This window comes from Macaca nemestrina, chromosome X (genome assembly GCF_043159975.1).
Source record: "Macaca nemestrina isolate mMacNem1 chromosome X, mMacNem.hap1, whole genome shotgun sequence".
NCBI classification, from domain to species: domain Eukaryota; kingdom Metazoa; phylum Chordata; class Mammalia; order Primates; family Cercopithecidae; genus Macaca; species Macaca nemestrina.
Genome location: NC_092145.1, coordinates 72308236 through 72380324, shown reverse-complemented (window position 1 = coordinate 72380324; position 72089 = coordinate 72308236).

The window sequence follows — 72089 nt, the reverse complement described above, 5'->3', positions numbered from 1 at the left end:
AAGGAAAAAATCTTAAGGGCAGCCAGAGAGAAAGGGCGGGTTACCACAAAGGGAAGCCCATCAGACTAACAGCAGATCTCTCGGCAGAAACTCTCCAAGCCAGAAGAGAGTGGGGGCCAATATTCAACATTCTTAAAGAAAAGAATTTTAAACCCAGAATTTCATATCCAGCCAAACTAAGTTTCATAAGTGAAGGAGAAATAAAATCCTTTACAGATAAGCAAATGCTTAGAGATTTTGTCACCACTAGGCCTGCCTTACAAGAGACCCTGAAGGAAGCACTCAACATGGAAAGGAACAACCGGTACCAGCCATTGCAAAAACATGCCAAAATGTAAAGACCATCGAGGCTAGGAAGAAACTGCATCAACTAGTGAGCAAAATAACCAGTTAATATAATGGCAGGATCAAGTTCACACATAACAATCTTAACTTTAAATGTAAATGGACTAAATGCTCCAATTAAAAGACACAGACTGGAAAACTGGATAAAGAGTCAAGACCCATCAGTCTGCTGTATTCAGGAGACCCATCTCACACGCAGAGACATACATAGGCTCAAAATAAAGGGATGGAGGAAGATTTACCAAGCAAATGGAGAACAAAAAAAAGCGGGGGTTGCAATACTAGTCTCTGATAAAACAGACTTTAAACCATCAAAGATCAAAAGAGACAAAGAAGGCCATTACATAATGGTAAAGGGATCAATTCAACAGGAAGAGCTAACTATCCTAAATATATATGCACCCAATACAGGAGCACCCAGATTCATAAAGCAAGTCCTTAGAGACTTACAAGGAGACTTAGACTCCCATACAATAATAATGGGAGACTTCAACACTCCACTGTCAACATTAGACAGATCAACGAGACAGAAAGTTAACAAGGATATCCAGGAATTGAACTCATCTCTGCAGCAAGCAGACCTAATAGACATCTATAGAACTCTCCACCCCAAATCAACAGAATATACATTCTTCTCAGCACCACATCGTACTTACTCCAAAATCGACCACGTAATTGGACGTAAAGCACTCCTCAGCAAATGTACAAGAACAGAAATTATAACAAACTGTCTCTCAGACCACAGTGCAATCAAACTAGAACTCAGGACTAAGAAACTCAATCAAAACCACTCAACTACATGGAAACTGAACAACCTGCTCCTGAATGACTACTGGGTACATAACGAAATGAAGGCAGAAATAAAGATGTTCTTTGAAACCAATGAGAACAAAGATACAACATACCAGAATCTCTGGGACACATTTAAAGCAGTGTGTAGAGGGAAATTTATAGCACTAAATGCCCACAAGAGAAAGCTGGAAAGATCTAAAATTGACACTCTAACATCGCAATTAAAAGAACTAGAGAAGCAAGAGCAAACACATTCGAAAGCTAGCAGAAGGCAAGAAATAACTAAGATCAGAGCAGAACTGAAGGAGATAGAGACACAAAAAACCCTCCAAAAAATCAATGAATCCAGGAGTTGGTTTTTTGAAAAGATCAACAAAATTGACAGACCACTAGCAAGACTAATAAAGAAGAAAAGAGAGAAGAATCAAATCGACGCAATAAAAAATGATAAAGGGGATATCACCACCGACCCCACAGAAATACAAACTACCATCAGAGAATACTATAAACACCTCTACGCAAATAAACTGGAAAATCTAGAAGAAATGGATAATTTCCTGGACACTTACACTCTTCCAAGACTAAACCAGGAAGAAGTTGAATCCCTGAATAGACCAATGGCAGGCTCTGAAATTGAGGCAATAATTAATACCCTACCAACCAAAAAAAGTCCAGGACCAGTTGGATTCACAGCTGAATTCTACCAGAGGTACAAGGAGGAGTTGGTACCATTCCTTCTGAAACTATTCCAATCAATAGAAAAAGAGGGAATCCTCCCTAACTCATTTTATGAGGCCAACATCATCCTGATACCAAAGCCTGGCAGAGACACAACAAAAAAAGAGAATTTTAGACCAACATCCCTGATGAACATCGATGCAATAATCCTCAATAAAATACTGGCAAACCGGATTCAGCAACACATCAAAAAGCTTATCCACCATGATCAAGTGGGCTTTATCCCTGGGATGCAAGGCTGGTTCAACATTCGCAAATCAATAAACATAATCCAGCATATAAAAAGAACCAAAGACAAGAACCACATGATTATCTGAATAGATGCAGAAAAGGCTTTTGACAAAATTCAACAGCCCTTCATGCTAAAAACGCTCAATAAATTCGGTATTGATGGAACGTACCTCAAAATAATAAGAGCTATTTATGACAAACCCACAGCCAATATCATACTGAATGGGCAAAAACTGGAAAAATTCCCTTTGAAAACTGGCACAAGACAGGGATGCCCTCTCTCACCACTCCTATTCAACATAGTGTCGGAAGTTCTGGCTAGGGCAATCAGGCAAGAGAAAGAAATCAAGGGTATTCAGTTAGGAAAAGAAGAAGTCAAATTGTCCCTGTTTGCAGATGACATGATTGTATATTTAGAAAACCCCATTGTCTCAGCCCAAAATCTCCTTAAGCTGATAAGCAACTTCAGCAAAGTCTCAGGATACAAAATTAATGTGCAAAAATCACAAGCATTCTTATACACCAGTAACAGACAAACAGAGAGCCAAATCAGGAATGAACTTCCATTCACAATTGCTTCAAAGAGAATAAAATACCTAGGAATCCAACTTACAAGTGATGTAAAGGACCTCTTCAAGGAGAACTACAAACCACTGCTCAGTGAAATAAAAGAGGACACAAACAAATGGAAGAACATACCATGCTCATGGATAGGAAGAATCAATATCGTGAAAATGGCCATACTGCCCAAGGTAATTTATAGATTCAATGCCATCCCCATCAAGCTACCAATGAGTTTCTTCACAGAATTGGAAAAAACTGCTTTAAAGTTCATACGGAACCAAAAAAGAGCCCGCATCTCCAAGACAATCCGAAGTCAAAAGAACAAAGCTGGAGGCATCACGCTACCTGACTTCAAACTATACTACAAGGCTACAGTAACCAAAACAGCATGGTACTGGTACCAAAACAGAGATATAGACCAATGGAACAGAACAGAGTCCTCAGAAATAATACCACACATCTACAGCCATCTGATCTTTGACAAACCTGAGAGAAACAAGAAATGGGGAAAGGATTCCCTATTTAATAAATGGTGCTGGGAAAATTGGCTAGCCATAAGTAGAAAGCTGAAACTGGATCCTTTCCTTACTCCTTATACGAAAATTAATTCAAGATGGATTAGAGACTTAAATGTTAGACCTAATACCATAAAAATCCTAGAGGAAAACCTAGGTAGTACCTTTCGGGACATAGGCATGGGCAAAGATTTCATGTCTAAAACACCAAAAGCAACAGCAGCAAAAGCCAAAATTGACAAATGGGATCTCATTAAACTAAAGAGCTTCTGCACAGCAAAAGAAACTACCATCAGAGTGAACAGGCAACCTACAGAATGGGAGAACATTTTTGCAATCTACTCATCTGACAAAGGGCTAATATCCAGAACCTACAAAGAACTCAAACAAATTTACAAGAAAAAAACAAAGAACCCCATCCAAAAGTGGGCAAAGGATATGAACAGACATTTCTCAAAAGAAGACATTCATACAGCCAACAGACACATGAAAAAATGCTCATCATCACTGGCCATCAGAGAAATGCAAATCAAAACCACAATGAGATACCATCTCACACCAGTTAGAATGGCGATCATTAAAAAGTCAGGAAACAACAGGTGCTGGAGAGGATGTGGAGAAATAGGAACACTTTTACACTGTTGGTGGGATTGTAAACTAGTTCAACCATTATGGAAAACAGTATGGCGATTTCTCAAGGATCTAGAACTAGATGTACCATATGACCCAGCCATTCCATTACTGGGTATATACCCAAAGGATTATAAATTATGCTGCTATAAAGACACATGCACACGTATGTTTATTGCGGCACTATTCACAATAGCAAAGACTTGGAATCAACCCAAATGTCCATCAGTGACAGATTGGATTAAGAAAATGTGGCACATATACACCATGGAATACTATGCAGCCATAAAAAAGGATGAGTTTGTGTCCTTTGTAGGGACATGGATGCAGCTGGAAACCATCATTCTTAGCAAACTATCACAAGAACAGAAAACCAAACACCGCATGTTCTCACTCATAGGTGGGAACTGAAAAATGAGATCACTTGGACTCGGGAAGGGGAACATCACACACCGGGGCCTATCATGGGGATGGGGGAGGGGGGAGGGGGGAGGGATTGCATTGGGAGTTATACCTGATGTAAATGACGAGTTGATGGGTGCAGCACACCAACATGGCACAAGTATACATATGTAACAAACCTGCACGTTATGCACATGTACCCTACAACTTAAAGTATAATAATAATAAATAAATTAAAAAAAAAAAAAGAAAAAACAATCCCATTTACAACAGCACAATAAAGAGTAAAATGCCTAGGGATAAGCATAACTAACAGGTGAAAAAGTTGCATATGATAAATTACAAAACATTGATAGGAGAAATTAAACAAGACACAAACAAATGGGAATATATCCCATGTTCATTGGCTGAAAAGCTTAATATGTATTTAAAATGTCTATGCTACTGAAAGTGATCTAAAGAGTCAATGCAATTGATATTGAAATCTCAATAGCGTTTTTTTACAGAAACATAAAAACAATTCTAAGATTCATATGGAACAACAAAAGACTACAAATAGTCAAATAAATCTTGAGAAAGAACAAAGCTGAGAGAATTATACTTCCTGATTCAAAATATATTAACAAGATACAGTGATGAAAACAGTATTGTACTGGCCTAAAGAAAGACATATAGGCCAATGAATTAGAAATAAAGAGCCCAGAAATTAATTCAAGCATATATGATCAGCCAATTTTCGTTAAGAATGTGAAGAATACACAGTGGAGGTGTAGATAGTCTCCTCAACAATTATATTGGAAAATCTAGATATCCACATATAAAAGAATTAAAACTGGACTTATCTTACATGTTACCCAAATAACAACTCAAAATAGAATAAATACTTAAATATAAGACTGTAAACTGAAAAAAAATCCTAGAAGAAATAGTAAAAAATTATGACATTGGTTTGAGGATTTGTTAGATATGACATCAAAAGTAAGCAATAAAAACAACAACAAACAAGTTGGACTACATTAAATTTAAAAGCTTCTGCACAAAAACGAGAATGATCAGCAGAGCTAAAAGGCAGTCTATGGAATGGAAAAACATATTTGCAAACCATATATCTGATAAGAGGTTAAAGTCTAAGATATGTAAAGAACTCATATAATTTAGTAGTAAAATAAACCCAATAATATAACTAAAAATGAGCAAAAGATTTGAAAAAACATTTCTTCAAACAAAATATAGAAGTGTTCACCTGATATATATAGAAAGATATTCATTGTCACTAATCATCAGAGAAATGCAAATCAAAACCTTGATGAGATATTATCTCACATTAGTCAGAATGGTTGTTATCAAAAAACAAAACATACAAAATGTTGGTTAACCATATTAGAATGCTCAATACTACTAATTATTAGAGAAATTCAAATCAAAACCACAATGAGATACCATTTCACATAAGTCAGACTTTTTATTACTAAAAAGTCAAGAAATAACAGATGTTGGTCAGTTTGCAGAGAAAATGAAACACTTATACACTGTTGGGGCAATATAAATTAGTTCAGCCACTATGGAAATTAGTTTGGAGATTTCTCAAATAACTTAAAGCATAACTACAATTCTACTCAGAAATCCCATTACTGGGTTTATACTCAAAGTAATACAAATTGTTCTCTCATAAAGACACATGCACGCATATGTTCATTACAGCACTATTTGCAACAACAAAGAAATGGAATCGACTTAGATGCTCATCAGTGGTGGACTGGATAAAGAAAATGTGGTACATATACACCATGGAACACTGTGCAGCCATAAAAAACTTGATATCATGTTCTTTGCAGCAACATGGATGGAGCTGGAGGCCATTATCCTAAGCAGATTAATGCAGGAACAGAAAACCAGATACATGTTCTTACTTGTAACTGTAAGTAAAACATTGAGTACTCATGGACACAAAGTAGGGAACAGTAGCTGCCAGGGCCTACTTGAGAATGGAGAGTGGAAGGGTGGTGAGGATCAAAAAAAAATACCTATTAAACACTATGGTCATGACCTATGTGACCAAATAATTTTCACCAAACTCCCACGACATGTGATTTACCTAGGTAACAAACCTGCATATGTACTGTCTTAACTAAAATAAAAGTTGCAAAGCAATAAAATGTTTATGAGAACTGGGGAAATTGCAATCCTTGTATACTGTTGGTGGAAATATAAAACACAGCCACTAAGGAAAACTGTCCAGAGGTTCCTCAAAAATAAATAAATAAATAAATAAATAAATAAATAAATAAAAGAAAGAAAAGAAAGAAAAAGAAAAAAGAAAATGTTAAAAGACCTACCAAGTAATCAGTTATCTCAGTTGGCATCTATCCAAAAGAATTGAAGTCAGGATCTTGAAGTGGTGTTACTACTCCTGTGTTTATTATAGCACTATTTACAATAGCCAAGATGTGGAAACAACCTAACTGTCCAACATAGATGAATTTTTAAAATGTGCAAATGAACAATAATATGAGTACTCACACTTGGGCACACACACACACAATGGAATACTATTCAGCCTTAAAAAAAAGAAGTTTTGCAATATGTGACAACAATGGATGAACATTAAGATCATTATGCTAAATGAAATCAGCCAGTCACAGAAAGACAAGCACTGTATGATTCCAATTTTATGTGCTATCCAAAATAATTAAATTAATAGAATCAAAGAGTCAAATGGTAGTTTTCAATAGTTGAGGAAAAGAGAAAATGGGAAGTTGCCAATCGGTAAGCAAGGGCATAAGTTTCACTCAAGCAAAATGAATAAGCTCTAGAGATCTGCTGTAAAACAGTGTACCTAGGGTCAACCACACTGTTTTGTACATTTAATAGTTTGTTAAGAGTGTAGATCTCAAGTTAAGTGTTCTGACCACTGTAAAGTAAAATATAAAATAAATAAGGAGAAAGAGCTGTAGCCTGAAGAGAATCCATACTCAGACATGGTTGATTACTTTAGTATGATTTTCCTGCTTGGTTGTTTTAGACATATCTGATCTGCTTTGTAGGCTAAGAAAATGTGCAAATGGAAAACAAAATGCAGATATCTATAACACTATGGCACTAATTACTTAAGGGGATGGGAAATGAAAAAGTGAGAGACTGAGCCTGGCACAAACATTGGACACTTCATTTTCTGAGACAGGAAAGTTGAAGAGATATAGTGAATATAGAGGTATTTTGAGATCTAGGTGAGAGTGGTCACATACTTTTACACAAGAAGAACTTAATCTTACTATTACAGTGAAGAACATCTTTATTGAGAGTGAAGGTATATATGAAGTTGAAAGACTGAAAACTGTGGTCAATTATGGGCTTTTATATTTTAAAATATTGGCATTGGAGCAGCTGTGAGTATATGGAGTTCAATGATGAGGCTGGATGTACAATGTTATGAAATAAATTGAATGTATGCATATGGAGGTGCTGAGGGATTTTGAAGCAAGAGTGCTATGCATTTATTCTGCAAAAGGAAGCAATGAGAGGGAATGAGATAGGGCAAAAATGCTCTGGCTGAGGATATTAAATAAAAAGCAATTAGATAAAAGGGTTTCCCTCTTGGTTGAGGGCACCTTGGTGTACATATTAAGAAACTTTAATGTGATATGAAAGCAAATCAGAATTCACTCCATTTCCTTGGGCAGAGGAGTGTCATGGTCACAGTAATATAGAGTAGTTGGAGAAAAAAAAAAGGGGCTAGGCAAGAAGATAAGTTAGGAGGCTGTTTTAGTCATCCTCCTGTGAAACAGAAATAGTAATAGAAATACATAGAAAGAGGCAGTTGGCAGTGACATTGTGAAGGAAAAAAATCAGTCTTTTAAAATTTGCTATATTAAATAACAATTGACAATTGCCACACTATAATTACATTTTAAGTAATTTCACGTAACCATGCATGAAATGAAAGAACATTATAGTGATAAATTGTGTAATCTATTTTCTCAATGTTAATATTTAATAATATGAGATTGACGTTGAAATTTATTAGAGGAAATGCTATGGTTTACTTTTTTATTTAACTTGTGAGAAGAAATTGCCACTACATACATAAATACAACTTATATACCTTCATGAATTTAGCCTTATCAAAATTAGTTAGAGGAAACATTTAAAAGTTATAATGCAATAAAAATAAATTTAAAATATAAAAAAATAGAAACATGTCATACTTTATCTCAACCCTTGCCTCTTCTAGTTTCTGCTTTCAACCTTGTCATAAATTCAGCAGCATTTATAATCAGTGTGATTACTCATTCTATATTTCCTTAGTCAGGGATGCATATATTATTATTCATGTTTTAAGTAAATTAGTTTAAAACTACAACTTTGTCCATATCTGCACTTCAGAATGAATTATTCCCACTATTCTTTCAAAGTGAACATTTATATTTCATATTGCATTATATAACTCAGTTTGAAAATCTTAGGCAATTGTAAAATTATGATGCTAGGAGGGTTGTCAAGTAAGTTTTCAGTCTACCCTTTTTCTCAGCACATGATTGGTACCAAGTCATGTCAACTATTTCATTCTCCTGGAAAAAAAAAAATGTTTTCCTTCTTTATAAGCTGAAACTCTCCTGCTCCATGATAAGCTCACAAATTTTTTTTCTTTGGTGGCATGAGTAATGGTTATTCACGTGTCTTCATAAAATAGCCTTTCACTTATTTGATATCTACTTTTAGTGATATTTGACACAGTGCCAGTGGATCAAATATATTGGTCAAAAATATTTTTAACCAAACATAGCAGCTTTAATCAGCTTTCAGAACAAACTGACAGTTTGGAGAATGTACCTTGCAAGTTGTTTAAAATATTTGACTAAGCAGTCACAGAAAATTTATCCTTAATAACAATGATAATAACAATAATTCTTCCTCTTCGTTGTTATTGTTAGCAAAAAGCAAATCACTTTGCATGCTGAAATAAGCAACAAACTGTGAAAATGCACACTTGCATATATTTTACTATATAACCAAGTCAAATGCCTAGGAGAGTTAACTTGATACACATTAAATGTATAAAATTCTTTTTTTTTTCTTTCCATATTTTGTTGTAGGTTCAAGAGGTATATGGGCAGGTTTGGTACATGGATAAATTGCCAGTCACAGGGATTTGGTGTACAGAAAATTTTGTCATCCAGGTAATCAATATAATATTCATTATATTTTTAATCCTTACCCTCGTACCTCCCTCCATCCTCAAGTAGGCCCCAATGTATAGTCTTCTTTTTTTTGTCTCCATGTGTACTCAATGTTTCCCTCACACTTATAAGTGAAAACATGCGGCATTTGGATTTTTGGTCCTGTGTTAATTCACTAAGGATGGTCTTCGGTTGCATCCATGTTGCTGCAAAGGACATGATTTTATTCTTTTCTTTGGCTGGATAGTATTCCACGGTGTATATATGTGCCACATTTTTTTATTCAGTCCACCATCTATGGGCATTTAGGTTCATTCCATGTCTTTGCTATTGTGAATAATGCCGTGATAGGTTCAATCTTCTGCATATGGCTTGCCAGTTATCCCAGCAAAATTTATTGAATAGGAACTCTTTCCCCATTGCTTACTATTGTCAGTTTTCTTAAAGGTCAGATGGTTTTAGGTGTATGTCTTTACTTCTGAGTTCTCCAACCTGTTCCATTGGTCTGTGTGTCTGTTTTTGTATCAGTACCATGCTGCTTTAGATACTGTATGTATCTTTATAATCTTTAGTTACATGCATGTATCTTTATAATGGAATGATGTGTATTTCTTTGGGTATATACTCAGTAATGGGATTGCTGGGTCAAATGGTATTTCTTCCTCTAGGTCTTTGAGGAATCACCAAACTGTCTTCCACAGTGGTTGAATTAATTTACACTCCCACCAACAGTGTAAAAGCATTCCTTTTCCTCCACAATACCTCAATCATCTGTTTTTATCTTTTGTTGTTGTTTGTTTTACATTTTTGTAATATCCATTCATTCTAGCCATTCTGACTGGTGTGAGATGGTATCTCATTGTAGTTTTCATTTGCATTTATCTAAGGATTAGTAGCAATGAGCATTTTTTCATATGATTGTGGGCCATGTGTATGCCTTCTTTTAAAAAGTGTCTGTTCATGACTCTTGCCCATCTTTTGGTAAGGTTGTTTGGTTTGGATTTTTTGATTTATGTTTCTTATACAGTTTGGATGTTGGACCTTTGTCAAATGCACAGTTTACAAATATTTTCTTCCATTTCTGTAAATTGTCTGTTAACTCTGTTAATAGTGTTTTTTTTTTCCTATGCAAAATCTCTTTAGTTTAGTTAAGTTTCACTTGTCAATTTTTCTTTTAGTTGCAATTGCTTTTGGCATCTTCATCATGAAGTCTTTGTCAGGATCGATGTCCAGAATGCTGTTTCGTAGGTTTTCTTCCAGATTTTTTTAACAGTTTTAGGCCTTACATTTATATCTTTAATCCATCTTTCGTTGATTTTTGAATATGATAAATGGAAGGGATCCAGGTTCAATCTTCTGCATATGGCTTGCCAGTTATCCCAGCATAATTTATTGAATAGGAACTCTTTCCCCATTGCTTATTATTGTCAGCTTTCTTTTTTTTTTTTTTAATTTATTTATTATTATTATACTTTAAGTTGTAGGGTACATGTGCATAACGTGCAGGATTGTTACATATGTATACTTGTGCCATGTTGGTGTGCTGCACCCATCAACTCGTCATTTACATCAGGTATAACTCCCAGTGCAATCCCTCCCCCCTCCCCCCTCCCCATGATAGGCCCCGGTGTGTGGTGTTCCCCTTCCTGAGTCCAAGTGATCTCATTGTTCAGTTCCCACCTATGAGTGAGAACATGCGGTGTTTGGTTTTCTGTTCTTGTGATAGTTTGCTAAGAATGATGGTTTCCAGCTGCATCCATGTCCCTACAAAGGACACAAACTCATCCTTTTTGATGGCTGCATAGTATTCCATGGTGTATATGTGCCACATTTTCTTAATCCAATCTGTCACTGATGGACATTTGGGTTGATTCCAAGTCTTTGCTATTGTGAATAGTGCTGCAATAAACATACATGTGCATGTGTCTTTATAGCAGCATAATTTATAATCCTTTGGGTATATACCCAGTAATGGGATGGCTGGGTCATATGGTACATCTAGTTCTAGATCGTTGAGGAATCGCCATACTGTTTTCCATAATGGTTGAACTAATTTACAATCCCACCAACAGTGTAAAAGTGTTCCTATTTCTCTACATCCTCTCCAGCACCTGTTGTTTCCTGACTTTTTAATGTGAGATGGTATCTCATTGTGGTTTTGATTTGCATTTCTTTGATGGCCAGTGATGATGAGCATTTTTTCATGTGTCTGTTGGCTGTATGAATGTCTTCTTTTGAGAAATGTCGGTTCATATCCTTTGCCCACTTTTTGATGGGGTTGTTTGTTTTTTTCTTGTAAATTTGTTTGAGTTCTTTGTAGGTTCTGGATATTAGCCCTTTGTCAGATGAGTAGATTGCAAAAATTTTCTCCCATTCTGTAGGTTGCCTGTTCGCTCTGATGGTAGTTTCTTTTGCTGTGCAGAAGCTCTTTAGTTTAATGAGATCCCATTTGTCAATTTTGGCTTTTGCTGCAATTGCTTTTGGTGTTTTAGACATGAAGTCTTTGCCCATGCCTATGTCCTGAATGGTACTACCTAGGTTTTCTTCTAGGATTTTTATGGTATTAGGTCTAACATTTAAGTCTCTAATCCATCTTGAATTAATTTTCGTATAAGGAGTAAGGAAAGGATCCAGTTTCAGCTTTCTACTTATGGCTAGCCAATTTTCCCAGCACCATTTATTAAATAGGGAATCCTTTCCCCATTTCTTGTTTCTCTCAGGTTTGTCAAAGATCAGATGGCTGTAGATGTGTGGTATTATTTCTGAGGACTCTGTTCTGTTCCATTGGTCTATATCTCTGTTTTGGTACCAGTACCATGCTGTTTTGGTTACTGTAGCCTTGTAGTATAGTTTGAAGTCAGGTAGCGTGATGCCTCCAGCTTTGTTCTTTTGACTTAGGATTGTCTTGGAGATGCGGGCTCTTTTTTGGTTCCATATGAACTTTAAAGCAGTTTCTTCCAATTCTGTGAAGAAACTCATTGGTAGCTTGATGGGGATGGCATTGAATCTATAAATTACCTTGGGCAGTATGGCCATTTTCACGATATTGATTCTTCCTATCCATGAGCATGGTATGTTCTTCCATTTGTTTGTGTCCTCTTTGATTTCACTGAGCAGTGGTTTGTAGTTCTCCTTGAAGAGGTCCTTTACATCCCTTGTAAGTTGGATTCCTAGATATTTGATTCTCTTTGAAGCAATTGTGAATGGAAGTTCATTCCTGATTTGGCTCTCTGTTTGTCTGTTACTGGTGTATAAGAATGCTTGTGATTTTTGCACATTAATTTTGTATCCTGAGACTTTGCTGAAGTTGCTTATCAGCTTAAGGAGATTTTCGGCTGAGACAATGGGGTTTTCTAAATATACAATCATGTCATCTGCAAACAGGGACAATTTGACTTCTTCTTTTCCTAACTGAATACCCTTGATTTCTTTCTCTTGCCTCATTGCCCTAGCCAGAACTTCCAACACTATGTTGAATAGGAGTGGTGAGAGAGGGCATCCCTGTCTTGTGCCAGTTTTCAAAGGGAATTTTTCCAGTTTTTGCCCATTCAGTATGATATTGGCTGTGGGTTTGTCATAAATAGCTCTTATTATTTTGAGGTACGTTCCATCAATACCGAATTTATTGAGCGTTTTTAGCATGAAGGGCTGTTGAATTTTGTCAAAAGCCTTTTCTGCATCTATTGAGATAATCGTGGTTCTTGTCTTTGGTTCTGTTTATATGCTGGATTATGTTTATTGGTTTGCGAATGTTGAACCAGCCTTGCATCCCAGGGATGAAGCCCACTTGATCATGGTGGATAAGCTTTTTGATGTGTTGCTGAATCCGATTTGCCAGTATTTTATTGAGGATTTTTGCATCGATGTTCATCAGGGATATAGGTCTAAAATTCTCTTTTTTTGTTGTGTCTCTGCCAGGCTTTGGTATCAGGATGATGTTGGCCTCATAAAATGAGTTAGGGAGGATTCCCTCTTTTTCTATTGATTGGAATAGTTTCAGGAGGAATGGTACCAACTCCTCCTTGTATCTCTGGTAGAATTCAGCTGTGAATCCATCTGGTCCTGGACTTTTTTTGGTTGATAGGCTATTAATTATTGCCTCAATTTCAGAGCCTGCTATTGATCTATTCAGGGATTCAACTTCTTCCTGGTTTAGTCTTGGAAGAGTGTAAGTGTCCAGGAAATTATCCATTTCTTCTAGATTTTCCAGTTTATTTGCGTAGAGGTGTTTATAGTATTCTCTGATGGTAGTTTGTATTTCTGTGGGGTCGGTGGTGATATCCCCTTTATCATTTTTAATTGCGTCGATTTGATTCTTCTCTCTTTTCTTCTTTATTAGTCTTGCTAGTGGTCTGTCAATTTTGTTGATCTTTTCAAAAAACCAACTCCTGGATTCATTGATTTTTTGGAGAGTTTTTTGTGTCTCTATCTCCTTCAGTTCTGCTCTGATCTTAGTTATTTCTAGCCTTCTGCTAGCTTTCGAATGTGTTTGCTCTTGCTTCTCTAGTTCTTTTAATTGCAATGTTAGAGTGTCAATTTTAGATCTTTCCTGCTTTCTCTTGTGGGCATTTAGTGCTATAAATTTCCCTCTACACACTGCTTTAAATGTGTCCCAGAGATTCTGGTATGTTGTATCTTTGTTCTCATTGGTTTCAAAGAACATCTTTATTTCTACCTTCATTTCGTTATGTACCCAGTAGTCATTCAGGAGCAGGTTGTTCAGTTTCCATGTAGTTGAGCGGTTTTGATTGAGTTTCTTAGTCCTGAGTTCTAGTTTGATTGCACTGTGGTCTGAGAGACAGTTTGTTATAATTTCTGTTCTTGTACATTTGCTGAGGAGTGCTTTACTTCCAATTACGTGGTCGATTTTGGAGTAAGTACGATGTGGTGCTGAGAAGAATGTATATTCTGTTGATTTGGGGTGGAGAGTTCTATAGATGTCTATTAGGTCTGCTTGCTGCAGAGATGAGTTCAATTCCTGGATATCCTTGTTAACTTTCTGTCTCGTTGATCTGTCTAATGTTGACAGTGGAGTGTTGGAGTCTCCCATTATTATTGTATGGGAGTCTAAGTCTCTTTGTAAGTCTCTAAGGACTTGCTTGATGAATCTGGGTGCTCCTGTATTGGGTGCATATATATTTAGGATGATTAGCTCTTCTTGTTGAATTGATCCCTTTACCATTATGTAATGGCCTTCTTTGTCTCTTTTGATCTTTGATGGTTTAAAGTCTCTTTTATCAGAGACTAGTATTGCAACCCCCACTTTTTTTTGTTCTCCATTTGCTTGGTAAATCTTCCTCCATCCCTTTATTTTGAGCCTATGTATGTCTCTGCATGTGAGATGGGTCTCCTGAATACAGCAGACTGATGGGTCTTGACTCTTTATCCAGTTTGCCAGTTTGTGTCTTTTAATTGGAGCATTTAGTCCATTTACATTTAAGGTTAAGATTGTTATGTGTGAACTTGATCCTGCCATTATGATATTAACTGGTTATTTTGCTCGTTAGTTGATGCAGTTTCTTCCTAGCCTCGATGGTCTTTACATTTTGGCATGTTTTTGCAATGGCTGGTACCGGTTGTTCCTTTCCATGTTTAGTGCTTCCTTCAGGGTCTCTTGTAAGGCAGGTCTAGTGGTGACAAAATCTCTAAGCATTTGCTTATCTGTAAAGGATTTTATTTCTCCTTCACTTATGAAACTTAGTTTGGCTGGATATGAAATTCTGGGTTTAAAATTCTCTTCTTTAAGAATGTTGAATATTGGCCCCCACTCTCTTCTGGCTTAGAGTGTTTCTGCCGAGAGATCTGCTGTTAGTCTGATGGGTTTCCCTTTGTGGGTAACCCGACCTTTCTCTCTGGCTGCCCTTAAGATTTTTTCCTTCATTTCAACTTTGGTGAATCTGGCAATTATGTGTCTTGGAGTTGCTCTTCTGGAGGAGTATCTTTGTGGCGTTCTCTGTATTTCCTGGATTTGAATGTTGGCCTGCCCTACTAGGTTGGGGAAGTTCTCCTGGATGATATCCTGAAGAATGTTTTCCAACTTGGTTCCATTTTCCCCCTCACTTTCAGGCACCCCAATCAGACGTAGATTTGGTCTTTTTACATAATCCCATACTTCTTGCAGGCTTTGTTCATTTCTTTTTCTTCTTTTTTCTTTTGGTTTCTCTTCTCGCTTCATTTCATTCATTTGATCCTCAATCGCTGATACTCTTTCTTCCAGTTGATCGAGTCGGTTACTGAAGCTTGTGCATTTGTCACGTATTTCTCGTGTCATGGTTTTCATCTCTTTCATTTCGTTTATGACCTTCTCTGCATTAATTACTCTAGCCATCAATTCTTCCACTTTTTTTTCAAGATTTTTAGTTTCTTTGCGCTGGGTACGTAATTCCTCCTTTAGCTCTGAGAAATTTGATGGACTGAAGCCTTCTTCTCTCATCTCGTCAAAGTCATTCTCCGTCCAGCTTTGATCCGTTGCTGGCGATGAGCTGCGCTCCTTTGCCGGGGGAGATGCGCTCTTATTTTTTGAATTTCCAGCTTTTCTGCCCTGCTTTTTCTCCATCTTTGTGGTTTTATCTGCCTCTGGTCTTTGATGATGGTGATGTACTGATGGGGTTTTGGTGTAGGTGTCCTTCCTGTTTGATAGTTTTCCTTCTAACAGTCAGGACCCTCAGCTGTAGGTCTGTTGGAGATTGCTTGAGGTCCACTCCAGATCCTGTTTGCCTGGGTATCAGCAGCAGAGGCTGCAGAAGATAGAATATTTCTGAACAGCGAGTGTACCTGTCTGATTCTTGCTTTGGAAGCTTCCTCTCAGGGGTGTACTCCACCCTGTGAGGTGTGGGGTGTCAGACTGCCCCTAGTGGGGGATGTCTCCCAGTTAGGCTACTCAGGGGTCAGGGACCCACTTGAGCAGGGAGTCTGTCCCTTCTCAGATCTCAACCTCCGTGTTGGGAGATCCACTGCTCTCTTCAAAGCTGTCAGACAGAGTCGTTTGCGTCTGCAGAGGTTTCGGCTGTGTTTGTTATTGCCCTGTCCCCAGAGGTGGAGTCTACAGAGACAGGCAGGTTTCCTTGAGTTGCTGTGAGCTCCACCCAGCTCGAGCTTCCCAGCAGCTTTGTTTACCTACTTAAGCCTCAGCAATGGCGGGCGCCCCTCCCCCAGCCTTGCTGCTGCCTTGCCGGTAGATCACAGACTGCTGTGCTAGCAATGAGGGAGGCTCCGTGGGTGTGGGACCCTCCCGGCCAGGTGTGGGATATGATCTCCTGGTGTGCCTGTTTGCTTAAAGCGCAGTATTGGGGTGGGAGTTACCCGATTTTCCAGGTGTTGTGTGTCTCAGTTCCCCTGGCTAGGAAAAGGGATTTCCTTCCCCCTTGCGCTTCCCAGGTGAGGCAATGCCTCACCCTGCTTCAGCTCCTGCTGGTCGGGCTGCAGCAGCTGACCAGCACCGATCGTCCGGCACTCCCCAGTGAGATGAACCCAGTACCTCAGTTGAAAATGCAGAAATCACTGGTCTTCTGTGTCGCTCGCGCTGGGTGTTGGAGACTGGAGCTGTTCCTATTCGGCCATCTTGCTCCGCCCCCCTTGTCAGCTTTCTTAAAGGTCAGATGGGTTTAGGCATATGTCTCTACTTCCGAGTTCTCCAACCTGTTCCATTGGTCTGTGTGTCTGTTTTTGTATCAGTACCATGCTACTTTAGGTACTGTAGCCTTATAGTATTGTTTATAGAAGTCAGGTAGTATGATACCTTCACCTTTGTTCTTTTTGCTTCAGATTTCTTTGGCTACTTGGGCTGTTTTTTGATTCCAGATGAATTTTACAATATTTTTCTTTATAATTCTGTAGAGAATGTCATTGGTAGTTTAATAGGAACAGCATTGAATCTGTAAATTGCTTTGGGCAGTATGGCCATTTTAACAATATTGATTCTTTCTATTAATGAGCATGGAATGTTTTTTCATTTGTTTATGTCATGTTTGATTTATTTCAGCAGTGTTTTGTAATTCTCATTGTAGAGTTATTTTATCTTCCTGGTTAGCTGTATTCCTAGGTATTTTAATCTTCTTATGGTTATTGGGACGGGGATTGCAATCTTGATTTGGCTCTCAGCTTGGACGTTACTCATATATAGAAATACTACTGATTTTTATACATTGATTTTGTATCCTGAAACTTTGCTGAAATTGTTTATCGGATCTAGGAGTCTTTGGGCACAGATTATGGAGTTTTCTAGGGTTTAATAATATTGTCTGAAAAGAGATTGTTTGCCTTCTTCTATTCATATTTGGATGCCTTTTAATTTTTTTCTTGCCTGATTGCTCTGGCTAGAAACTACCCATACTATATTGAATAGGAGTGGTGAGAGTGAGCACCCTTGTCTTTTTCCAGTTCTCTCGGGAAATGATTCCTGCTTTTGCCCATTCAGTATGATGTTGCCAGTGTGTTTGTCATAGGTGACTCTTATTATTTAGAGGTATCTTTTATTTCTAGTTTGTTGAGTGTTTTTAACATGAAAGAATGTTGAATTTCATCAAAAGCATTTTCTGTCTCCATTGAGATGATCATGTGGTTTGCTTTTAGTTCTGTTTATGTGATGTTCTTATTGTGGAACATGACAATTAGTTATAAAAGGTTAACAGGGCACATAATGAGTGCAATTTAATTTTACTCATACATGAAAAGGCTGAATTTTTGTTAAGTTTTAAAAATTATTGCATGTTACTATGTTCTGAGTGTTATAAAGATTATTCAAATATAAGATCATTGTTGAGGCATCTGTAATTAGTGTTTGATATTAAAAACTTTTCTGATATCAGGGATAACTTAATTTAACATGTTTATTATACTCATGCCATCACATTAAAAAGAAAAGGGCATGTATCTGATTTACTGATGGCTGTAGTTGACTACAATCCCCTGGCATCTGTCCATTGCATCACTCTTCTTCCTTCTTCAAGATTCTTCTTCAAACATCAGGTGTTCCTGATTCATTACCATCTGTCCAGTCCTCATGGTGTTGATGGTCTCCAAGTAGTTATACCTTGGTCCATGATGGTGGTATTTAATCCCTGGGACTGACAGTATTACAATCCTGCTGCAAGAGGTAGTATCTGACCCAGACCTAGCAAATTCCATTGTCAGTTTCCCCCTTCTTTCTATCTTTTAGACCAAAAAGTTTTTTAGCGATAAGATAGAATGGCTCCTTATATATTCTTCCAAATACACTATTTATGAAATAAAATTTAAGTTATTAGCTCTGTACTATTTTGTCTGTTGGAAACCACCATCTTAGATCCTTAGAAACTGAAAATTTATTCTCTCAAACTCTGTTTAAAACAATGGAGACTGGGCGTGGTGGCTCATGCCTGTAATCCCAGCACTTTGGGAGGCCAAGGCTCATGCCTGTAACCCCAGCACTTTGGGAGGCCACTTTGGGAGGACTACCTGAGGTCAGGAGTTCGAGACCAGACTGGCCAATATGTTGAAACCCCGTCTCTACTAAAAATACAAAATTAACCTGGCCTGGTGGCACATGCCTGTAATCTCAGCTACTTGGAAGACAGAGGCAGGAGAATCACTTGAACCAGGGAAGTGGAGGTTGCAGTGAGCTGAGATCACGCCACTACACTCCAGCCTGAGCAACAAGAGTGAAACTCCATCTCAAAAAAATAAGGGGGGAATTTTTTTTCGCTTCTGTTTGCATTTCTCCTTTAACATCTCTTACCTGAAGATGAGTGGGATGAAGGATTATAAATGTAAAAAAATTATATGAAGAAAAAAGAAAAGCAAATGCATAAATATTATGTCAAATTAATATTCAGACTTACTTCACCTCTTAACTTGTCGCTTTGTCCTCCACCAAGGATGATGGTTTAATTTATATCTTCTGAAACAAACCATAAATTAAACCATATTCTTCCTAATTCCAAATTTCTCCCTATAAATGTGAAGATTTTCATTTAATTTGTCTACTCTCTAGCACAAGAATTTAATAGGTGCTCAAAAAATGGTTGTATGTTTATATATGTAGGTATAAGTTCAGGATTCCACCACGATCTTTAATTGAAGACTTAATTTTATTATTTCATTAATTCATTCAATATTGAAAAGATAGTCATTTAAATCTTTTCCATTATCAATCACTTCTAGATTCTAGTGATAAAAACATGAAAATATAAATGTCCTACTACTGTGCCCTTCAATACATCACAGTCTAGTAAAGGAGGCAGTCAAACAAACAGAAAATAGTATCAAGAAGCATATAAGGTATATATCAAGAGTCATCAAGAGGTATTTAAAAAGCGTGGTAAGTTTGGTTCACTAATGTATCCCCAGTGCATAGCATAGTGTCTGCCATTCAGAAGACATTCCATCATTAAGAAGAGTATTGATTTTTTACAGATAAGTATTACAAAGGAGCAACATGTTTCGCTACGAAGGCATAGTTACACTTGTAGTTAGTCACAAATAAACTGCAACCAGTTACTGACAAACTGTCAATATTTATAAAAGAGTTCCCTTTTATAAAATTTAACTCTTTAGGCTTATAGTAATGTTCCCACTCTTTTATTCCAAAGTATTTAGACTGGTTGTTTAGTGCAGAATAAAATTTGTTGAAACGAGGATCCGAATACTGTTTCTAATTCTTACTAAAAATGTGACTTTGGGGAGTTTACCTACTCTTTCTGAGCTTTGACTACCTTATCTGTAATAAAGAGATAATAGAAGTACCACTTCACAGACGTGCTGTATGGATTAAATGCTTAATAAATGTGAAGTGCTTGTAACAGTCCTGGCACAGAGTAAGTGCTATATAAGCATTAACTATTCTTATTATGATACAGGTTTTTTTGATTGTTTGTTTGTTTTTTTTTTTCCCCCAGAGTTTCGCTCTGTCGCCCAGGCTGGAGTGCAGTGGTGCAATCTCGGCTCACTGCAAGCTCCTCCTCCCGGGTTCACGCCATTATCTTGCCTCAGTCTCCCGAGTAGCTGGGTACAGGCGCCTGCCACCACGCCCGGCTATATTCTTTTTTTTTTTTTTTTTTTTTTTTCCTATTTTTAGTAGAGACGGGGTTTCACTGTGTTAGCCAGCATGGTCTCCATCTCCTGACCTTTTCATCCGTCCGCCTCGCCCTCCCAGAGTGCTGGGATTATAGGCGTGAGACAACGCACCCGGCCGATACAGATTTTTTCTACAAGTAACAATGAAAGAGGCAAGAGTCTAACAAAGCTTATTAGCAGTTACATGTTATCCTGGGTGGGTCCATAGAAATGATTATGCTATGAGAACTATGTCATTTGGTTCTAAGAGAAAAACAGTTGAAAGTAACTGTGAGATAGTAAGTACAGGATATCTGAGAGTCTGTAAAAGCAGCACCTCAGCACTTCACATAATCAATATGTGACAAACATAAATTACACAGAATAATTTATTTCTTTTAGGATAACTTAGTTTTTAGGCCGGGTATCTATTAGTCATTAGGCTTGCTGAGTGATTTCTTGTATCTTCACCTGAAATCCTTTCTTTTATTCTAAGTTAAGATTATTTGTTTGAATCTGAGCTAAAGCAATCTATCCCCTAGAAAAGAAATACTTTTTTTTTTTTCTGTCCTCTAGGTATGTTATTCTGTAATCTTAAATCAGTTCCTCTTCTTAATCTAGGAAATGATTCTCAAACTTCAAGAATTCTGGTAAAATACGTCAAAAATCTGACATATCCTGATACTCTCTACAGCTTTTGCCACTCTGAGTCACACGAGGAATGTACATTACTACACTTAGAGATGTCTCTCCCCCTTTTATCTAGATATAACTAGGGCAGAAACTAAGAGGAAATGCAAAGATAGGATAAAAGAGAATGACTGTCTGCAGATTACTACCGAGTGATTTCTTTTCACTGTCGTCTATCTGAAGGCTGTCTGCTTATGTCTTATTGGTATTTCTCCATGTAGCATAAATGAGCAAATTTCTTGGCACCTGCTGAAGAGTTATATTAATTTGTGCAGCTGCTGCATTTGAATTTTCAGGATCCCATAGTTTTATTTCCTGAAACTTAACTGGCGGTGGTAAGGGGAAAATGTTTGTAAGAAATAACTTTAGGTGTTTCTTATTTACTATTTATGTAAATTTTACATAAGCAGATAAATCTGGATTTTTGCTTAATTTAGAATATTATGTAGAGGCCACATTTATTTTGAAAATCTGGTCTCTCTAAATAATGTTCTAAATTAAGCAAAAATCCAAATTAGCAATGCTTTGTTGGCTTTTTTTATTTTACAAGCTTGCAAAACATGTTAAAAGAAGAGGTACTCCCATAATATATTACTGGGACAGAGATGTCATTATTTTTCTAGATCTAAGAAATATGAATAATTATGTTTGTTCTTCGTATATAGCTTTGTGTGCAACACTCTTATGTAGATATATTTATATCACTTATAAAAATCCACTTCAGGCATTTGCACAAACACAAATACATAAGCTCTTCACATTAAAATAATAGCTCTGGGGAAGTGTCAAGATGCTGACTAGAAGCAGCTAGTGTGTGCTGCTGTCACTGAGAAAACATGCAGTCAGTAAACAGTACCTCTTCAACTGGATTATCCAGGAGGACACGTTGGGATTCATTAAGGAAGCAACATGACACACAGAGATCAGAGAGGAGTGAGGCAGGACAGCTGCCCACTCAGGACTGGCACAGACTCAAGGAAGAATCCCCACCATGAAAAAGGGTGATTCAGCAAGAGCCCCTAGGAACCACACACTTTCTTCCATGGACTTTTGAATCCTGGATGCATATGATCCTCCTTCCCCTGCCCCTGGGGCCTCTAGACTGAAATGGAGAGCAGTGTGCATTCTGGAGAGAGATATCATTCAGGTCCACATGGAAACCCAAAGATCTTGCATCCCTGAACATCCCAGCACCAGCTGCCATAGCCCCACCAACATGGGATGCTAGCTCTCTCACATGCCCCCAGAAGAGGGGCCATATCAATGGTGTTGAGGAGCAGACAGACTCTAGGTCTTGCCTCCGCTGCGCTGCACCAAGTAAAGCCCACTGGCCTGGGACCCCAGCATTGCCACCCCACCCACAACTGAGAACTTGGACCAGTTGCAGCTCCACATTTCTCTGAGACAGAGCTCCCAGAGGTAACTGACAGGCCTAAGCTATTGCCACTGCTCCAGCCTACTGCCATCAGGCTAGGGAAGAAATGAAGAGAACAATAATTATTGTAGGCTACCTTCAGCACACCACAACTGCCATATGGAAAAGTAGCCAGGCTGTTTTCCACACAAGAAACAAGGCTGCATGTGTGCCCAGCTTGGGCCCACCCTGCAGCTGCCTTACCCTTGGCTGAACATTCTCATTGGCAGGAGCACTGTGTTACTCTGGGCTAAAGTTCTCAGAGGCAACTGATCCTGGAAGTTTCATCCCTGGGAACTGATCCCTCCACCACTACCACGACCTTGCTATCCTTGGGCTGTAGAGCAACAAAGACCTTGATCACTTTGCTTGCACGGCCAGCCCACCGCAGCTGCCATATGGAGAAGGGGCCAGTCTGTCTTCTCTGTGCGCCCCTGATGCCCTGCCTTTCACCAGGCAGGATGACCATCTTGGGCCTGTAGCACAGCATCTCCACTCCTTGCCGAATATTCTCATTGGCAGTGTCTCTGTTTCTCTCAAAGGAGGAATTCTCAGAAGCAACTGACAACACCTCTACCACTGTCACCATGCTGGGAGAGCAACAAAGAGCCTGAGTGCATCACTTGTACTCCCACCATGCCACAGACACCCTACAGAGAAGAGACCTGAATGTCTTTCTCATAAGTCCACTGCCACCCCGATTCTTCACTAGGCAGAGTTGAAAGGCTTGGTCCCACAATACGGCTGCCCCTGTATAATCATTTTGATTGGCAGCAGCTCAGCATTTCTCAGGGGAGGAGCCCCCAGAGACAAGCGAAAGACCCTCTGACATTACCACTGTCAAGAGTCCCACCACCACTGCCCCAAAGCTGAGGAAGGAGCAAAACGTGTGAGCTTGCCCCAGGTCTGTGGTGCACAGCCTGGGAGTGCCAAGCCAAGATTGGTGACCAGAACTCAAGTGGGAGAGGAACCCACAGTCTCAGAGCAGTTCCATGCAAAAGCAACTTTGCTGATATACACCCCTGTGAATCCAAGAACAACAATTCAGCCACAAATAAAGACTGTCCCCCAAAGCGTTGACTCTCTTAAAACAGTCACAAACAGAAGTCAATTGAGTATGCTCAAATTACACCACAGGTAAAGAAACAACAACACACAGAGATGGGAAAACAAAACAAGACAACAAAACAAAACAAAACAAAACAAAAAACAACACAAAAACTGTGACAACTCTAAAATCCTGAGCATCTTTATACCTGCAAATTTCTACACTAGTTCCAAACAATTGTACTGAACCACATTGAAATAGATTAAATGACTAATGTAGATTTCAGAATCTGAATGGCAAAGACGATCATAAAGATTGAGGACAAAGTTAAAATCCTATGCAAGGAATCTAAGGAATCCAGTAAAACAATATAAGAGATGAAAGACTAGCCATTTTAAGAAAAAATCGAACTGATCTGATAGAGCTGAAAAACTATCAGAATTTCATAGTATAATCAGAAGTATTCATTGAAGAATAGACCAACCTGAGAAAAGAATTTCAGAGCTCCAAGCCCAGTTCTTCAAATTAGCTCGGTCAGACAAAAATAAAGAGAAAAGAATAAATAAAAAATTAAGAAAACCTCTGAGAAATGTGGGATTAAGTAAGGAGACAAAACATATGACTTATTGTTATCCCTGAAAGAGAAAGAAAGAGAGCAAGAAACTCAGAGAATATATTTGATAATTTTGTACACAAAAATTTCCCCAACCTTGCTAGACAGGCTGGCACTCAGATTTGGGAAATTTGGAGGAGCCTTGCAAGAGAGTATGCAACATGACTATCCCCAAGACACATAGTAATTAGATTTGCCAAGGCCAATGTGAGAGAAAAAAATATTAAAGGCAACTGGAGGGAAGTGGAAGGTCAACTACAAAGGAAACCCCATAAGACTGACAGCAGACTTTTCAGCAGAAACTCTACAAGCCAGAAGAGAGCAGGAGTCTATAGTCAGCATTCTAAGAAAAAAAAAAAAAAAGAAATTGCAACCAAGAATTTTACATTCAGTCAAACTATCATTCATAAGCAAAACAGAAACAAATGCTAATGGAAATTGTTACGACCTGATATGCCTTAGTAGAGGTCCTTAAGGGAGTGCTAAGGGAAAACCCATTACAGGTCAATACAGAAATTCACATATGTACATAAACCATTGACACCACAAAGCAACTATACAATCAAGTCTACATAACAACCAGCTAAAAAACATGACAAAATCAAATTTGCAAATACTCGTATTAACCTTGAATGTAAATAGGCTAAATGCCCTATTTATAAGGCACGAAGTTGCATGTTCGATAAAGAAGCAAGACCCAATCGTATGCTTTCTTTAAAAGACACATCTCACATGACAGGACACCCATAGGCTCTAAGTAAAGAACTAGAGAAAGATCTATCAAGTAAACAGAAAACAAAAAAGAGCAGGTTTGCTAATATTATTTCAGACAAAACAGCATTTAAACCAACAACAATCAAAAAGGAGAAAGAAGAGCATTACATAATGATAGAGAATTCAATTCAACAAGATTTAACTATTTTAAATATATATGCAAATAACACTAGAGAACTGAGGTTTATAGAACAAGTTCCTAGAGACTTGCAAAGAAAATTGGATAGCTACACAATAATAGTGGGAGACTTCAACTTCCGTCTGACCCCTAGAGACATCACCCCTCATTTTGCCTCCATGATCTAAGGAGACAAAATCTAACAAACATATTCAGGACGTACACCTGACACTTGATCAAATAGATGGAAAAGACATCTACAGAACACTCTACCCAACAAGAACAGAATATACATTCTTTTCTTCTGCACATGACACATAATCTAAAATTGACCATATGCTTGGAAATAAAGCAATTCTGAACAAATATAAAAGAAAACCAAAACAATACCAACTGAAATCTCAATGAACTAAAATAAAAAATTTAAAAAAAATCAGTTCGAGCATGGTGGCTCACGCCTGTAATCCCAGCATTTTGGGAGGCTGAGGTGGGTGGATTACCTGAGGTCAAGAGTTCAAGACCAGTGAACTGGGCAACATAGTGAAATCCTGTCTCTACTGAAAAAAAAAAAAAATAGCCAGGTGTGGTGGCACATGCCTCTAATCCCAGCTGCTTGGGAGGCTGAGGCAGGAGAATAGCTTGAACTCAGGAGGTGGAGGTTGCAGTGAGTCGAGATTGTGCCATTGTGCTCCCCACTGGGAGACAAGAGTGAAACTCTGTCTCGGGAAAAAAAAAAAAAAAAGTCAGTACTAAGAAGATTTCTCAAAATTATAAAATTACACAATCTGCTTTTGAATGACTTTTGGGGAAACAACGAAACTAAGGAAGAAATAAATAAATTCTTTGAAAATAATGAAAACAAAGAAACAACATACCAGAAAGTATGTAACACAGCTAAAGTATTAAGAGGCACATTTATAGTGATAAATGCACACATGAAAAAGTCAGTAAGATCGAAAATTACCCAATAGCCTACCTTGAGCTAGAAAAACAGGAACAATCCAGCTCCAAAGCTAGCAGAGGAAAATAAATTACCAAAACAAGAGCAAAATTAAATGAGAGATGAGAAAAAAAAAATCATACAAAAGATCAAGTACACAAAAGTTTGTTCCTCAAAAGAATAAATAAGATTGGTAGACCACTAGCTAGACTATGAAAGATAAAAGAGAGGAAATTCAAATAAAGACAATCAGAAATGACAAAAGGGACATTACCAACAACCCCACAAAAATACAAAGACTATTATGAATACCTCTATGCACACAAACTAGAAAACATAAAAAAATAGATAAATTCCTGGAAACATAAAATCTCCCAAGCTTAAACCAGGAAGAAATTGAAATCCTGAACTGAACAATAATGGGTTTTTAAAATGAATCAGTAATAAAAATCCTACATACCAGAATAAGGACTTGACCAAATGAATTCACAGCTGAAATCAACAAAATTTATAAAGAAGAGTTGAAACAAATTCTACTGAAACTATGCCAAAAGACTGAGGAGTAGGGACTGCTTTCTCGCTCATTCTATGAGACCAGCATCACTGTGATACCAACACTGACAGAGACACAACAAAAACAAAAACAAAAATCTTTAGGCCAATATCTTTAAGAAACATAAATGCAGATATTCTCAACACAATACTAGCAAACTGAATTCCATCCGCACATCAAAAAGTTAATCCACCATGATCAATTAATCATTGTTTCTGGGATGCAAGTTTGATTGGACATACGTAAATCAATAAATGAGATTCACCACATAAACAGAACTAAACCCCAAAATCCTATGACCATGTCAATAGATGCAGAAAAGACTTGCTATAAAATTCAACATTCCTTAATGTTAAAAACCCTCATCAAACTAGGCATTGAAGGAACATGACTTAAAATATTAAGAGCCTTCTATGACAACCCACTGAAAACATCATATAGAATGAGCAAAAGCTGGAAGCATTCCCCTTCAGAACCAGAACAAAACAAGGAACCCCACTCTCACTACTGTTATTCAACACAAGTCTGAAAATCCTAGCAGAGCAATCAGGCAAGACAATGAAATAAAAGGCACCCAAATAGAAAAAGAAGAAGTCAAAATATCTCTCTTTATAGACAATATAATTTGACATGAAGAAAACCCCATAATCTCTGTCCAAAGGCTTTTACATCGGATAAACTGTTTCAACATAGTTTCAGTATACAAAATTAATTTTGAAAAATCAGTAGCATTTCTATACACCAATAACATCCAAGCTGAGAGTCAAATCAACAATGCAATCCTGCTCACAATAGCCACAAAAACAATAAAATACCTAACTAAAGAAGCAAAAGCTCTCTACAACAAGAATTATAAAACACTGCTCAAAAAAATCAGAGATGGCACAAATAAATGGAAAAACATTCCATGCTCATGAATGGGAAGAATTAATATTGTTAAAATGGCCACACTGCCCAAAGCAGTTTAGAGATTCAGTGCTATACCAAACTACTAGTGAGATTCTCCACAAAATTAGAATAAAAACTATTTTAAAATCCATATGGAGCCAATAAAGGGCCCAAAGAGCCAAATAAATCTTAAGCAAAAAGAATAAAGCTGGAGCCATCACACTATGTGACTTAAAATGATACTACAAGGCTACACCAACCAAAACAGTGTGGTACTGGTAGAAAACCAAACATACAGACCAATGCGAGAGTTTAGGGAACTGAGAAATAAAGCCACACACCTAAAACCATCTGATCTTCAAGAAAGCTGACAATAGTAAGCCATGGGGAAAGAGTCCCTATTCAATAAATTGTGCTGGGATAACTGGCTACCCGTATGTAGAAGATTGAAACTGGACCCGCTCCTTTTACCATATACAAAAATAAATGCAAGATGGATCAAATACTTAAACATAAAACCTAAACCTGTAAAAATCCTACAAGCAAACTTAGGAAATACCATTCTGGTAACTGGCTCTGGCAAACACTTCATGACAAAGATGCCAAAAGCAATTGCAACTAACTCAAAAATTGATAAGTGAGATATAATTAAAGAGAATCTGCACAGCAAAAGAAACTATCAACAGATAGACTATAAACAGACAACCTACATAATGGGAGAAATATTTGCAAATGATGCATTTGACTAAGATCTAATAGCCATATTCTATAAGGAATTTAAACAAATCAATAAGCAAAGCTAAACAAGCTCACTGATAAATGGGGGAAGAATATGAAGAGAACATTCTAAAAAGAAGCCAACAAGTGTATGAAAAAAATGTCAATATCAGTAATCATTAGGAAAATGCAAACGAAACCACAATGAGATATAATCTCACAGCAATAAGAATGGCTATTACTAAGGAGTCAAAAACCAACAGATGTGGCTAGGTTGTGGAGAAAAGAAAACAGTTATACACTGCTAGTGGGAATGTAAATTAGATCAGCCACTGTAGAAAGCAGTCTGAAGAGTTCTCAAAGAACCTAAAATGCAGAACTTAAAAGGACTAAGCAATGTAATTATTGGGTGTGTACCCAAAGAAATATAAATAGTTCTACCATGAAGACACAAGCATGCCTATCTTCATGGCAGCACCATTCACAAGAGCAAAGTCATGGAATAAACCTAGATGGCCATCAATAGTGAAATGGATAAAGAAAATGTGGTACATATTCACCTTGGAATACTATCTCACAACAATAAAGAATGAAATTATGTTCTTTGCAACAACATTGATGAATCTGGGGACCATTATCCTAAGCACATTAATGCAGGAACATAAAATCAAATATCATATGCTGTCACATATAAATGTGAGCTAAACGTTGAGTACACATAGACAGAAAGAAGGGAACATAGACATTGGAGCCTACTTGTGGGTTAACCCTGGGTGGATGGTAAGGATTGAAAAACTACCTATCAGGTACTATGCTGATTACCTGGGTGACCAAACCCCCATGACACACAATTTACCAATGTATCAATCCTGCACATGTATTCCCTGAATGTAAAATGAAATTTAAAAGAAAAAATAAAATAAAGCAGCAAATGTTTTAGAAATAGTAGATTTTTACTCATAGAAAATGTGTTTAACTGTAACTTAAAACAGAACTGCCATTTGACCAAGCAATTCCATTACTGGGTATATACCCAAAGGAATATAAATTACTCTGCCATAAAGACACTTGCATTAGTCTGTTCATCACAGCACTATTCATTATAGCAAAGACATCAAATCAGCCTAGATGCTCATCAATGGTGTACTAGACAAAGAAAAGATGTTACATATAAACAATGAAATATTATGCAGCAATAAAATCCTGTTGTTTGCAAAAACACGGATGGAATTGGAGGTCATGTCACAGAAAGACAAACTCCTTATGTTCTCACTTATTTGTGAGTGCTAAAAATCAAAACAATTGAATTCATGAAGATTGAGAATAGAAGGATTGTTAACTAGAGGCTGAGGATAGTGAGGAGTTGTAGGGGAGGTAGGCATGGTTAATGTACATAAATAAATAGAAAGAATGAATAAGACATACTATTTGATAGCACAACAAGGTGATTATAGTCAGTAAAAACTTAATTGTAAATTTTAAAATGACTAAAAGAGTGTAATTGTATTATCTGTAACACAAAGGATAAATGCTAGAGGGGATGGATAACCCATTTTCATGATATGATTATTGCTTATTTCATGCCTGTACCAAAGTATCTCATATACCCCATAAATATATACACCTACTATGTATCGATTAAAAATTTTTTTAAATTAAAAAAGAAAATTTGGTAAATATACACCATGGAATAGTATGCAGCCACAAAAAAAAAAAAAAAGAAAAAAATTGTGTCCTCTGCAGCAACATGGATGGAGCTGGAGGCCATTATCCTAAGCAAATTAGCACACAGGAACAGAAAAACAAATATCACATATTACCACTTATAAGTGGGAGCTACATATTGAGTACATGTGGACACAAAGAAGGGAACAATAGACAGCAGAGCTTTCTTGAGGGTGAAGAGTGGGAGGAGAGCGAGGATCAAAAAACTGCCTATTGTCGGCCGGGTGCGGTGGCTCATGCCTGTAAACCCAGCACTTTAGGAGGCCAAGGCAGGTGGATCATGAGGTCAGGATATCGAGACCATCCTGGCTAACATGGTGAAACCCCATCTCTACTAAAATACAATAAATTAGCCAGGCATGGTGACACATGCTTGTAATCCCAGCCGCTCGGGAGGCTGAAGCAGGAGAATCTCTTGAACCCAGGAGTTGGAGGTTGCAGTGAGTAGAGATGGCACCACTGCACTCCAGCCTGGTGACAGAGAGACTCCATATCAAAAATAAATAAATAAATAAATAAATAAATAAAAATCCTGCCTATTGTCTACTATCCACATTACCTGGGCGACAAAATAATCTGTAGAGTAAACCTCTGCAACACTAATTTAACCATATAATAAACCTATGCATGTACCCTGTAAACTTAAAATAAAAGTTGGAAATAAAAAAGAAAGCATAATTTCACCATTTTGTGTTTGACTAAATGTTTTCAGGTGGCATAAACTCTGTTCTCTACTTTTAGGACTTACCTGTGTTTTTACATAATTCCATTTTCATTTTCAAGGATGTTCATAAATAAACACAGGTATTAAGAGACATTATAGAATTTTGATTTGGAGCCTCAGTGAAGTGGGGTGCCTCGAGTTTTAATACATAAATGGCCAAGAATAATAAAGCTATAAGAGTGCCACAAGCTGATTTTAACTATAACATTTCCTATTTTGAAAGTCGATTTCTCAAATTTCCATATTATCACAAAAGTGTTTTCTTCAATGGCATCTATGTTATATGTCTACATGTATACACCGAGAGATAAGTTGTGTGCATGTGTGTGTGTAGTAAAACATGGAAAATTACATCCACTGAGGTATATTTTTAGCAACATAGAACATAGATGATTGACAGAACAAAGCATATGGAAATGAAGACAAATCTAACCCACATTTAGATCTAAGAAAAAAATATTTGCCTGAAGGGAAAATATTAATTAGTTTGTCTACATGCAAGATAAAAGTCTGGAAGACGTATCTATCAAAAGGCAGTGGAATAAACAGCAAAATGGAAATTATTTGTAAACTGACAGTAAACTTGGCAAACATTGAGGGGGTAAACAAGTTATTTGGCATGCAAAGCATTTTGAAATCACAGCCTCTGTCAGGAGGCATCTGTGCCTAGATTCACTTATTTGACAGAAATTAACATTTTGCAGAAATCTTTGTTGCATGCTAAAGATTTCTTCACCCTCCTTAATTATTTTAATTGCTGCTTCAGAATGCTCCAAATAAACACTCAAAAGATGCTAAACTCCACAAAGTCCAATCCAATTTCAATATTACAGAGTGATTGCTCTCTGAGTTGACTATAGTACCTACCAAGAGGTGAACTATTTAAGTAAATATACCAAGTATATTTTTATGGGATAAAATATAAGGGCCATGTAAATCCAGTAATGATCCTCATAGTACTGGGAGAGGTACAATTACAGGTTCAGGGATAGAAACTACTTTACCCAATTTTATCTATCTTACATAATTAAAAATCATCCAAGGGTCTAAAATCCTATGGATTAAATAATTTTCACTATCTTTAATTTCTGACAAAATTTTAGATAACTAGTAAGGTAAATTAAGAGATTTGGCATAGTGGAAAAAAATATTGTTACAGAGATTCAAGAAGTCCTAGCTCTGTCACTAACTAGTTGTCAGTTAACTTCTGTGGTTCTCAGATTCCTCATCAGTAAAGAGAAAAAGATTTAATCTTTTCTGAAGTCCTTTTCAAGCTACAATTTAGACATTCCAGGTTATCTGATTATAAATGTTCAAACTCTCTTATTTTGGGAACTTAAGAAACTTATTTTCTTAAGTGAAAACTTGTTCAAAACAGTGATTTTCTTTCTTTTTTTAAATAATATTCACTGTGAGAGAGATATCTGTCAGCAAAATCCTGTGTTTTTTGTTTCAAAATAATAGAATCTTTAAGCAGTGACTTTTTCTCCTTTTACCTTTAAGGTAACTGATGTATGCAAAGATGAATTGACTTGAATCTAAGTGTTGAGGTTAAAATAGGTCATTATTATGTGTAAAGCCCTTTGATAAATGCTTTACTTTTATTATATAACTCAATTCTTAAAACAGTGTATGAAGTAGGAGGAGGTAGTCTGGTAGTAGAACCAAAATTTATACAAAGTTGCTTGATTTAAAGACTATTATTTCCACACCACAATATTCACAAGTTAAGTAGGCAGTTGCATATTTAAGGTATACTTTAAGGGAATCTGCTGATCTGCTATTCTACCATTAGATTAATTCCCATATACTAACAACCCAGAATCTGCTTCTAGGGGGTTCTTAATAGAAGTCACAAAAATGAGCTAACACAGCAATTTGTAAGTGCTTGTCAATAATAAAGATTTCATTTGTCAGCGACAAAATCAATTAGTTATTTTTCATAAAGCTAGATATAGTCTATTTAATATACTCCATTATTTTAAATTATAATTTCTACTATTTTGGTGTGAATGAATTATTCTTTTATGAAATAACAAACTATGTGGAAGATAGTATATTTCATTTAGCCTGGAAGAGAAATTTTGTCATAATAATTAAAAAGCAAGGCCCTGGTTTCAGGCTATCTTGGTTGCACAATACCTACTTTTAATTTTGCAACTTGTCCAAGTGATTACATCTTTCTAAAACTTTTCTCAGCTCTATAGTATGATTAATAAGAGTATCTTTTTCATATGATTGCTATGATTATTATCTGAGTTAATGCATGTGAAGTGCTTTACACATGTTAATGGCATGTTAGATATTAGCTGTTACTTATATAATAGGGGTATAGGTTTATATGTTTGAGTATACTTGTGTGTGTGTGTGTGTGTGTGTGTGTGTGTGTATGTTTTTCATAGCTTTGTATATTAAAAAGTAAGTAAACATATCTTGGTCCTCTTGGTATTTCATTGTTGTTTCATTTCACTGATCCATTAGACACACAAATCTTTGTATCAATGAACTAACTTTTAACCTCACTGGGATGTAGTTTCAGGACCTTAATACTAAATAGAATATAAGGAGTAGGCTAAATATGTATTGGAACTTCAATTTGAAGCTGAAGAATAGGCTAAAAAGTCTGGGCTGGGAAGTTCAACTCAAAGTGTGAGTCGTCCAGAGAAAAATGGGAAGCACAGAAAAGAAATTGGAAGTAAGAATTGGTCAAAATGGAGGTGTGAAAAGGCAGAAAACCAATTTAGCTGCTATTCAGATTTTACTCAGGTATTTTTCTTTCTGTATTTCTCATCCAGAATCTTTTGTAGACATTATTCATAGAGTGATACCAGATTTAAAAACAAAAATTGTTTCTTTGCAGAGGTGAAAAACACGTAAACGCATGTAAGCCTCATTAATTTTCCTAGTCCTATTCTGTCGTGAGGAACAAGTTTGGACTTGAATTAAAAATACTCATAGTCAATATGCAAATAAATGAAAGATCACAAAGAAACCTCACAAAATGCACAAACTGGGAAACCTGAGAACACTGTGTGCTGAAAAACACAAAAGTAATCTTAAGCTATAACTCTTATTGCTGTTGTAGGACATATGTGATGTTGTCCTGGTCATAATGGGGAAGGATTGTCTAGAGACAGAGGAAAATGAACTAGCCAGAATCCTTTGAAAGTTAATGGCAATATCATTGATGAAAATACTTCTCACCTCACTTATGGCTGTTATTTAGTGTAATCTTTTTTTCCAGAATTAATTAGAATAAAATGAATTAAAATTTTAAAAATGTAAATCATGGTCCTTTTGGATTTTTTTTTTCTGAAGGGCATGGTAATCTGTAAGTTATCTCTTAATAAAATACAATTGTGTGAAATGAGTAAATAAAATTCAGTTTTGATTGGTATTATTAAAGCTAAACATTTCATATCATGGTGGGGGCCAAGATGGCCAAATAGGAACAGCTCTGGTCTGCAACTCCCAGTGAGACCAGTGCAGAAGGCAGGTGATTTCTGCATTTCTGACTGATGTACCCAGTTTGTCTCATTGGGACTGGTTAGGCAGTGGGTCCAATTCACAGAGGGTGAGCAGAAGCAGGGTGGGGCATCATGTCACCCAGCAAGTTCAAGGAGCTGGGGGACCACCCTTCCGCAACCAAGGGAAGCTGTGAGGGACTGTGCTACCCACCTGGGTTACCACACTTTTCCAACAGTTTTTGCAGTCTGCAGATCAGGAGATTCCCTCTTGTGCCTACACCTCCAGAGCCCTCAGTTTCAAGCACAAAACTGGGCAGCTGTTTGGGCAGACACCAAGCTAGGAGTTTTTTTTTTTTTTTTTTTTTTTTCCATACCCCAGTGGTGCCTGGAACCCCAGCAAGACAGAAATGTTTATTCCTCTGGAAAGGGGGCTGAAGCCAGAGAGCCAAGTGATCTTGCCCAGCTGGTCCCACTCCCAAGGAGCCCAGCAACCTAAGAACCACTGGCTTGAAATTCTTGCTGCCAGTGTAGCAGTCTGAAGTTGACCTGGGATAATCAAGTTCGATTAGGGGAGAGGTACCATTACTGAGACTTTAGTAGGCTGTTTTCCCCTGACAGTGCTAAGGAGGCTGGGAGGTCTGGTCTGGGCACAGCAAAGTGGCTGTGGCCAGACTGCTTCTCTAGATTCCTCTTCAATGGGCAGGGCATCTCTGAAGGAAAGGTAACAGCTCCAGCCAGGGGCTTACAGACAAAACCCCCATCTCCCTGGGACAGAGCACCTCAAGGAAGAGGGTGGCTGTGAGCCCAGCTACAGCAGATTAAATCATCCCTGTGTGCTGGCTCTGAAGAGAGAAGCTGATTCTGATAAGAAGGATTCTCCCAACACAGTGTACCAGCTCTGCTAAAGGACAGGCTGCCTCTTCAAGTGGGTTCCTGATCCCCATGCCTCCTGACTGGGAGATACCTCCCAACAGGGGTCAACAGGTATCTCATACAGAAGAGGTCTGGCTGGCATCAGGCTGGTGCCCCTCTGGGACGAATCTTCCAGGGGAAGGAGCAGGCAGCAATTTTTGCTGTTCTGCAGCCTCCACTGGTGATACCCAGGTGAACAGCATCTGGATTGGAACTCCAGCAAACTGGAGCAGACCTGCAGAAGAGGCACCTGACTGTTAGAAGAAAAGCTAACAAACAGAAAGCGACAAGATCAACATCAACATAAAGGACCCCCACACAAAAATCCCATCCAAAGGTCATCAGCCTCAAAGAACAAAAATAGATGAATCCACAAAGATGAGGGAAAAAAAAAAAAAAACAGAGCAAAAACGCAGAAAATTTCAAAAACCAGAATACTTCTTTTCCTCCAGATGATTGCAACTTTTCTCCAGCAAGGGCACAAAACGGACAGAATTTGATGAATTGAATGAATTGACAAAAGTAGGCTTCAGAAGGTGGGTAATAAACTCTTCTGAGCTAAAGGAACATGTTCTAACCCAATGCAAGGAAGCTAAGAACCGTGATAAAAGGTTATAGGAAACTGCTAACTTGAATAACCAGTTTATAGAGGAACATAAAGGACCTGGTGGAGCTGAAAAACACAGAACAAGAACTTTGTGATGCATACACAAGTATCAATAGCCAAATTGATCAAGTAGAAGAAAGGACATGAGAGAATGAAGATCAACTTACTGAAATAAAGTGTGAAGACAAACTTAGAGAAACAAGAATGAAAAGGAATGAACAAAGCCTCCAGGAAATGTGGGACTATGTGAAAAGACCAAACCTATGATTTATTGGTGTATCTGAAAGTGACAGAGAGAAAGGAACCAAGTTGGAAAACACACTTCACAGTATTATCCAGGAAAATTTTCCCAACCTAGCAAGACATTCCAACATTCAAATTCAGGAAATACAGAGAACACCACTAAGATGAGAAGAGCAACCCCAAAATACATAATCATCAGATTCTCCAAGGCTGAAAAGAAAGAAAAAATGTTAAGGGGAGCCAAACAGAAAGGTCATATTACCTACAAAGGGAAGCATATCAGACTAACAGCAGATCTCTCTGCAGAAACTTTATGAGCCAGAAGAGAATGGGGGCCAATATTAAACATTCTGAAATAAAAGAATTTTCAACCCAGAATTACATATCCAGCAAACTAAGTTTCATAAGCAGAGAAGAAATATAATCCTGTCCAGACAAGGAAATGCTGAGGAATTTTGTCACCACCAGGCCTGCCTTACAAGAGCTCCTGAAGCAAGCTCTAAATATGGAAAGAAAAAACCATTACCAGCCACTGCAAAAACACCATAATATAAAGACCAATTACCCTATGAAGAAACTGCATCAAGTAATGTAGCATCATGACAAGATGATCCAATTCACACATAACAATATTAACCTTAGAAATAAATGGATTAAATGCCCCAATTAAAAGACACAGACTGGCAAATCAGATAAAGAGTCAAGACCCATCAGTGTGCTGTATTCAGGAGACCCATCTCACATGCAAAGACACACATAGGTTCAAAATAAAGGGATGGAAAAGTTTTTACCAAGAGAGTGGAAAGGGAAAAAAAACAGGGGTTGCAATCCTAGTCTCTGATAAAACAAACTTTAAAACAACAAAGATTAAAAAAGACAAGTAAGGGAATTACATAATGGTAAAATGATCAATGCAACAAGAACTACTTATCTTAAATATATATGCACCCAAAACAGGAGCACCCAGATTTATAAAACAAGTTCTTAGAGATCTACAAAGAGACTTGGACTCCCACACAGTAATAGTGGGAGACTTTAACACCCCACTGTCACTATTAAACAAATCAGCGAGACAGAGAATTAACAAGGATATTTAGGAGTTAAACTCAGCTCATTACCAAGTGGACCTAATGGAAATCTACAGAACTCTCCACACCAAATCAACAGAATATACATTATTCTCAAAGCCATATATCACTTATTCTAAAAACGACCATATAATTGGAAGTAGAATAATCCTCAGCAAATGCAAAAGAATGGAAATCATAACAAACAGTCTATCAGACCACAGTGCAATCAAGTTAGAAGTCAGGATTAAGAAACTCACTCAAAACTGCACAACTACTTGGAAATTGAACAACGTGCTCCTGAATGACTACTGCGTAAACAGCAAAATTAAGGTAGAAATAAAAAAGGTATTTGACACCAATGTGAGCAAAGAGACAATGAATCTCTGGGACATAGCTAAAGCTGTGTTAAGAGGGAAATTAATTGCACTAAATGTGCACATCAGAAAGTGGGAAAGATCTAAAAGTTTATCATCATAAATAAAATAACTAGGAAAGCAAGAGCAAACAAATTCAAAAGCTTGCAGAAGACAAGAAATAACTAAGATCGAAGCAAAACTGAAGGAGATAGAGACAAGAAAAACCCTTCAAATAATCAATTAATATAGGTGCGGTTTTTTTTTTTTTAAAGATTAACAAAATAGAGGAACCACTGGCTACACTATCAAATCCCTATAAAAATCCCTGAATAGACCAATAACAAGCTCTCAAATTCAGGCAGTAACTAATAGCCCTCCAACCAAAAAAAAAAAAAAAAAAAGCCCAGGATCAGACAAATTCACAGCCAAATTATACCAGAGGTACAAAAAAGGAACTGGTGCCATTCCTTCTGAAACCATTATAAATGATAGAAAAAGAGAGATTCCTCCCTAACTCATTTGATGAGGCTGGCATCATCCTGATATCAAAACCTGACAGAGACACAACTAAAAAGAAAATTTCAGGCCAATATCCCTGATGAAAATTGATGTGAAAATCGATGTGATAATCCTCAATAAAAGACTGGCAAACAAAATCCAGCAGCACATCAAAAAGCTTATCCATCACAATCAAGGCAGCTTCATCTCTGGGATGCAAGGCTGATTCAACATACACAAATCAATACATGTAATCCATTACATAAACAGAACCAATGACAAAAACCACACGATTATCTGAATATATGCAGAAAAGGCCTTCAATAAAATTCAACACCCTTTCATGTTAAAAACTCTCAATAAACTAGATATTGATGGAACATATCTCAAAATAGTAAGCTGTTTATGACAAACACATAGCCAATATCATAATGAATGGGCAAAAACTGGAAACATTCCCTTTAAAAAGTGGCACAAGACAAGGATGCCCTTTCTCACCACTTGTATTCAACACAGTATCGGAAGTACTGGCCAAGGCAAACAGGCAAGAGAAAGAAATAAAGCATATTAAAATAGGAAGAGAGGAAGTCAAATTGTCTCTATTTGCAAACCACATAATTGTGTATTTAGAAAACCCCGTTGTCTCAGCCCAGAAACTCTTTAAGCTATTAAGCAATTTCAGCAAAGTCTCAGGATACAAAATAAATGTGCAAAAATTACAAGCATTCCTATACACCAACAATAGAGAAGCAGAGAACCAAATCAAGAATGAACTCCCATTGACAATTGCTACAAAGAGAATAAAATACCTAAGAATACAACTTACAAGGGATGTGAAGCACCTCTTCAAGGAGAACTACAAACAACTGCTCAAGGAAATAAGAAATGAAACAAACAAAAGGAAAAAAAATTCCATGATCATCAATATCGTGAAAATGGCCCTACTGTCCAAATTAATTTATAGATTCAATGCTATCCCCATCAAGCTGCCATTGACTTTCTTTGCAGAATTAGAAGAAAAACTACTTTAATTCATATGAAAGCAAAAAAAAAAAAAAAAAAGAAAAAGAAAAAAAAGATTCCATATAGCCAAGACAATCCTAAGCAAAAAGAACAAAGCTGGAGGCATTATGCTACCTGACTTCAAACTACAATACAAGGCTACAGTAACCAAAACAGTATGGTACTGGTACCAAAACAGATACATAGATCAATGGAACAGAACAGATAATTCAGAAATAACACCACACATCTGCAACCATCTGATATTTGACAAACCTGACAAAAACAAGCAATAAGAAAGGATTCCCTATGGTGCTGGGAAAACTGGCTTGCCATATGCAGAAAACAGAAACTGAACCACTTCATTATACTTTATACAAAAATTAACTCAAGATGGATTAAAGACTTAAACGTAAAACTCAAAACCACAAAAACCCTAGAAGAAAACCTAGGCAACACCATTCAGTACATAGCCATGTGCAAAGACTTCATGACTAAAACACCAAAAGCAATTTCAACAAAAGCCAAAATTGTCAAATGGTATCTATTCAAACTAAAGAGCTTCTGCACAGCAAAAGAAGCAATCATCAGAGTGAACCAGAAACCTACAGAATGGGAGACAACTTTTGCAAGCTACCCATCTGACACAGATCTAATATTCAGAATCCACAAGGAACTTAAACAAATTTACAAGAAAAAACAAACAACACCATCAAAAATAGGTGAAGGATATGAACAAACACTTCTCAAACAAAGAAATTTATGTGGTCAACAAACACATGAATTAAAAGGTTATCATCACTGGTCATTAGAGAAATGCAAATCAAAACCTCACACAACTTAGAATGGAAATCATTAAAGAGTCAGGAAACAACAGATGCTGGAGAGGATGTGGAGAGATAGGAACACTTTTACACCATTGGTGGGGGTGTAAATTAGTTCAATCATTGTGGAAGACAGTGTGGAGATTCCTCAAGGATCTAGAACCAGAAATACCATTTGACCCAGCAATTCCGTTACTGGGTATATACCCAAAGGATTATAAATCACTCTACTATAAAGACACATGCACACATATGTTCATTGCAACACTATTTACAATAGCAAAGACTTGGAACCAATCCAAATGTCCATCCAAGATAGTCTGGATAAAGAAAATATGGCACATATACACCATGAAATACTATGCAGCCATGAAAAAGAACAATTTAATGTCCTTTGCAGGGATATGGATGAAGCTAGAAGGCATCATTTTCAGAAAACTAACACAGAAACAGAAAAGCAAATGCCATGTTCTCACTCATAAGTGGGAGTTGAGCAATGAGAACATGTGGACACAGGGAGGGGAACATAACACACCAGGGCCTGTTGGGGCATGGGGGGCAAGGGGAGAGAGAGCATTAGGACAAATACCTAATGCATTGTGGGGCTTAAAACCTAGATGATGGGTTGATAGGTGCAGCAAACCACCATAGCACATGTATACCTATGCAACAAACCTGCACATTCTGCACATGTATCCCAGAACTTAAAGTAAAATTTTTAAAAAGCTGAATATTTTCAGAGCACAAAATGTCATTTATAAAAATATTTTGAATATTTTTGAAGTTAAATAACTATGGAGACAAGATGGCTTACTAGAGGCAGCTAGGAGGAACATCTGCCACCAAGATACTGGGAAACTGGAAAGACTGCTGCACTTTGAGCAGATCTCTGAAAGGAAGCAGTTAATAGTGAACAGAAGGAGGACACAGATGATGGGCTGAAGGAAGAGGAAGTTGGGAACTCTGCACAGGGCTACCATGCTCTGACAATCATTCCTGACCCCCAGTGACTCCTGGAGAAGCAGTGAGTTGAGCAGGCAAGGCGTGACCCGCTATTGCCACAGGCCTCTGGGATCCTGCCAGTATGAGACTTCATGACCGCTTGGGACTATTGAACTGACAAAGAGAGCCCCTTAGAGAGGTGGCAGGGGCAAAATTCCAGCATGTGCGGAACCCAGGGTGTTTGGTGTGAGAATATTTGCAAGGGAGCATCACCAGGGAAGTCCATCACCCAAGGCTACCCTTGCTCCCCTGGGAGACTCTACCCTTAGGGGAACTGTTGCACCCAAACAGGGCAGAGCAATCTTGCCCATGTAATGGGGACAGTCCAACGTGAGCGCCCTTCAGTCCACTGGCCTCTCCTGGTTTCCCAGCCTGGCCATTTCTGCTTGCAGTTCAGCCTAGTATAGCCAACCAGGGTGCTTCCTGGGGACCTACATTATCGTTTCTGCACTACCAGATCATACCTGACCTTTGGGGACATCCAGCAGAGTGGCCCCCACTGACAGGCACCAGCTCACCAGCTCCCTCCCCCCAACACAGCCCACCCTGTGCCACTTTGCCAGCACATACTTGCCCACGACCACTCCCCCATCACTTTGCTTGCGCATGAGCAAACCTTGCCTCACCTTCCCTGTTGGCATGTGGGTTTATGTGCACCCTTCCTAGGTATTGTTGCCAAGATGAGTACTGCCACGACCCCTGCTGCCATGCCATCATGCCACCACTGCCAGTGAAAACACATGCACAGACACCACTGTCCCTACCCCTACCCTGCACAGCCACCTGGGCTAGCACTAAAGCACATACAGCAATCGCCCACCCAGTGTCTGCCAGGGCCCCTCCTCTGCGCTGACACTACCACAGGTAACAAGGTACACATGGACCCGAGAGGCCCCGATTCCTCTCTTCACCTTTCCCCGAGCACTGCCTCTCCCATTACTGCCAACACTGGTACAGAATCCAGCAACCCTAAGATCACCAGTACCCTGACAAGCTGAGGAGCATGCAATTCACTGCACTGCTGCTGCTGCTAGAGTGCAAATGATCACAGTTCTCACTGCTGCAACCAGTGGAAGTGCTTTGGCTGGCACAACCCTTTAGAGTGTTGTGGTCAGTAATCCGGGAAGACCTCAGCCCCACCAGTGCAGCAGGTTCCCAACCTCAAGGGGCCAGAAGACAAAGCCAGGAGCCTGATACTAGCCTCCCAGAATTACAGCACTCAGCCCAGGCATTGCCCTCCCGAAAAGTCTACCAGAAATGAAGACAGCCAAATAAACCCATCTCATACCACAATCAAACACCCAAGGACATCAAAGAAGATAAAAGAAAAGAAAACAAAAATCCAATGGACAGCAACTTCAAAGACTGAAGGAATATTAGACCACACAGATGAGAAAGAACCAGTTCAAGATCTCCAGAAACTCAAAAAGCCAGAGTGTCTTTTTACCTCCAAACAATGGCACTAGTTCCGCAATGACGGTTCTTACCCAGGCTGAAATCGCTGAAATGACAAACATAGATTTTTGAATATGAATAGGAATGAAGATCATCGACATTCAGGAGAAAGTCAAAACCCAATCCAAGGTTTCTAAGAGATATGATTAAATGATACAGGAGATGAAAGACAAAATGGTCATTTTTATGAAAGGATAAAACTAAGCTGATAGAGCTGAAAAACCCACCTTAAGAATTTCAGAATAAAATTACAAGTATTAACAGTAGAATCAACCAACCTGAGAAAAGAATCTCAGATCTCAAAGAACAGTTCTTGAAAATAACTCAGTCAGACAAAAATAAGGAAAAAAAAAAAAGCAATAAAGAAGAATAAATAAAACCTCCCAGAAATGTGGGATTATGTAAAGAGACCAAGTCAACTACTCATTGGTGTCTCTGACAGAGAGGGAGAGAGAGAAAGCAACTTTGAAAACACATTTCAGGGTATAGTCCATGAAAATTCCCCAACATCGCTAGAGAGGCGAACCTTCAAATTCAGGCAACACAGAGAACCCCTGAAAAATACTACATAAGAAGACAATGGCCAAGTCACATAGTCGTCAGAATACCCAAGTTCAAAATGAAAGAAAAATAAAATGTTCAAAGCAGCTAGAGAGAAGTGGTAGGTCACCTACAAAGGGAACCTAATCAAGCCAACAGCAGACCTTTAAGCAGAAACACTGCAATGCAAAAAAAAAAAAAAAAAAAAAAAAAAAAAAAAAAAAAAAAAAAAATGAGCGCCTCTATTCAGCATTTTTTTTAATTTAATTTTATTTTTTTTGAGATGGAGTCTCACTCTGTTGCCCAGGCTGGAGTGCAGTGGCACGATCTTGGCTCACTGCAAGCTCCGCCTCCCAGGTTCACGCCATTCTCCTGCCTCAGCCTCCCAAGTAGCTGGGACTAAAGGTGCCTGCCACCACACCCGTCTAATTTTTTGTATTTTTTTTTTTTTTAGTAGAGACGAGGTTTCACCGTGTTAGCCAGGATGGTCTCTATCTCCTGACCTTGTGATCCACCCAACTAGGCCTCCCAAAGTGCTGGGATTACAAATGTGAGCCACCGTGCCCAGCCTGTCCAATATTATTAAAGAAAACAGCTTCCAACCAGGAAGTTCATATCCAGCCAAAATAAGCTTTAAGTGAAGGAGAAATAATATCCTTTTCAGACCTATATATATATATACACACACATATATATACACACACACGCACACACATACATATATTAAGGGTATTTGTTACCACCATACTTGCCTTACAAGAAATTATGAAGGAAGTGCTAAAACTGGAAAGGAAAGACCATTATTGGCCACTACAAAAATATGCTTAAGTACATAGACCAGAGACCCTAGAAAGTAATCATGCAAGCAAGTCTGCATACTAACCAGCTAACAACATGATGACAGGAACAAATCGGCATATATCAATACTAACCATGAATGTAAGTGGGCTAAATGTTCCAAGTAAAAGTCACAGAGTGGCAAGTTGGATTAAAGAAGTAAGACCCAACTCTATGTTATCTTCAAAAAACTCCATCTCATATTCTCATATTTAATGACAGCCATAGGCTCAAAGTAAAAAAATACAGAAAAATCTACCAAGCAAATGGAAAGCAGAAAAAAGCAGGAGTTGCTATTCTAATTTCAGACGAAACAGACTTTAAACCAACAAAAATAAAGAAGACAAAGTAGGTCATTATATAATGGTAAAAGACTCAGCTTAACAAGAATACCTAACTATTCTAAATATGTGTGAACCCAACACAGTCACATTCAGATGCATATTGCAAGTCTTTAGAGACCTATGAAGAGACTTGGACAACCACACAATAATAGTGAGGGATAGCCACAACACCTCACTGACTTTATCAGACAGATCAATGAGGCAGAAAATTAACCAAGATATTAAGGACCTGAGCAAGACATTTGACCAAATGGACCTAATAGATGTGTACAGAAAACTTCACCACAAAACAACAGAAAATACATTCTTCTCTTCTGTACGTGGTGCATGCTCTAAAATCAGCAACACGATCAGACATATAGCAGTGCTCAGCAAATTAGAAAAGAATGAAATTACACCAACCATGGTCTCCAACCACAGTTCAATCAAACTACAAATCAACACTGAGAATATTGCTCAAAACCACATAATTACATGAAAATTAAACAATTTGCTTCTGAATAACATCTGGGTAAACAATGAAATTAAAGCAGAAATCAAGAAATTATTTGAAAGTAGGATATGAACAGTCACTTCTCAACAGAAGATATTTATGCAGCCAACAGAAATATGAAAAAATACTCATCATCACTGGTCATTACAGAAATGCAAATCAAAACCATAATGAGATACCATCTCATGCCAGTTAAGATGGTGATCATTAAAAAGTCAGGAAAAAACAGATGCTGGAGAGGTTGTGGAGAAATAGGAACACTTTTATAGTGTTGGTGGGAGTGTAAACTAGTTCAACCATTGTGGAAGATAGTGTGGCGATTCCTCAAGGATCTAGAACCAGTAATACCATTTGACCCAGCAATCTCATTACTGGATGTATACCCAAAGGATTATAAATCATGCTACTATAAAGACACATGCACACGTGTGTTTATTGTGGTACTGTTCTCAATAGCAAAGACTTGGAACCAGCCCAAATGTCCATCAATGATAGACTGGATAAAGAAAATATGGCACATATACACCATGGAGTACTATGCAGCCATAAAAAAGGATGAGTTCATGTCACTTGCAGGGACATGGATGAAGTTGGAAACCATCATTCTCAGCAAAATATCACAAGGACAGAAAACCAAACACTGCATGTTCTCACTCATAAGTGGGAGTTGAACAATGAGAACACATGAGCACAGGGAGGGTAACATCACACACAGGGGCCTGTTGGGGGGTGGGGTGCTAGGGGAGGGAGAGCGTTAAGAGAAATACCTAATGTAAATGACCAGTTGATGGGTGCAGCAAACCAACATGGCACATGTATACCTATGTAACAAACCTGCACATTGTGCACATGTACCTTAGACCTTAAAGTATAAAAATAATAATAATAATAATAATAATAAAGAAATTCTTTGAAAGCAATGAGAACAAAGATACAACATATGAGAATCTGTGACACAGCTAAGGCAATGTTAAAATGGAAATTTATAGTGCTAAATGCCCACATCAAAAAGTTAGAAAGATCTCAAATAAAAAAATCTAATATCACAACTAGAAGAAATAGACAGAAAAAAAAAGCAAATCAATCCCAAAGCTAGCAGAAGAAAAGAAATAACTGAAATTGCTAGTATGCAAGAGTATTAGTCCATTTTCATACTGCTATAAAGATACTACCTGAGACTGGGTAACTTATAAAGAACAAAAGGTTTAATTGTCTTACAGTTCTGCATGGCTGGGGAGGCCTCAGGAATCTATTATCATGATGGAAGGGGAAGCAGGCATGTCTCACATGGCAGTAGGAGAGGGAGACAGACAGAGAGAGAGAGAGAGAGAGAGGGAGAGAGAGAGAGAGAAAGACAGACAGAAAGAGAGAGAAGCCCAGGGGAAACTGCCATTTATAAAACCATCAGATCGTGTGAGAACTCCCTCAATATCATGAGAACAGCATGGGGGAAACCATCCACATGATCCAATCACCTCCCACCGGGTCTCTCCCTCAACACCTGCAGATTACAATTCAAGATGAAATTTGGGTAGGTACACAAAGCCTAACCATATCACAAGGATGGTTCAAAATATGCAAATTAATAAATGTGATTTGTCACATAAACAGGAATCAAAACAAAAACTACATGATTATCTCAATAGATGCAGAAAAGGCTTTTGATAAAATTCAACATTGCTGTATGATAAAAGCTTTCAATTACCTAGGCATTGAAAAAACACCCTTCAAAATAATGAGTCATCTATGACTAATCCACAGGCAACATCATACTGATTGGGCAAATGCTGGAAGCATTCCTTTTGAAAACTGGAATAACAGAAGGATGCTCTCTCTCCTTCCACTCTTATTCAACATAGTAATGGAAGTCTTGACCAGAGCAATAAGGCAAGAGAAAGAAGTAGAACATATCCATAAAGGAAGAGAGGAAGTCAAACTATCCCTGTTTGCAGACAATATAATTTGATACCTAGGAAATCCCATACTGTCTGTTGAAAAGCTCCTAGACCTGATATACAACCTCATGAAAGTTTCAGGATACAAAATCAGTGCACAAAAATCTTTAGCATTCCTATACAACAATAACATCCAAGCTAAGAGCCAAATCAAGAATACAAGCCTGATTGTGATAGCCACAAAAATGATTAACATACCTAGGAAATCAGCTAATCAAAGAGGTGAAACATGTCTACAGGGAGAATTACAATACACTGCTCAAAGAATTCAGAGATGACACAAACAAATGGAAAAACATTCCCTGCTCATAAATAGCAAGAATCAATATTGTTAAATGGCCATACTGCCCAAAGCAGTTTACAGATTCAATTCTATTCCTATGAAACTATCAATGAAGTTCTTCAGAGAATTAGAAATAACTATTTTTAAATTCATATGGAGCAAATAAAAGGCCCAAATAGCCAAGGCAATTCCCACCAAAAAGAACAAAGCTGGAGACATCACATTACTCGACTTCAAATGACACAACAGGGCTACAGTAACAAAAACACCATGGTACTGGTACAAACACAGATGTGTAAGCCAATGGAACAGAATACACAGCCAATAAATAATGTGGCAAACCTACAACCATCTGATCTTCTAGAAAGTCAACAAAAACAAGCAATGGGGAAAGACTCCCTATTCAATATGGTGCTGGGATAACTACCTAGCCATATGAAGAAGATTGAAACTGGACCACTTTGTTAACACCATAAAAGAAAAATCAACTCCGTATGGATTAAGACTTAAAGGAAAAACCTAAAACTATAAAAACTATGGAATATAACCTAGGAGAAATCATCTGGACCTAGGACTGAGCAAATATTTCATGACAAAGATGTCAAAAACAATTGCAAAAAAAAATTGACAAATGGGATCTAATTAAACTAAAGGGCTTTTTCATAGGACAGAAAACTATCAACGGAGTAAATGGATAACATACACAATGGGAGAAAATATTTGCAAACTACGCTTCTGACAAAGGTCTAATATTTGGAATCTATAACTGTTTTTAAATTTTTTAATGAAAAAAACAAAGAAACTCATTAAAAGTGTGCAAAGGATGTGAACAGACACTTTTCTTTTTATTATTATTATTATTATACTTTAAGTTCTAGGGTACATGTGCATAACGTGCAGATTTGTTACATATGTATACTTGTGCCGTGTTGGCATGCTGCACCCATCAACTCGTCAGCACCCATCAACTCGTCATTTACATCAGGTATAACTCCCAATGCAATCCCTCCCCCTTCCCCCCTCCCCATGATAGGCCCCGGTGTGTGATGTTCCCCTTCCCGAGTCCAAGTGATCTCATTGTTCAGTTCCCACCTATGAGTGAGAACATGCGGTGTTTGGTTTTCTGTTCTTGTGATAGTTTGCTAAGAATGATGGTTTCCAGCTGCATCCATGTCCCTACAAAGGACACAAACTCATCCTTTTTTATGGCTGCATAGTATTCCATGGTGTATATGTGCCACATTTTCTTAATCCAGTCTGTCACTGATGGACATTTGGGTTGATTCCAAGTCTTTGCTATTGTGAATAGTGCCGCAATGAACATACGTGTGCATGTGTCTTTATAGCAGCATGATTTATAATCCTTTGGGTATATACCCAGTAATGGGATGGCTGGGTCATATGGTACTTCTAGTTCTAGATCCTTGAGGAATTGCCATACTGTTTTCCGTAATGGTTGAACTAATTTACAATCCCACCAACAGTGTAAAAGTGTTCCTATTTCTCCACATCCTCTCCAGCACCTGTTGTTTCCTGACTTTTAAATGATTGCCATTCTAACTGGTGTGAGATGGTATCTCATTGTGGTTTTGATTTGCATTTCTCTGATGGCCAGTGATCATGAGCATTTTTTCATGTGTCTGTTGGTGAACAGACACTTTTCAAAAGACACATGTGGCCCACAAGAATAAGAAAAAATGCTCAACATCACTAATTATTAGAGAAATGCAAATCAAAGCCACAATGACACTCTCTAACACCAGTCAGAATGGCTATTGTTACAAAGTTCAAAAAATAACAGATGCTGGGAGGTTGCAAAGGAAACATAACACTTGTATAGTGCTTGTGGAAATGTAAATTAGTTCAGTCATTGTGGAAAGCAGTTTGGCAATTTCTCAAAGAACTAAAAACAGAATTACCATTTGACCCAGCAGTCCCATTATTGAGTATATACCCAAAGGAATGTAAAACGTTCAACCATAAAGACACGTGCATATTTTCATCGCAGCATTATTTGCAATAGCAAACACAACACATGGAGTCAAACTAATGCCAATCAATGGCAGACTGGATAAGGAAAATGTGGTATATATATGTCATGAAATACTATGCAGCCATACGAAGTAATGAGAGCGTGTCCTTTGTAGAAATATGGATTAAGATAGAGGCCATTATCTTAAGTGAACTAATACAGGAACATAAAACCAAATACTTCATCTTCTCACTTATAAGTAAGAACTAAACATTGAGTACATATGGATACAAAGAAGGGGACAACAGACATCAGAGCCTACTTGAGGGTGAAGGATAGGAAGTGGATGAGGATAGAAAAACTTCCTATCAGGTACTATTCTCATCACCTGGTTGATGAAATAATCTGTATACCAAACTCCCACAATACGCAATTTTCCTATATAACAAACATGGACATGTACCCCTGAACCTTAAATAAAAGTTAAAAAATAAATAAAATGCATATTCATCAATAAATAATTTTCTGTTTTTAAGCCAACCCAAAAAAGTATAATATTGTATGTAAATAGTTGGGAAAAGTACCATTAACGTTAGTATAAGAGACAAAATGCACATCTGCCACTTTGTATAGTATTTGATTGCTTATCATTGATTTATGATCTTTTATAAATACTGAAAAACATTTCATTTACTACCTGCAGAATTTAAATAACACTGCTGCAAGCACTGTTTTTGCTTGTGATGCTATAACACATTACCTGAGACTTAATAATTTATAAAGAACAGAAATCTGTCTTTTATAGTTCTGGAGGCTGGCAAGTACCAGATCAAGATCCTGGAAGGTTCACTGCCTGATAAAAGCTGTTATCTGCTTCCAAGGTGAAGTCTTGTTGTTGCATCCTCCAGAGGGGAGGAATACTGCCTTCTCGCATAGTAGAAGGCAGATAGGCAAACTAGCTAAATGCTGCATGAAGATACTTTTATAAGGGCCTTAATCCCATGCATTGAGGAGCACTCTTAATCCAGTTATCTCCACAAAGGTCCCACCTTTAATAACATCACTTTGGCCATTAGGTTTCAACATCTGATTTTGAAGGGGATATAGTCAAGTCATATTAAATACCAAGTTATTTATTTTCAGAAACTTATTTATGAAGTAATTTTTCGTGAAAACTCTATGAATATTCACTTTCACTTTTAGATTTACATAAAGTTTTCATAAAAGCAAAAACAATGTAATGGCTGCATGTCTACCCTCTTCACTTTGGCTTCTCTGCCATGATTTGGCTTACTCTGCTTTCTAATCCTATAGACAAAATTCTAAAGATAGAATTATATCTTTAGATAGAATTTACCCTATCTTTACATACGGTAAAATTCTAAAGATATTTGCTAAGTTAATGATTTCATTTAGTCGAAATTACTTTTGAAGTTATTTCATATTTCTTTTATATTACCCTTAGAAACATTGCATTTAATATGATTTTGGTATGTAACCCTAGAGAGTAACAGGTATAACATGTGAAAATATATTTATAAGATTGGTAATTATGATATACAATAAGGAATACCTACATAAAATATAGTTTAACATTTAATAAACATTTAACATTTTAATGAAATAAAAGTGATAATGTAAAGTTGAATTCAGACATGTTAAATATAGATACAATGGAATTTCAAATGTACTGTTATCTATTGTTATCTATTAGTTTTTGGCTTCTGGCTACAGATAGAGAGCTGAAAACCTGGCTTAGACTATAGAACTAGGGAATAATAGAAAGCAGGAAAGGAAGAGTAAAACATCTTTAGGTAATATGAATTAACTTATGGTAATTAACTAAATTTTCCCCTTCTCTACTTTTCTTATTTATCAGACTATCATATAAAATGAAATTTGCTGTGTTTTGGAGTCAAATATTTTTTAAATTATATTCTAGAAAAATAAATTATATGTGTGCAGTATATATTTTAAAAGTAGTACTTGTTATAATTTAGAGAAATATTCATGAGTGTATAAATAATATAAATGGGGAAGGAAGTCACAATGCATTCACCAATTTCCTTTGTATGTTTTTTCACTTTGCCCCAACTAGAGTTTCCAATTTTATAATTGTATGTGAGGGAATGTAGCTACGCCATTGTTTCCCCACACATTGCCTACCTAGCATGCAGGTTATCACTCACTAGGTCTTCATTGAAGACTTGGTTGGTTTTCTGCCCATCTGCTACTAGCACAAGGCACATTTGTTTATACATTTTTGTATTCAATGACCAATCAGTCAACATCTGTCCTATGTGAGCTACCCACAGCAGGGCAAAGTCACAGCAAATTGTCAGTGCACACAAAGGAGGAGTGAAGCTGACTATAAATTTCTGGGAGTGCCTGGACAATATGCCAAGAGCTAGTCTGTGAAGAGAAAGTAGAGTCAGTGGATTTAGGGGCAGGTCAGGGTGAAATGCTGAGTCAGCATGGTAGCAGAGATCAAGTACGAGTAGAGGCAATCACAAGAATCAGAAACTGGCACGGTACACCCAGTACAGGAATGAGGGCAATGTGCAGCTGCTCATGACAAGTCACAGGACAAGAACTTAGTTCTTAGGTTCCCTTCAAAAGCCTGAGAGATTGTGATACAAAGCTCTGGTCCTCCAAACAGAAGTCATTGGAAAAATCTCTTGGGGAGTTAAGCAGTAAGTTTCCGAATATATATGTAATAATCATTTCTTTCCTTGAGCATAGGAACTTCAGTCTTGTTCCTTGATAAACTCCATGAACACAATACACTGTCTGGAACGTAGTAGGTATTTAATAAATATTTATCAAATGAACAAATACAGGAACATCTGCAGTGAGTCCTCTGAGGGCTGACGCCTCAATAAGATGCATGCATTTTCTTTCTTGTATTCCTTCAATCAACCAAATAAGCAAAAAATTATGAATCTCATATATGCATAAAACTATGGGGAGTACACATATATACATACAATATAGTTGCTATCCTCAATGAGTTTTCAATCTCATAGAAATTGCAAAACCTTCATATAAAGCGATAATAAATAAAAAAGTAGTATAACACAAGTGAGATGTACACAAGGTGAACTGGAAGTGATGAACTCTGGCCTCAGATTAAGAGAAGACTGTGTGAAGGGGGTGATATTTCAGCTGAGTATTGAAGGACAGGGAAGCTTGATGCCAATTAAGATAGGAAACAACCTATGTAGAAAGAAGGGTAACCAGAAAAGCACAGAAATAATAAATTGCCAGTTGAGAAATAGCTAGTAATCCAGTTTGCTTGGGAATGTGAGATATGTTCGAAAGAGAATAGTAGGAAAAGAAGCAGGAAATGTAGCATGGGTAATTATTAGGGTGATTCTTATTAACCAGGCTAAGGAGAATTAAACTCTACTATGGAATAGTTGAAGGCTTTGGACAGGGGAAAGGCATAAACCAAAACTTTTCTTTAGGAAGATTATCTGATAACATATATCCTGGGGTAAATCAGAGAAGGAACTAGTACCAATAGAATGTCATGCAGGAGACAATTGCCGTAGCCAAGAATAAACAAGCTTCAAAAGCAGCAAAGATGAGGCAAAGTAGTACATATTTTAGTAAAAAAAGTTCTTAAAAATAAATTTTACTGAAGAAAACATGTCCTTTAGTAAAACATAAAGCTCTATTTTTCATATGGCATATAATTTTAAAATTTCAAAACACTGCATTCATAGGTGCAGGATGAATTGGTACTTTGTGTTTCATGAATAACATAACTTTCAATTCAAATAATATATTGGTCTATCTGATTTGAAGGTCATGTACTTTTTTATCATTTTACATTTTCGATTTTTAATTGTTGTGAGTACATGGTAGACGTGTATATTTGTGGGGTACATGAGATGTTTTGATACAGCATGCAATAAGTAATAAATGAGCCCTCTTGTTTGATGAAACAGGTGTGGAAGTTAAGGAATGAATTAACTTCTAATAATTAACTGAATTTTCCCCTTCTCCGCTTTTCTTACTCATCAGACATATTATATAAAATGAGATTTGCTGGCATTTGGAGTCAATAATTTTTAAGATTGTATTCTAGAAAAATAAATTGATATAGGATTGTCATTGGAATTGGTCATGTCACAAGCAAATATATCTAGATAACAAAGGCCTTCTGAACCCTGAACAATAGCAATGATATTGTAAATGCTATTATAGAATTAACAATGTAACCATCTGAAAGGACTTTCTTGGTGTTTCAAAGGTGTAACTTCAGCTTGGTTTGAAGTTTGTACCCTTTGTATCATAAGTAGAGTTTTGGCTTATTGTTGGAAAAAATAAAAATGATCCCTCTTTATGCAGCATGATGGCTAAAATTGTTCATCTAATAAAAATAATTTCTGAATTTTGCTATTTGTCCCATTTTGATGTTGTTTTGGTGGTCCCAATTTGATCACATATAAACATTAATTCATTTATCAAAACCTGAAACATTCTAAATTTTTATTTGTCATAAAAATATAGATATACTTATCCTAACGTGATATAACTGCAAAATGCAAGGTGAATATGTGAATACATACATTCATGAAACATGAAAAGAGTTCCTGAATTAAAAGCATTGTGATCAATCATTAACACGCAGAAGCAGCTATTTGCACTAGAAAAACATGAAGAGAATTTTTTGTTTGAAAATTGCATTCTTCACACTTAAACCAGTTGCAGATGGCATCAAGAAAGCATTTTTTTAGAACTGATTTTATGAGATTACTTACCAATGTGAGTACTGAGAAGCTATTTTTTGCTGAGTCTTCTACAGTAGCTTGAGGACCGAAATTCCTGAATTTATCTTTAAAATGACCTGGATCTGCATTTCATAGGCCAGTAGGTATAGTAAAATTGTTAAGGGATGCATGCAAAGCTTGCAACTATCAAGCATCTCCAATTAAAGTAGGCCTGACATTTCTATAAGTGTTAATGTGAGGGCATAAAAGTAAATCATATTTTTAAAGTTCTTTATTTCTCTATTCAGCCCAGCAGAAAATTTTTTCTGTCTCATCTTTTTATTTCCGTATGTAAAATCATCATTTAACGGCCTACAGTTTATTACTGATGAAGTTTCTTTTTTTAAGTCTTTACGTGTTTGAAAATTTTTACTCAGATACACACCTACAGTAATTTCTAAAGAGCAAAGAAATGAAAAAGAGCATCTCGTTTTCATATAAATCCACCCAACAGTTTAGGTAAATCTATTCTTGCTCTCTGATGTGGAGATGTGCAGGGAAAAAAAGAAATCAAACTAGAGACAAGAACAAACAAACCAAAATCCGTCCCTGGAAAACTGTCGGCTCATTGTCATCAAAATAATTGGATGTCAGAAGGAAATAAAAGTGTTTATCCCATAAAAGTAACTATGGCAGAATAGCTTTAAATTGCTCAATTTCCTGTGCCGCAAAGAGAACTGAAATTAAACACTTCTTGGGATATTTGCTTTTCGTCTTGCTTTTCTAAGATATTCTCTGTCAAATCTTTATCAAAGGTCATTGGTAATCATATTTAAAAGATAAAAATTCAGATGAATTTATTCCTCTGGTTTTAATGATCAGAAAGACATTTGTATCCACAATAAGGAGAAATCCTTTCTAAATCCAAAAATATTCTCTATTCTTTAGTAATGTGCTATATTTATTATATTTTAAATATGTATATCAGTTCTAGATTTACTTTAATAAATACCTGAAAGCCTACTGCATGCTGGACACTTGCAGAAATAAATGGATATAGGGAGGTGTTTGCGATGTGATTCCTGTCCTCAATGTTTAAAGTACGTAACATATTCAAGAAATGACAAATGAGTATGACAAATGAGTATAATGTAGCTGATGTGATGGTATTTACTGGAGGATAAATTTGGGCAGGTATTTTGAGACCAGATCTTGGATGGTGTTAGTTTCTTGCTTAAAAATTGTGAATAATCACTCTTAAATTTTACTTCCTGAGTGGATATTCTGGCTCCATTATTTATTGATCCTAGATACATTAATTTTAATGATTTTCACTTTCTTATAAAATAGGCAGAATAGTACCCATATTATCAATTATTTATAAGAATTAAGTAAATTAAGTGTAATATCTGGCATACAGTTGGGTTTAGCCATCTGACTTGTTTTTGGCCAATGAGATATAGATGGAAGTAAGATTCCCGGTTCCTAGCAGAGGCCTTAAGAGATAGTATATGATCCTGCTGACCTTCTTGCATAATGCTGTGATTTTTATGAGAAGAATATTTCTGAGGTAGAAACTGCTCCCTCAGCCTGAACTCCAGTATGAAACATATGAAAGAAAACTAAACCTGACCAGATGCCTGGAAAGAGCTCAGCTAATGTGCATTATGAAACAAAGCTGCTGCAGCCAACCCACAAACCTGTAAGCAATTTTACATACTTGTTATTTAGTATTATTTTGAGTGTTTTTTAGTGAGGCATTTTTGCAACAATAGCTGACTAATAACAGCACTCTATAAATGTTAGCAAATATTACCTTTAATACAATCTGAAATAGCAATTCTGATTCACTAAACAGTCTTTCATCTAAGCCAGAACCAGAGTAGATTCTGTAGGTGGAGATAGTAACATGAGTTAGACATGGTTCCTGCCCTCCTTTATGCTATTCATTATTGAAAATACAAAAAGGACACAGATGCAAACATCATGCCATGCCACAAGTACAAAGCAAATGTTTTGGCATTCAGAAGGAGACGTCAGTTGCAGGAAAATGAAACTGGACAAAGTTTGTGGAAGTGTAGGCATTTGTGTTGAGCTTTGAGAAAGAAGTAAGGATTTTAATAGAACAGCCATTATATGGCTTTTATTGTCTAAATATTTTTTGATTTATTTAATGTTTCTAAATCCCAAAGCAAGGTATGTGAGGTTTTTTTAAAAAAAATCAGTTATAATACTCAAAGACCCAAACACCATTAGTTCATTGATTTAATAGTTCTCTGTTTCCTACAGAGTACCATGTAGGTATTTATGTACATTCTCATTCCTATTTATATAAGGAGGAGGAGCGTAAAAGCATAAGAAGGGTTTTGACCTGTTTGTAGAACATTTTTGCTACTGCGAGTTGAACTATTGTGCTAAAATCTGAGAGAGAGAGAGAGAGAGAGAGAGAGAGAGAGAGAGAGAGAGAGAGAGAAATTACTTGGAGTTTTGGTGTTTGGTTTTATGAGATTTATGACAGTTCAATATTTTTTAAAAAACAGTTAGAAATTAAAATCATTCCTTTCCATTCATTTATGCATCTGTGTTTTATTTGCTTTCTCTCAATGGTTCTGTAGTGAGATTGTCCTTTTTCAAATGTACCACCCATACAGCTTTGATTTAACTAGTCTATGAGTTACTAACTATAGAATCTATGCCTTGCCTCTTTGATATGTCTGGGGCCTGTTGGGACAAGTTCTGCCCTTCTACTCTTGTATTTGGGGAGGCATTAAACCTCTTGGGGAATGTTACTTCCTTTATTTCTGTGTGAATGCAGTTGTGTGTTCAGTACGTGTTTATGGTGTAGGGTGGGGAAAAGTAGAGGAAAGAGAAAGGTTTATATTCTGCTAATCTGAAACCCTTTATGTGGCTTTTATTATCCAAATATTCTTTGGGAAATATAGCCCCCATAGGGTTTTTTTAATCATCTTTTTAGGACATTAAATCACCTTTTACATCATCTTAATTATCATCTTTGTCATTACTACTATAACTAACATTTATTGAGCTATCAATTATGTGTCAACTACTTTACATGGAAAAATTTTTAATATTTAAAATACTTAAATGGGGTGTTGCAGGAAATCAGGGACCCCAAACAGAGGGACTGGCTGAAGTCGTGGCAGAAGAACATAAATTGTGAAGATTTCATGGACATTTATTAGTTCCTCAAATTAATACTTTTATAATCTCTTACGCCTGTCTTTACTGCAATCTCTGAACGTAAATTGCAGAGATTTCATGGACATTTATCACTTCCCCAGTCAATACTCCTGTGATTTCCTATGCCTGTCTTTACTTTAATCTCTTAATCCCGTCATCTTCGTAAACTGAGGATGAATGTCGCCTCAGGGCCCTGTGATGATTGCATTAACTGCACAAATTATTTGTAGAGCATGTGTATTTGAACAAGATGAAATCTGGGCACCTTAAGAACAGGATAACAGCGATTTTCAGGGAACAAGGGAGATAACCTTAAAAGTCTGGCTGTCTGTGGGCCTGGCGAAACAGAGCCATATTACTCTTATTACTGAAAATGGGTAACATAAATATCACTGAATTCTTTCCCCAGTAAGGAATATTAATAATTAACAGCCCTGGGAAAAGAGTGCATTCCCAGAGGAGGCCTCTGAAATGGCCACTCTGGGGGTGTCTGCCTTATGCAGATGTAAATAGGGATGAAACACACCCTAGTCTCCTGAAGTGCCCCCAGGCTTGCTTGGATTAGGAAATTCCAGTCTGACAAATTATAGTCAGACCGGTTCTCTGCTCTTGAACCTTGTTTATCAATGACAATGCGTGCACAGCTGGACATGGAAGTTCATTAGTGATTCTAGTTTAGACCTGACCTTGTGATCTCGCCCTGACCTCCTGCCTTGTGATCTTTTGTCTCCCTTGAAGCATGTGATCTCTGCGACCCACACCCTATTCATACACTCCCTCACTTTTGAAAATTGCTAATAAAACCTTGCTGGTTTTATGGCTCAGGGGGCATCATGGAACCTGCCGACATGTAATGTCTCTCCCGGACACCCAGTTTTAAAATTTCTCTCTTTTGTACTCTTTACCTATATTTCTCAGACCAACCAACACTTAGGGAAAATAGAAAAGGACCCATGTTGAATATTGGGGGTGGGTTTCTCTGATAATGAGGGAAATATTATTTCTTTCCTCACTTTACAGAGAAAGAAATATATGAAACAGAATGATTAGACAATTTGTATTAGGCCACACAGCTAGTAAGTCACAGAGTTAGAATTCACACTCAGATGTATCTGACAGGAGAGACTGTACTAGTACTCCTTCTTCCATACATTTCAGTTAGTTATTCAGAGAACAATTAGAGTTTCTTATCCATGTCAGTACTCTGCTGCTGGAACAACTTATTGTGTTGAGGTACAATTTTACACCAAAGTTGCTAAGAGTTTTTATTCATAAAAGAATGTTGAATTTTGTCAAAAGTTTTTTTAGAATTGATTAAGCTGACCATTTGGTTTCTGTCCTTTATTCTGTTAATATGGTGTATCACATTTACTGCTTTATGTATGTTAAAACATTCTTTTATCCCAGGAATAAATCTGAATTCATCATGGAGAATGATTCTTTTAATGTGCTGTTAACATTAGTTTTCTAGTATTTTGTTGAGAATTTTTGCATCTATGTTCATCAGGGATATTAAACTGTAATTTTCTTTTCTTGTCATGACCTTGTCTATCCTTAGTGTCCGGGTAATACTGGCCTTGCAAAATGAGTTTGGAAGTATTCTCTCTTCACTTTGATTTTTGGGGAGAAACTGAGAATGATTGCTATTAGTTATTTAAATGAATGATAGAATTCTGCTATGAAGCCTATCCTGGGCTTTTCTTTAATGAGAGATGTTTTATTATTGATTCAATCTTTTCACTCATTTTGGTGTGTTCAGATTTTCTGTTTCTTCTTGATACAGCATTGATAGTTTGTGCATTTCTAGGAATTTATCCATTTTTTTCTGCATATACAATTTGTTGGTATATTATTTTTCATAGGAGTCTTATGATCCTTTTTATTTCTGTGGTTTTACTTGTAAAATGTATTAGTTTATGATTATATTTATTTGAGACATATCTTTTTTGGTTTGGCTAAACGTTCGTAAATTTTATTTATATTTTCAAATAATCAACTCAGTTTTATTGATCTTTCTACTGTCTTTCTAGTATATGTTTCATTTTTTTTTCTGCTCTGATGTTTATCATCACTTTCCTACTACTGATTTTAGACTTCTGTTAATATTTTTTGTTCTTTGAGATGTAACATTTAGTTGTTTACTTGAGATCTGTATTATTTTTTTCATGTTGGCATTTTTTGTTATAAATCTTCCTCTTAGTACTGCTTTTGCTGCATCCATAGTTTTGGTATGTTGCATTTTATTTTCATTTTTCTCAAAATTTTAAAGCATTTCTTTTTAATTTATTCTTTGACCAATTTGTCATTTATGAATTTATTACTTAATTTCTAAGATTCATCAAATTTTCAAGATTACTCCTGTTATAAATTTCTATTTTCATTCCATTTTGGTCAGAAAAGATACTGGTGATTTCAATCTTTTATGTATTTTAAGACTTTTTTTCTATCCTAACATATGATCTATCCTGAAAAGTATTTTGTGTGAGCTTGATAAGATTGCATAGTATTCTATTATTGTTGGATGAAATGTTCAAAAGGTTTATTAGGTCCAGTTGGTCTCAAATGTTGTACAAATCCATTATTTCTTTGTTGACTTTTTTCTGGATGATTTGCCCATTATTGCAAGTGGATTATTGAAAGCTCCCACCGTTATTGTAGTACAGTCTATATCATCTTTCAGGCCTACTAATATTTTGTTAATATGCTTACTTGCTGTAATATTGAGTGAATATATATTCTAAATAGTTATATCCTTCTCATGAATTGACTTGTTTTCCTTTTATAATTATTGACTTAAAATATATTTTTTATTATATAAGTATAGCCATTACAGCTATATTTTTGTTACTCCTTTCCTGAATTCCTTTTCTTCCCTTCACTCCTAGTCCATGTGTCTCATTACTGCTAAAGTGAGTCTCCTGTAGGCAACATATTGCTGGATCTCTTTTTTCCCTTAAGCAATTCTGTTTTATTTGAAGAATTTAGTTCATTTACATTTTAAGTAATTAGTGATACTACTGGCATTTTGTAATTTTTTTTATTTTAATTTTTATTTTAAGTTCTGGGGTACATGTGCAGGATGCACAGGTTTGTTACATAGGTAAACGTGTGCCATGGTGGTTTGCTGCACCTATCAACCTGTCACTTAGATATTAAGCCCAGCAATCATTAGCTATTTTTACTAATGCTCTCCCTTCCCCCAACCCAACCTCCCACAGGACCCAGTGTGTGTTGTTCTCCTCCCTGTGTCCATGTGTTCTCATTGTTCAGCTCCCACTTACAAGTGAGAACATGTGGTGTTTGTTTTTCTGTTCCTGTGTTAGTTTGCTGAGGATAATGGCTTCCAGCTCCATCCATGTCCCTGCAAAGGCCATAATTTTGTTGCTTTTAAGGCTGCATGGTATTCCATGGTGTATAGGTACCACATTTTTTAATCCAATATATCATTGATGTGTATTTGGGTTGATTCCATATCTTTGCTATTGTGATTAGTGCTGCAGTGAACATACGCATGCATGTATCTTTGTAATGGAATGATTTGTATTTCTTTGGGTATATACCCAGGAATGGGAATGCTGGGTCAAATGATATTTCTGGTTTTAGATCTTTGAAGAATCACCATATTGTCTTCCACAATGGTTGAACTAATTTACACTCCTACCAAGAGTGTATAAATGTTTCTTTTTCTCCACAACCTTGCTATCATCTGTTGTTTTTGGCTTTTTAATAATAACCATTTTGACTGATGTGAGATGATCTCTCATTGCTGTTTTGATTTGGATTTCTCTAATAATCAGTGATAATGAACTTTTGTCATATGTTTGTTGGCCACATTAATATCTTCTTTTAAGAAGTGTCTGTTCATTAACTTTGTCCACTTTTTTATAGGGTTGTTTATTTATTGTAAATTTGTTTAAGTTCCTTGAAATTCCGGATAATAGACTTTTGTCAGATGGACAGATTGCAAAAATGTTCTCCCACTCTAGGTTGCCTGTTTGCTCTGATGATAGTTTATTTTTCCGTGCAGAAGCAGAACCCATTTGGCAATTTTTGCTTGTGTTGCAATTCTTTTGGTGATTTTATCATGAGACTTTGCCTGTGCCTATGTCCTGAATGGTATTGTGTAGATTTTTTTCTAGGGTTTTTCTTGTTTGAGGTTATATGTTTAAGTCTTCAATCCATCTAGAGTAAAGTTTTGTATAAAGCATAAAAAAGGGGCACAGTTTCAATTTTCTGCCTGTGGCTACCCTGTTCTCCCAGCACCATTATTAAATAGGGAATTATTTTTCCATTGCTTGTTTTTGTCATGTTTCTCAAATATCTGATGGATGTAGATGTGCAGTCTTATTTCTGAGCTCTCTATTCTGTTTTTTAGTTCTTTCAGTACTCTTTTACAATGTTGTCATCTTTCTTTATGCTTTGTCATATTTTTTGTAGTGGTATACTTTAATTATTTTCTCTTTATCTTTTAAGTATAAATTGGAGGCTTTTTCCTTTGTGGTTACCATGAATCTTATAGAAAACGTTTTATAGTTTTAATGCCCTAATTCAACCTGATAATATCTTAATACAGTCACATACAAAGGCTCTATGATTTTACTTCCCCACCTCCACGTATTATTCTACTGATGTCATACTTTATATATATTTATATTTTTATCTGTTTTAACCAATTGTTTACAGCTATAACTGATTTAATACTTTGTCTTTATTTTACTTTTTTATTATACTTTAAGTTCTGGAGCACATGTGTAGAACATAGAGCGTTGTTACATAGGTAAACATGTGCCATGGTGGTTTGCTGCACCCATCAACTTGTCATCTCCTTTAGGTGTTTCTCCTTATGCTATCCCTCTCCTAGTTCCCCATGACCTGACAGGCTCTGGAGTGTGATGTTCCCCTCACATGTGATGTGTCCATGTGTTGTCACTGTTCACCTCCCACTTATGAGTTAGAACATGCAGTGTTTGGTTTTCTGCCCTTGTGTTAGTTTGCTGAGAATGATGATTTTCAGCTTCATCCATGTCCCTCCAAAGAACATAAAATCATCCTTTTTTATGGCTGCATAGTATTCCATGGTGCATATATGCACATTTCTTCATCCATTCTATCATTGATGGGCATGTGCACATTTTCTTCATCCATTCTATCATTGATGGGCATGTGGGTTGTTTCCACGTCTTTGTTCTTGTGAACAGTGCAGCAATAAACATATGGGTGCATATGTTTTTATGGCAGAGGGACTTAAAGTTTCTTGGTGATATACCCAGAAATGGTATTGCTAGGCCAAATGGTATTTCTAGTTCTAGATCCTTGAGGAATTGCCACGCTGTCTTCCACAATGGTAGAACTAATTTACACTCTCACCAACAGTGTAAAGCATTCCTATTTCTCCACATCCTCTCCAGTATCTGTGGTTTCCTGAATTTTAATGATCTCCATTCTAACTGGCATGAGATGGTATCTCATTGTGGTTTTTATTTGCATTTCTCTAATGACCAGTGATGATGAGCATTTTTTCATATGGTTGTTGACCACATAAATGTCTTCTTTTGAGAAGTGTCTGTTCGTATCCTTTGCCCACTTTTTAATGGGATTGTTTGCTTTTTTCTTGTAAATTTGTTTAAGTTCTTTTTAGATTCTGGATATTAGCCTTTTGTCAGATGGACAGATTGCAAAAATTTTCTCCCATTCTGTAGGTTGCCTGCTCATTCTGATGATAGTTTATTTTCCTGCGCAGAAGCTCTTTCGTTTAATTAAATCTCATTTGTCTATTTTGGCTTTTGTTGCCATTGCTTTTGGTGTTTTAGTCATGAAGTCTCTGCCCATGCTTACGTCCTGAATAGTGTTGCCTAGGTTTTCTTCTAGGGTTTTTTTTTTTTTTGATTTTAGGTCTTACATTTAAGTCTTTAATCCACCTTGAGTTAATTTTTGTATAATTTTTAAGGAAGGGATCCACTTTCAGCTTTCTGCATATGGCTATCCAATTTTCCTAACACCATTTATTAAATAGGGAATCTTTTCCCCATTGCTTGCTTTTGTCAGGTTTGTCAAAGATTACATGGTTGTAAATGTGTGATGTCATTTCTGAAGCCTCTGTTCTGTTCCATTGGTCTACATATAAGTTTTGGTATCAGTACCATGCTGTATTATTTACTATAGCCTTGTAGTATAATTTGAAGTCAGGTAGCATGATGCCTCCAACTTTGTTCTTTTTGCTTAGGATTGCCTTGGCTATACAGGTTCTTTTTTGATTACATATAAAATTTAAAGTGTTTTTTTTCAATTCCATGAAGAAAGCCAGTGGTAGCTTGATGGGGAATGCATTGAATCTATGAATTACTTTGGGCATTATGGCCATTTTTTAGGATATTGATTCATCCTATCCATGAACATGGAATGTTTTCCATTTGTTTTCCATTTGTTTTTGTGTCCTCTCTTTTTTCCTTGAGCAGTGGTTTGTACTTCCCCTTGAAAAGGTCCTTCACCTCCCTTGTAAGACATATTTCTAGGTATTTTATTCTCTTTGTAGCAATTCTGAATGGGAGTTCACTCATGATTTGGCTCTTTGTTTGTTTGTTATTGGTGTATAGGAAAGTTTGTGATTTTTGTACATTGATTATGTATCCTGAGACTTTGCTGAAGTTGCTTATCAGTTTAAGAAGATTTTCAGCTGAGATGATGGAGTTTTCTAAATATACAATCATGTCATCTGCAAACAGGGACAATTTGACTTCCTCTTCTCGTAACTGAATACTCTTTATTTCTTTCTCTTGCCTGATTGCCCTGGCTAGAACATCCAATACTATGTTGAATAGGAATAGAGAGAGAGGGCATCCTTGTCTTGTGCCAGTTTTCAAAGGAAATGCTTCCAATTTTGCCCATTCAGTATGCTATTGGCTGCGGGTTTGTCATAGATAGCTCTTCTTATTTTCAGATACATTCTATCAATACCTCATTTATTGAGAGTTTTTAGCATGAAGCATTGTTGAATTTTCTCAAACGCCTTTTCTTCATCTATTGAGATAATCATGTGGCTTTTGTCATTGGTTCTGTTTATGTGATGGATTACATTTATTGATTTGCGTTATGTTGAACCAACCTTGCATCCCAGGGATGAAGCCAACTTGATCACAGTGGATAAGCTTTCTGATGTGCTTCTGGATTCAATTTGCCTGTATTTTATTGAGCATTTTCACATGATGTTCATCAGGGATATTGGCCTTAAATTTTCTTTCTTTGTTGTGTCTCTGACAGGCTTTGTTATCAGGATGATGTTGGCCTCATAAAATGAGTTAGGAAGGATTCCCTCTTTTTCTATAGTTTGGAATAGTTTCGGAAGGAATGGTACCAGCTCCTCTCTGTACCTCTGGTAGAATTCTGCCGTGAATTTGTCTGGTCCTGGACTTTTTTTGGTTGGTAGGCTATTAATTACTGCCCCAGTTTCAGAACTTGGTATTGGTCTATTCAGGGATTCGACTTCTTCTTGGTTTAGTTTTGGAAGGTGTATGTTTCCAAGAATTTATCCATTTCTTTTATATTTTCTAGTTTATTTGTGTATAAGTGCTTATACTATTCTCTGATGGTAGCTTGTATTTCTGTAGGATCAGTGGTGATATCTCCTTTATCATTTTTCATTGAGTCTATTTTATTCTTCACTCTTTTCTTCTTTATTAGTGTTGCTAGTGGTATCTCTATTTTGTTGATCTTTTCAAAAAACCAGCTCCTGAATTCATTGATTTTTTGAAGTGTCTTTCATGTCTCTATCTCCCTCAGTTCTGCTCTGATCTTAGTTATTTCTTGTCTTCTGCTAGCTTTTCAATTTGTTTGTTCTTGTTTCTCTAGTACTTTTAATTGTGATGTTATGGTGTCAATTTTAGATCTCTCCTGCTTTCTCTTGTGGGAATCTAGTGCTATAAATTTCCCTCTACACATGGCTTTACATGTGTCCCAAAGATTCTGGTACGTTGTGTCTTTGTTCTCATTGGTTTCAAAGAACATCTTTATTTCTGCCTTCATTTCGTTATGTACCCAGTAGTCATTCAGGAGCAGGTTATTCAGTAAATAATGTAAATGACGAGTTGATGGGTGCAGCACACCAACATGGCACAAGTATACATATGTAACAAACCTGCACGTTATGCACATGTACCCTACAACTTAAAGTATAATAATAATAAATAAATTTTAAAAAAAAAGAAACCATCCTGTGAAATCACAGGCTTTGGACTTGCTAAACAAAGACTTTAACTCTTCTAAATTCATCCAAAGAGCTAAAGTAAGTCAGAGAGAAAGACCTAAAAATAATCGAGGAAAATGTTGTATAAAATGAGAATATCAATAAAGGGATAAAAATTATAGAAAGGAAGAAAAGAGAAATATGGAGCTAAAAATTACAATAATTGATATCAAAATTTAATACAGGAGTTCAAAAGCAGATTTAAACATGGAGAAGAAAGGATAAATGAAATGGAAGATGAGAGAATTAAGATTATACAGTCTGAGGAGAAAAAGTTCATAGAGAATGAAGGAAGTTGAATAGAGCATAAGGACCCCATGAGACACCATGCAGAGGGCTTCATAGAATAAAAAAGAAAAGAAAAGAAAAAACAGAGATAATTTTTGAAAAAATGGTGGCCCAAACATCTCAAATTTGATGAAATACGTGTATCTACACTCCAAATAGCATCAACAAACTCCAGGTAGAATAAACTCAACATCCCACAATGAGACACACTATATTCAAATTGTTGGAAGCCAAAGGAAAATCATCTTGAAAGCAGTCAAAGAAAGGTGACTTATCCTGTAGAAGAGATGCTCAATAAGATTTATAGCCACTTTCTCATCGGAAACCATGGAGGTCCGACAACAGTGTGATAACATACTTACTGTAAGGGAATAAAAAATAGGGAAAACCAAGAATTCTAAACAAGAAAGAAATTGTTCTTAGAATTGAAGAAGAAATTAAGACAGTCTCAGATAAACAAAACCTGAAGGAATTTGTTACCACTAGACCTTTCCTACAAGAAAACTAAATGTGGTGTTTTGGGTTACAATGAAAAGACACTAGACAGTAGCCTACAATTATATGAAAAAAATAAAGACATCTGTTATGATTAATATATGAATAAATATAAAAGCTATTATTATTGTATTTTGTTTTATAACTTTATTTATTTTCTAAAAGATTTAAAGGTCATTTTTTACAAAGTCATTATAAATATGTTCTTGGGCATAAGAATGACCAAAGATAAAATTTGTGGCAAAAACAACATAAAAAGAAGACAGAATTATAGAGCAGCATAGTTATATCATGCTATCAAAATTAAATTGCTAACAATTCAAACCAGATTGCTATAAATTTAAGGTGTTAAATATGATTCTCACAGTAATCATGAAACAATCTAAAATATATACGTGAAGAGTGACACAAATACAAAAATGGTTCACTAAAAAATTCAACCAAACAAATAAAAAGCTGTACTAGAGAAAATGAGGGATTTGTAAAGCATATGACATACAGAAGACAAAGAGCAAAATAAAAAAAAGAAAGTCCTCTTTATCACTAATTACATTACATGTAAGTAGATTAAAATATCTATTCAAAAGGAAGATTGGTAGACTGGATTTTTTTTAATGATCAAACTATTCGGATTCCACAAAAGACTACTAATTTTAGAACTTTCTTAGTCCATTTCTGTTATAACAAAGTGCCACAGACTGGGTAGCACATTAAATATATATTCATATGTGTGTGTGTGTGTGTGTATTATATAAAAATTTATACTCTATGTGTATATACATACTATGTGTATATATTATATAATATATATACTACATAGTATATATTATGTGTATATATAGTATATATAATGTGTATTTATATATTATAGTACATATCACTATATAGAGTATATATTATATGTATATATTAATTATATAATATATTATATAATACAGTATATTATGTATATACTATATATACAGGTATATATAGTATATGTATGTATAACAATACATCTTGAAAGCAGCCAAAGAAAGATAAAATTGAGTGTGTGTGTGTATATATGTGTGTGTGTGTGTGTGTGTGTGTGTGTGTGTGTATATATATATATATATATATATAGTTTTGAAGTCTGAGAAGTTCAAGATTAAGGCAGCAGCATTGCTTCCTTGTGAGGACCTGTTCCATCATTGATGTCTACTCATCATAGCATCCTTACATTTGAAGGCAGAAGGGCTAAAAGGAGTGAATTCTTTCTGTGACATCATTTGTAATGTCACAAACTCATTCATTGTGGATTCCTCATGAATTAATCACTTCCAAAAATGTCTCAACTTTTAATATCACCACAATAGTTATGGAGTTTCAATATGAATTTTAGAAGAGACACCACATTAAAATCAAAACAAGATTCATAGAGACACGTAGGTTGAAAGTGAAAGGATGGCACATCAATGTCCTAGGGCTGCCATTAAAAAGTATCACAAACTACAAACTAGCATACTAAAACAAGAAAAATGTATTGTCTGACACTTCTGGAGCCAATAAGTTCAAAACCAAATATTGGTAGGGTCGTCCTTCCTCCAAAGATTTTATGGGAGAATATTTCCTTGTTGTTTTCAGCTTCAGGATGCTTCAGGCACTATTTAGCTTTTTGCAGTGTAACTCTTATTTCAGCTTCCCTTGTCACTTAGCATACTCTGTGTGTGTGTCTCTTCTTATATGGACCCGAGTCATATTGACTTGGAGCCAACTCTAACAATCTTATATTAACTTGATTACAACTACAAACACCTTACTTTAAAGTAAGGCCATATGTATATGCAACTAGGGTTAAAGCTTCAATGTATTATTATTAGAGACACAGGATAACACATAACAGATAGAAAAAGATATTTCATTACAATTGTAACCAAAACAGAGCTTAAAGAGACATACTATATGACAAAATAAAATTTAATCAAACTGTTACAAAAGATATCAGACATTATACACAGATAGGTTTCAATTCATCAGGAAGTTATAAATATTATAAACATGTATGCACAAAATAACCCCAAATTATAAGCAGCAAACATTGGCAGAATTGAAGGGATAAATAGACAGTTCTAAAATGATAGTTGGATACTTCAATACACCATTTTTAATAACATAGTAACTATATGGGTGATCAATAAAGAAATATAAAACTTGACCAACACTGTAAACCATGTGCAACTGTCAGACATATGTAGAACACTACACCCAATAACTGCACAATATATCTACTTCTCATTGTACATAAAACATTGTCAATAATAAATCATGTATTAGGCCACAAACAAGTTTCAATGGATTTACAAATATTGAATTCATGCAAAGTATCACCCTGATCACAACACATAAAGCTGAAAATCAAAAACAAAAGAAAAACTGAAATATCATGAATATGTTAAAATTAAACAAATTTTTAACAACCAATAGGTCAAAGAATATATCACAAGCAAACTTAGAAAATACTTTGGAATCAATAACAGTGAAAACACAACATGCCACAACATATGGGGAGAAATGAAAGCAGTGTTTAACAGAAAGTTTATAGCTATAAATGTTAACATTAAAAAAGAACAATTTTAAATCAATAACTTAATATTACATCTTAAGAAACTAGAAAAACAAGAACAAACTAAACCCAAAGCTGAAGAAGGAAGAAAATAATAAAGAATAGACATTAAATAAATAAAACAGAGAATAGAGAAACAATAGAGAAAATCAATGAAACCAAGAGTTGATATTTTGAAAAGATAAAGTCGACAAATCCTTAACTATGCTATGTAATAAAAAGAGATAAGATTAAAATGATTGAAATACAGAGACAGTACTACTGATTTGAAATAAATAAATATTTTATAAAGAATAACGTGAAGAATTATACATTAATAAAGTTGACAAGCTAAATACAATACAAAAAGTTTTATAAATAAGCAGCGTATAGAGACTGAAACATGAAAAAATAAGAAATTTGATAAGACCTATAACTCATTAAGAGATGGAATCCGTAGCCAAAAACTTCCCAAGAAAGAAAAGCCCAAGATCGGATAGATCCACTAGAGAATTCTAACAAACATGTAAAGAATTAACACCAGTCTTTCTAAAACTTCTAAAAAATTAAAGAGGGTGAAAACTTCCTAACTCATTTCTTTAGGTCAGCATTACCCTTAAATGAAAACAAAGACAGTGCAAATAAGAAAACTACAGAACGATATCCCTTATGAATATTAATGCAAAATGCTGCAATAAAATGTAAGCAACTTGAATTAAATAGCATATTTAAAACATTATATACCATGAAAAAGTATGATTTCTTCCAGAAAAGATGTTCAATATATGCACTTTAATATGTATGATACACCAAATTAACAAAATAAGGGGGGGAAGAGTCATATGATTATTAATTGATGCAGAAAAAGCATTTGACAAAATTCAACACTTTTTTATAATATAGACATTCTAGAAATAGAAGGAAACTACCTCAAAATAATGAAGGCCATATATCGCAAATCCACAGCTGACATGATACTCATTGGTGAAAGGCTTGAAAGCATGGATGCCTACTTTGACCACTTATACACAGCATAGTTCTGGAAGTCCTATACAGAGGAATTAGGTAAATCAAAAAACCAGAAGGCAACAAAATAGGAAATTAAAAAATGAAATTGTCTCTAATTACAGTTAACATAATGTTATATATTAAAATTTTCTAAAGGTTTTACCAAATAAAGTGTGAGAACAAATAAACAAATTCAGCAACATTACAGATAACAAAGTTAACACACAAAATTACTTCTGTTTCTGCACATTAACCACAAACAATATGAAAAGTTAAGAAAACCATTGCATTTACAGTAGCAATAAAAAGAATAAAATACTATCGAACTTAACCACATAAGTAAAATCCTGTGCACTGAAAACTACAAAACATTGTCAAAACCATTATAGAAGACAAACAAATGGAAGAATACCATATTTTATGAATTGGAAAAATTAAAAATAAAAACATTGGTACCAACAAACAATAACTAGGAATTTAATGAAATCCCTATAAAAATTCCATGACTTTTTTTGCAAAAATAGAAATAACCATCCAAAATCCATACAGAATCATAAGGGATCTTGAATAGTCAAAGTATCCTTGAGAAAGAACAAAAAAACTTGAGTCTCAGACTTCTTGATTTCAAAACTTACTATAAAGCAATGAAAATCAAAACAGTATGGTACTGGCATAAAAAACACATATAAGTCAATGAAATAATAAACAGAACTCCAAAATAAACCATCACCTATGTGGTAAAACATTTTTTCACAAGGATGACAAGACCACTCAATGAAGAAAGGATGGTCTTTTCAACAAATACTGTTAACATGCAAAACAATGATGATATACCTTTACCATATACCACACAAAAATTTACTGAAAATGGTTCCATCACCTAAAGTTAAGAGCTAAAACTATAAAATTACTAAAAGAAAGCACTCTGGGCAATCTTCATGACACTGGATTTGACAACGCCAAAAAAAAAGCACAGAGAACAAGAGAAAAACTAGATAAATGAAGCACTTTTATACATCAAAGAGCACTATGAACAGAGTAATAATGAATCCAACTATTGAAAGAAGTATCTGCAAAGTATCAAATATATGTGATAATGAATTAAAATCCAGAATACATAAAGAACTCAACTAAAAAATATAAAATTGGGCAAATAATTGAATAGACTTTTTTTTTCAAAGAAGATATACAAATGGCCAGAAAGAACATCAAAATGCTAAATTTCAGTAGTCCTTAGAGAAATGAAGTCAAGACCACAATGATATAGCAGCTCACATACATTAAGATAGCTGTAATTTTTCAGAATAGGAAAAAAAAATAAGTGTTTTTAATGATGTGCAGAAACTGGAAGGCACTCACATTGCTGGTGAGAATGTAAAACAGTGCAGGAGCTGTAGAAAACAGAATACCAGATTCTCAAATACTAAACAGAATTAACATATGATCTACCAATTCCACTTCTGTTTATATACTTAAAGAATCAAAAGCAGAGAATAGAACAGATATTTACTCATCCATGTTCATAGTAGCATGATTTATAATAACCACACAATGTAGAAGCAAACCAAAGATCCATAGACAGATAAATGAATAAATTAAAGGTAGTTATGTTCATCTGTTCATCTACTTGAGATTTCATAGCAAAATACCACAAATAGGTAGCTTAAACAACAGAAATTTATTTTCTTAGTAGTTCTAGAAATTGTAAGTCCAATATCAAAGTGCCAGTATGGTTGGTGTTTTGTGAGATATCCCTCCTTCGGTTACATATGGCCTTGTTCTTGCTGTGTCCTCATGTGGTAGATAACCTCATCTTATAACTTCACCCTTAGGACCTCTAATTTTAATTATCTCATAAATAACCTATCTTCAATTGCAGTAACATTGGCAGTTAGGAATTTGACATATAAATTAGAGGCAGAACACAATTTAGCCCATAGCAGTGATAGACACATATAATGAAATATTATCAACTTTAAAAAGGAATACAATTTTGATACATACTGCAACATAAATAAACCTTGAAGAAATCGTAATAAGTAAAAAAAAAAAAAAAGAAAGAAAGAAAGAAAGAAAGATCATAAAAAATGACAAATATTCCTTTCATTTCACTTAAATGAAGTACCTAGAATAGTCAAATTTATAGAAATAAAAAGTACAGCAGTGGCTGCCAGAGACTGGAAGAATAGGAGGATGGAGAGTTAGTAAAAAATGTCTAGAGAGTTCCAGTGGGAGAAAATGAAAAAGTCTAAGAGATAAAAGGTAGTGATGGTTGTACAACAATGTCAATATACTTACTATCACAAAATAGTATGCTTAAAATAGTTATAACAGTAATTTTTATGCTATGTATATTTAAGCATAATTTTTTGTTGTCGTTGTTGTTTGTTTTGTTTTTTTTTTTTTTTTTTTTTTTTTTTTTGAGATGGAGTCTTGCTCATTGCCCAGGCTGGAGTGCAGTGGCGCGATCTCGGCTCACTGCAAGCTCCGCCTCCCGGGTTCATGCCATTCTTCTGTCTCAGCCTCCCGAGTACCTGGGACCACAGGTGCCCGCCACCGCGCCAGGCTAATTTTTTGTATTTTTAGCAGAGAAGGGATTTCACCGTGTTAGCCAAGATGGTCTCCATCTCCTGACCTTGTGATCCGCCCACCTCGGCCTCCCAAAGTGCTGAGATTACAGGCGTGAGCCACAGCGCCCGGCCAATTTTTTAAAAATTGAAAATGGGAAAATTACTACCAACCATACAGAAATAAAAAATTGTCAGATAGACTATGAATAATTGTACACTGACAAATTAGATAAATTAGATTAAATGAAAAAAAATCTAGAAATATACAAATAACCTAATCTGATGTAAGGAGGAGTTGGAAATTTCCAACAGCTATAACAACAAAAAAAAAGAATAAATAATTTATTCAAAAACTCCACGTTAAATGTCTATATCACAAAGTCTGAAAGAGCAGAAATAGACTATATAAGGTCACACTTCAAGGAACTAGAGAAACAGAAAAAAACAAACCCACACCCAGAAGAAGAAAAGAAATAACCAAGATCAGAGAAGAATTAAATGAAATTAAGAAAAAAAAA